Source organism: Pinus tabuliformis, chromosome 2_1, assembly GCF_031772625.1.
Source record: "Pinus tabuliformis cultivar Carrire ecotype Pingquan chromosome 2_1, CPIR1, whole genome shotgun sequence".
Classification (NCBI taxonomy): Eukaryota; Viridiplantae; Streptophyta; class Pinopsida; order Pinales; family Pinaceae; genus Pinus; species Pinus tabuliformis.
The window spans coordinates 600,820,191-600,892,279 of record NC_142299.1 but is presented as its reverse complement, the minus strand read 5'-3'; the positions used below and the strand labels follow the sequence as shown (position 1 = coordinate 600,892,279).

The window sequence follows — 72,089 nt, the reverse complement described above, 5'->3', positions numbered from 1 at the left end:
GCCATATGCCTGTTCATACAATAATCCTTCACTATCTCCATGTGGAGTCTCTAGCCTCTATATAGGCCTCATACATACAATACCATGGGTCATTACCATGGTTCCCTCATACCATCAACTAATACCATGGGCCCATTACATTATTATTAACTACTTGTGGTCCCTTACATGATATGGGTTAACCACCTTATTTATTACTATGGCCCATCCCATTATTACATTATTACCTTGGGTACCTCCCTTGGTACCCCATATTATCCCCCCTAGGTATATAACATTCCACCCCCCCAAGCATGTTTCGTCCCCGAAACATGGGAAGAACACAAATAATAAAATCTACTCAAAAGAGTAGTCCACTGATACCATGCACGTGCATCTAGCCATCCAAGAGAAAGGTGAACCCTCGATCTCGCTGGTGCCTCGCTCGCTTGAGATGGAAGTTGACCGTGGCAGCTCTTCTGTGTTAATGTGTAGTGGGTGGATCTTCTCTCCTCGCTATCCGTCATGTGACTACTTGGATTCCATCTTGATGGTTGTCTTGCGGGGTGATGTGGGTGATGATATTTTGAAGTTTTAACCCACGATGTCTTTTTCTTTAATTCACCCTACTGTGGTGCCTGTTGTGGTATCTTCTTTTCCAATATGACTTCAACCATTGAACCCTCATCAGATGTGTCAGCACCTATTACCTTTTCGGCTTCAGCCTCTGTTTGTGTTTGATTGTCGACCATCAACTGCTCATCATCTGATATGTCAGTCCCTGTAACATCTTCTGCTTCAACCTCCTTGGACTCTACCTGCTTATTAATGGAAATATCCTGTAATGTAATTTTCTTCTTTTTATACCAGAGCTTCAGGAATTTCTTCTGCACATTAATATTTATAATACCCACTAATTCCATCCAAGGGTATCCCAAAACAACATCCATGTTATCCATATCTGAAGCATAAAAATCACCATGAAACACATACTTATCCATAGAAAGTTTCAAATCCTTATAAATTTGAACATCCTTATCATCAACCTGTGTATTTTCAATATGTTTTGCTGGGACTTGCAAATTTTTTTCCAAATTAACATTGATAAAATTATGTTTACCACTAGGATTGATAGAAACAATGATCTTCTCTTTCTGAATCAATCCATGAACCTGCAGTAAGGAGACACCCGTAGCAATTAACCCCTTATGTGTCTCATTCTCCTTTTTTCTAGCCCGAGACCATTTGTCCAAAAAGATTTTTTCAAATTCTGCATCTGAAAGTGTGATCAACTGCTGATAGTCAAGTGATGAATTCCATTTTTGAGCCTCATCTCTCATATTAAACAGCATTGGAAGCTTCCAATATGTCCCATATGTGGACTTGTATCTTTGTATGAATTCTTCAATAGTAGGACCATCATCTTTTCCTGTAAAATATAGAGTCGTCATGAAGAGGGTTTTGAGAAAAAATTTGCTGACTTGGCGAAAATTTGAAATTGTCACAGTTTCGTCAATATTGCTCAGAATCCTTATTATGACCTGTTTTCAGAAATGGAACAATCATTCTGCATCTGCCCATGTGATAGAAATCCTGATCCAGGCACTAGAATTCCAGATCTGCGCTGCTACTCTCCCGTTGTCACCCAAAATTTCTGAAAAAAACGCTGATTTTAAATCAGCGATATCTCCCTCATCCGGACTCCGATTCGACTGTTTTTTTTTTTTGAAATTAGGTGTTTTTTCACAAAGATTCCAGATCTACAATTAGATCTTGCAGATCTTGCACCAAGATGTCTAGATCTGCGCCGCAAACTCGCTGCCCTGAAAAATTGTCTGCAACCCCACTGATTTTTAGATCAGCGATATCTCCTTCATCCGGACTCCGATTCAACCGATTTTTTTTTTGAAATCGGCTATTTTTTCACAAAGAATACAGATCTACAATTATATTTTGCAGATCTTGCACCAAAACTTACATATCTGATCTGCAAACTCGCCGCCCCCGAAATCCTGCAAAAAAAAAAAAAAAAAAAATTCTCCACGGTTTGCCCAAGAAAGTGCTCTAATACCACTTGTTATAGATCTAACCCGGAAATATATGATAATGGAAATAAACCCAAGAATAACAAGATCTGAATATAGATAGAAATGATTCACTTTATTGATCAAACCCTTAAGGTAGGGCAACACTATACATTCACTCCTTAAGGAAGGAGAGCACTCCACAAGCCATATGCCTGTTCATACAATAATCCTTCACTATCTCCATGTGGAGTCTCTAGCCTCTATATAGGCCTCATACATACAATACCATGGGTCATTACCATGGTTCCCTCATACCATCAACTAATACCATGGGCCCATTACATTATTATTAACTACTTGTGGTCCCTTACATGATATGGGTTAACCACCTTATTTATTACTATGGCCCATCCCATTATTACATTATTACCTTGGGTACCTCCCTTGGTACCCCATATTATCCCCCCTAGGTATATAACAGGGAGGGGGACGATATGTACATTGAACATGTTGCTCGTAGTGAGCCATCCATGTCTCTAGCTTATCAACCTTTTCAGCTAGAAAATTTTGTTCGCGCCAAATCACCACAATCCTTTCTCTAACATGGCATTGAAAGTAATGCAACTGATTTAGTGTAGCAATGAAAACCTCATGTTCTTCCTTTCTGGCCATATCATAAACTTCCAGGCGATCCAAAATAGTCTGGAGCAAGTCACAACAGGCATCAGGGTGAATTTGTCGGTCAAAAATTACTGCCAATGATTATGACCCTGCACACCTGCTCCACACCCATGTGCCACACTACCTTTTTTACCACCACCAATTGCACATCGAACCCACACTTCGCTCACACCACCTCTGGCACCATGAGCTCTCGGTGCCGCTTTGGTCACACCTCCAACAACATGACCACCTCGCTTTGGATGCTCAATAGCTCGACCCTCCAACGCCACCTTCGACTCGTTGTTGCATACTCCCTAACTGGGTGAAGCTCCCCTCCACTTGGGTTGGGAGCGAGAATTACACAACACAGGTCGCATGGTGAGTGCCCAAGGAGACACCTCCAAGACAGGACCAACAATGATCTGTTGCACCTCCCGACAAACCTTGAACCACAGCGGGCCAAAAGCCAGCCCCAAATTATCCAATAGACTCCTATTCCACAGAACTGAAAACCACCACACACCAGCAAGGAGGGTTGCAAGCAAACCCACAAATAAGAAACGCGCCAGCCAGACTGAGACCTCTTCTTCTCCTCTGCTAGGGGAAGCACCTGGGAACAGAGACATAGACAGAAGGACTTGACACTAGAGCACAAACATGCAAGAAATGAACCCAACCCACTTACCAGTCACAACAATCGCCTCCAGATCGTCCTTCCACCACTGAGCCCAATTGTTGCTCACCTGGCGGTGGGTTTTAGGATTCCAGGGTAAGACCACGAAAAGAGGAAGACCCAAACAATATCCGACAAACAAGACATTTAGACACCCTCCTAGACTTAGAGAGCACTCAGGGAGAAAGCTAGCACACAACGCAGGAATGGACACTATGGCCGACCAAATTACCATGTAAAATTCCCTTAAACCATTGACAAAAGTAAGGAACTAGGCAATGGGAGAAGAAATTAATGCTTTTGTTGATGATTCATGGTGGAGGAGGCAACACTGGCATTTTCTCCGCCACTCCCATAGTACCTAAGGGCCAAAGAAACTGGACAGACTAACATTGCTCAGACCACAAGCTTCCAGACACCATACTACCAAAGAAATATAACATTCCAGAGCTCCGACGATCGCAAAAAACCCGCTTACCTTACCCACACACATTCCAGAGGAGAATGGACGAGACTTCGCATGCAACACCATTAAACTCACCTTACACGATACGTAATGGGAGGACATGCTATTTGTCCTCCTTCCCACCTGTCATGTGTACCTATTCATTGGTCTCAATGTTCATCACCCCATCGAGAATTAATGATTTAATTTAAATCTATAAAAGTAAGTATTTATTTTTTTAAAGTTGAGTAGTCAAATAATTTTGTTAGAAATTTGTGTATTAAAAAAAATTATATATCAAAAAAATTAATATGTGAATGTGATGTTTAATTAGAATATACTATTATAATTAAATAATCAAATTTTTTTATATATTTTTTCCAAATTGTCTATGATCCTTGAGACTTGACTTGTGGCTTGAGGAGCCCTTAACACAGGGTACAACCACCCCATGAGATTTGATCCAGAGTCACATTATGTTAATGAAACGTGACATTAAACAATCATATTAAAATTAAATTATTATTACCATTATAATAATAATTATATAAAATAAATTATAAAAAAGAGATAAAATTATTATTATTGTAATGAAAATTATTTCAATTAAAATTTTGATTAACATGTCACTAAAGTCGATTTATTTAAAATTGAAATTATATTAATAAGATTAGTGTTATTTTCACGCAAGTTATTTTAACTAAAAATTTGATAAACATGAAATTAAATTTCCTTAGAAAATAAGATTAACTAATAATTTTAAATTTAAAAAATTAAAAAAATTATATAATGTTTTAATAATTTTAAATTTAAAAAATTAAAAAATTTATATATATTTTTTTATAATCAATTTAATGTTTGATTAAAATATAATATTAAAATTAAATTATATATTATTATTAATATTATTTAAACTAAATTGAAAAAAACAATTTATAAGATTGTTAGGGAGGTTATTTCAATTAAGATTTTAATTAACATGAGATTGAAGTCATGTTACTCAACATTAGAGTTATAGTTTTTCAATTTACTCAACATTAGAGTTATACTACTAAAAGTAGTGTTACTGAAGTTATTTTAAATAATATTTTGATTAATATAACACTAAAGTCTAATTAACATAAAATTGAAATCATATTACTTAATATTAAAATCATACTAACAAAAGTAGTGTTATTGTGATTGAAGTTATTTTAATTGATATAAGATTAAAGTTTAATTAACCTATAAGATTGAAGCTTAACATTAAAGTTATACTAATAAAAATAGTGTTACTATGATTGAAGTTTTTTCAAGTAATATCATAATTAACCTAAGATTGAAGTTATGTAACTCAATATTAAAGTCATATGCGTATGGAAGTTATTTCAAATAATATTTTGATTAACATAACATTAAAATTTAATTAACATAAAATTGAAATTACATTATTCAAAATTAAAATCATTAAGGAATTTAGACTTGTGTGATCCATAACATTGTATAGATAATCTTCGGCAAAATCACATAACCAATCTTTTGTCGACGCGTTTCGAACCAACCAGTGTGGTTCATCATCAGGACAAGTTGAATGAGCAGATCTGGCTATGCACTTTAAATAGAACCACACTGGTTGGTTCGAAACGCGTCGACAAAAGATTGGTTATGTGATTTTGCCGAAGATTATCTATACAATTAAAATCATATTAATAAAAGTAGCATTACTGTAATAAAATTTATTTCAAGTAATATCTTAATTATTGAATTGAGACTTCTGTGATCCATATCAAATTTTTGAAGAATTCTTCGGCGAAAATCACATGGAGAAATTTTTGTCGACGCCTTTCGAACCAACCAGTGCGGTTCATCATCAGGACAAGTTGAATGAGCAGATCTGGCTATGCACTTTAAATAGATAGGGCAAAATATCCACTGACTCAGATTTCTCGATGAGGTAACAGCTAAAAAGACAACAGCTAAATTTGACCTGATAACAGCTAGTTTGACCATGATAAGAGGTATTATATTAATTTATATTATTATTATTATTATTTTTATGATGATGATGATGATGATGGTTAATGTCCGCTGAGACCAAATAATGGTCTATCGGACCTAAAGAAACAAATTATCTATTTGATTTAAGATTTTATTCCTATGCTCAAAAAGCTTGGAGAGAAGCCTCCCGAGCTCACTATAATTTTGACATTGTAAAAGGCTAGGAAGGTCAGTATTGTAACAAAGATTGTGAAACTGAGATCTAATGTGGTTATACGCGGGGCACTCTAAGAGGAAGTGGTTTTCATCCTTGATGTTCCTATTCCCACATATATGGCAAATCCTTTCCATCCATGGTGTTTTAGGAACTGCCCAACGACCTGTTTCACTATGGAGCTCATGAGAATTCGTTCTAATCTTTGCTATATTAATTTTCTTCTTTGAGCTAGATAAAATAGAGAGATACTTTTGATCTTCTAGGGTGGGGTTGATGACTTTCTTATAATAACTTAATTTTCTTTTAGCCGCTAAGTCTTTCTCACACCACATTTTTTCTTTGAACTTAGAAGTAACAATATCTTTAATGTTATTTAGGTTTTGCAATGCATCATTTTCGTTGATCTCCCAATAGTTTAACCAAGCCCTTGTGTCTTTATGCCACCCTCGATTGAGCCTTAGGTGGTTTTGGCTAGAATTTAAAGCTAGCTTAGGAAGTCTATGATTGTCTATGTTACTGATTTTGTGCTTGTACAACAGAAACCTAAGCATAGCTAGGCTCTCAATAGGGGAAAGACCTGCTTCTATAAGGAGAATAGGATAGGGTGTATTACTTTTAATTTTCAGGTTATAAGTTATAAAACGCTTCTGGATTTGCTCAATCTTTCTCCATGATTCTTTGGAGATGCTGCAACCCCAAACCTCACAGCCATATAAGATAACAGGAGTGACTAAAGTTTCAAAGAGGAACTTCTTTTTATCCCACATTACAAGGTTTGCTATTTTACAATTATTTTCAAGACCAAAGTAAGCTTTCCAACCCCTTTAATCATTTTCTCAATGCTATGGTTCCAGTTGAGCTTGTGATGAATATCAATTCCTAGGTACTTGTAAGAATACACTTCCTCCAAGTTATTATTGTCATACATAAAATTAGCGTAAGTGTCCTTCTTGGATTTGATAATCATAACTTTTGTTTTGTCAGTGTTAACAGTCATACCCATGGTAGAGCAGAAATCCTTAAGAAGCCTGAGTTGCTTATTAAGATCAGATGGGCACCTTGCCAAAAGAACAATATCGTCAGCATAAATAAGAAGGATGACGACTATCCCAGCTAAGATCGTGCCATCACATCGTGCTTCCTCTAAATAGCCTTCGAGCTTATCGATGTAAATGCCAAATAGGGTAGGGGAGAGGGGGCAACCTTGTTTAACTCCGATGTTACACTTAATATCTTTCGACCACCCTTCATTACTCTTTAGCTTGGCAATTACATTCTCGTATAACCTTATAGCGGCAGCTCTCAACTCGAGAGGAACCTTTAGCTCTTCTAATCTATTCCAAAGGTTGTATCTAGGAACCGTATCGAAAGCCTTTCTAAAGTCCACAAAGCAACAAAATAAATTGGATTTATCATTACGACATTCCTCCGCAATGATCCTAAGCGTAACAAGGTGGTCTGTTGTTGAGTGATGCCTTCTGAAACCTGCTTGGCCTTTAGCCCGCTTACCTTCACTTTCAAGCCATATGCTTAACTTCTTTTCGAAAATACTACCATATAACTTGGCTAAGAGAGGGCTGATCATAATTGTTCTATAATTAGAGGGGTTATTTGTATCCCCACTTTTAAAAATAGGGATAATGAGGCTCTCAGTCCAAGGTTTAGGGAACCCTTGCTTGACTGCTTGATTGAAAAGCTTGTGGATGTGGGGGATGAGGACAAGACCTCCAATTTTTAAGATTTCTGCTTGGTAACCTTCAATGTCCTTAGCTTTCCCATTAGCAAGGCGATTAACCCCAAACTTAATGTCTTCTATATATAAAGGAAATTTCAGTTATTACAAATCAATTAATTTTAAATATATTAATAAACCTAAAAAAATTGTTAGAAATGTATACAAGAATAGGTAAAATTAGTAAATCATTAAATGATAATAATAAATAAATAAATAATTTCAAATATATTAATTAATAAGAATAAAAATTAATTTTGAACTGTTAAATAAAAATATTAGTCAGTTATAACGGCTAGTTTGACCATGATAAGGGGATATATATATATATATATATATATATATATATATATATATATTCGGTTATAGAATAAATTAATATAATAAAATAGGTAAAACATAAAATAAATTAATTTCAAATATATTACTATATTAATTAATAAAATTAATTTTAAAATATTAGTAATATAAATATTCATCAAATTTTTTTTTAGAGAATTCAAGGGTTGGAAATAAAAATTAATTCAAGGTCTATTTAATAGTATAAAAAATAAAATAAAATAAAAATAGTATATTACAATTAATCTAATAGTATATTAAAATAGATTAATTTTAAAATTCACTATGTAAATTAAGTTTAAATTGATTATAATAATAATAATAATAATAATAATAAAGTTTAAATTAATTAATTAAAATAGATTTAAAATAATTTTTGTAGATAAATTAAATTTAAATTAATAGTCAAAAAAATTTTACATATAAAAAAATAAAAAAATAAAAATAAAAAATAAAAAAATAATAAATAATAAAAAAAAAAAAATAAAAAAAAATAAATAATAATAATAATAAATAATTAATTAATTAATATATCGATGAAATAAGGGTGGAAAAGAAAGAAAACGACTAGGAGGAGAGGGCTGGGATCCAGCAACTACTGATCTTCCAGCCATCCTCTCTATTGAGATTGATCGGTCTTTTTCCAATCTCCAGAGCTTCCCTAAATTTCCGGTGATGGAATTGCGACACTCTAGCAATCACACTAGCCTCCTAGATGCGGACATGATGATTGGTTTTCTCGACATGCTGTGCTAAAGCGGAAGACTTAATTCTCATATACTTGAAGTCAGCTGCGTGCTCACTAATTAAATATCTTAATTAATATAAGACTAAAATCTAACTAACATAAAATTAAAATCATTTTACTAACATTAAATTCATATCAATAAAAGTAACACTAAGTAGTGTTATTGTGATTGAAGTTATTTTAAATAAATTTTTTTATTAATATAAAACTAAAATCATATGAATAAAAATAATATTACTCTAATTAATATAAAACTAATACCACCCTATTAAAAATATTAATATAATTAATATAATAAAAAATTTCATAAATATAACTAAAAAGATTAATACCGCTCTCTATAATATGAAATCTGTCTTCCAGAGAGTCAAAACTAATGCCGCTCCATATCATAAGAAATTGGTCTGCGACCCAAAGGGAATTGATGTTGATATGTGCGAATTATATTGTTAAACAAATTAGATTCATGTGTATGTATTATATCATAAGAAATTGGTCTGCGACCCAATGGAAATTGATGTTGATATGTGCGAATTATTTTGCTAAACAAATTAGATTCATGTGTATGTATTATAGCTGCCAGGGGAATTGATGTTGATATGTGCGAGTTATATTGTTAAGAAAATTATATTCATGTGCGTGGCTTTTGGCTGCTGGGTCTCCTTTATATACTTACCAGAAAAATCAAAGGATAAGGAATCTTATGAAATGTCCATCTACCTCACACGTTGTTATTTTAATTTAAAATGTTTTCATTTCATCTTAAAATATCTGAATTATTAAATATATTATTATTATTATTATTATTTAATTTTAAGGTCGTAGTCAAGTCAGACATTAATTTGGGATCTATTTTAACTTAGCGATTTGATTGCTAAGTCTATGAAGACATACATATTCTACCCCTCCAGTTTTGTAAAAGGAAACACATGCTCTTAACCATTAGGCTCATTCAAGCTATACTTTGAAGCATCTTAACTATTAAATAAAACATTGAAAAAAAACATACATGCTCTACCTCTCCAATATTATAAGAAGAAACATATGCTCTTAACCATTAAACTCATTTAAACTGTACTTTAAAATATCTTACTATTAAATAAAATATTATTAAAAACAACTTCTCCATTATAAAATACCTAATATACATATATATATATAATAACAAATTATTTTTTAACCCTTCAAAATTAAATTTATAATTTTTTTTAGATATATATTTTTTAAACCATAGCTAATCATAACTCTACAATTCTAATTACTATATACATCGCAGTTTTGAAAGCATCTTAATTATACATGTGATACCATTTTACTTTTCATTGAATACAATGTTGAAAAGTTTTGAAAACATCTTAATTATATATGGGATATCATTTTACTTTTCATTAAATATAGCATTGAAAGCAATTTTTTCACTATGGATACATAGCTTGCATAAATATTTTATAAAATATATTTTATATATAAATAAATAGATATTTTATAAAATATTTTTTATATATAAATATATAAGTGATTAAAACTTACAATAATACTATGACTTGTATTTCTATTAGAATAATACCTAACCTTACTCAATATGATGATTTGCCAGCAACTATATTAAACTAGAGTTTTTTTCTTGTTAACAACAATATATGACTTGATTTGCCAGCAATGATATTAAACTGGAGCTTTTTTTCTTGTTAACAACCATATTTGTTGTATTTCTATTACAATAGTACCTAATTTAGACTTCTGTGATCCATAACATTGTTTAGATATCTTCGGCAAAATCACATAAACAATCTTTTGTCGACGCGTTTCGAACCAACCAGTGTGGTTCATCGTCAGGACAAGTTGAAGCACCAATCTGGATTATGCTTGATTAAATAGAGTGTGCAGAGACTCCAACAGCTATAATGCTAACGGCTAAATTTTGACCCAATGATCCTGGTCAACCACAAAATTCGATAATTAATATTTTTATAAATAGCTTAATTAGATATATTAATATCTCAAATCTTAAGGGAATCCAAATATTATTATTTAAATTATAATGGTCATTATATCTCATAACATATAATAAATAATCTATATTTAATATTATTTAAATTAATAAATCATTATTATTTTATAATTTAATTCTTTAAAATGTTTCTTATTAAATATAAAGGTTCATTAAAATAAAAATAATATATGTTTATTAAAAAATCTTAATAATTTATAATTTCAAACATCATTATTCCTAGAATTAAGATATATTAGGTAAAGCCCACTAGAATAACTAATATAGTTGGTACATCATAATTTAAAATAATGTTTCAATACTTTTTAATAGGAAAATTAAAGGTAAATAAGCCCTTAGGTAAATATATTATTACCTATAGGGTTGATAAAGCCCAAGATTTTTTACTAATAGTATAGCTAATTTTATCCTTTAAACCTAATGGTCAAATATCTATTAATAAACATTATCTAATCAGTATTCAATTATTTCAAAAAATATTAAAGTTCATTATGTTATTAATATATTATTATTTTAATTATAATGTTCGTTATATCTCATAATAAATAATAAATAATCTCTATTCGATATTATTCCAATACTATTTAGATACAAGGAATGATAATAAATTACTATTATTTTATAATTTAGTTACACTAGGAACTTGTGTAATAATCATTCAATGGTCAATGGTAAGCTAGATCCCTCACTATTTAGTTCTTTAAAATATATCCTATTCCTTATTAAATATAAAGGTTCATTAAATTAATAAGTTATGTAAAATAATATATGTTTATAACAAATCTATATCTACAAAAGCAATGGTAAGCTAGATCCCTCACTATTTAGTTCTTTAAAATATATCCTATTCCTTATTAAATATAAAGGTTCATTAAATTAATAAGTTATGTAAAATAATATATGTTTATAACAAATCTATATCTAAATAATATTAAATATAGATTATTTATTATATGTTATGAGATATAATGACCATTATAATTTAAATAATAATATTTGGATTCCCTTAAGATTTGAGATATTAATATATCTAATTAAGCTATTTATAAAAATATTAATTATCGAATTTTGTGGTTGACCAGGATCATTGGGTCAAAATTTAGCCGTTAGCATTATAGCTGTTGGAGTCTCTGCACACTCTATTTAATCAAGCATAATCCAGATTGGTGCTTCAACTTGTCCTGACGATGAACCACACTGGTTGGTTCGAAACGCGTCGACAAAAGATTGTTTATGTGATTTTGCCGAAGATATCTAAACAATAGTACCTAACCTTAGTCAATATGACTTGACTAACCTTAATATAATAATTTGCCAACAATTATATTAAACTAGAGTTTTTTTCTTGTTAGCAACCGTATATGATTTGATTTGCCGGCCATTATATTAAACTAGAGTTTTGTTTCTTGTTAACAACCATATTTGTTGTATTTCTATTAGAATAGTACCTCACCTTAGTCAATATGATTTGCCAGCGATTATATTAAACTAGAGTTTTGTTTCTCGTTGACAACAATGTTTGTATGTTCGGTTAACCATTTTTTATAGCTGAGAAGGAAGAAGATATTGTATTAAAGCAGCTGCATTTTATATTTTATATGTTGTTCATGTTCGGTTAACCATTTTTTAAAACTGAACGAAGAAGATATTTTATTAAAGCAGTTGTATTTTATATTTTTTTCATGTTAACAACAATATTTGTATTTTCTGTTAATCAAATGAATATATTAAAATAAAATAATAAACAGAAATATTTTATTATTATTTTGTATATGAAAATATATATGGATGTAAGGTTTGAGGCTGTAATGTATTTGGAGATTTATGGAAGAAAATATAGTTGATCTAAAAGGAATTTATATCCTATGGCCTCAATATCAAAGGAAATACTGCTTATCTTAATTGTTGATTGAAGCTAGCCTTTCCCACATTGAAAACATGACTATGTTTAGGTATCTGACTTACAAAAAGAAGCTTTACAACATGGAAGCCAAAATGTTCCCCAAAATTGCTTCCAACTCTAACCAAAACCCCCACATCCTGCTCAAGCGAGGCTGGCATATGACGCCCAGTCTTGGCTTAACCATTGGGGGATAAATGAGGAGATCATCTTAGAAAATAAAGATAATATTAAAAATATTATTATGGGGTGATAAGGAGCTAGAGGGAAAAATGAAGTTAAGGTATTAATTATAAGGAGGTGATCAACCCCACTCTTGCTAACTCGAATTATCTTTTTACCTTGACTAGTGCTAAGAAGAAATGAACATTGCGAAGATAAGAACTAATTCTCATGAGCTTCTAAGTGAAACTAGGGGTTTACATATTCCTAAAATACCTTGGGACTAAAGAATGTGTCACCTTTGAGATACTAAGAGGGTTGAAGATGAAAAACACTTTCTCTTAAATTGTATGACTTTTAATCACATCCGTTCACATTTCCAAAACATTTGCCCACTACCAACCTTGTTGACTTGTTAAGTCAACAAAACTATAGTGATCTAGGAACATTTCTTTCCCTTGGTTTTTATCATAAAAATAACATATTAAAGAGTCATAATTAATCTTTAACTGAGTGATCTAGGAACACTTCTTTCCCTTTTTTTTATCATAGAAATAATCTTTAACTTTCTTAAGGTCTGATAGACCACTTTATTCTTAGTGGAAATTAATCATCATCATCATAAAATGTATTTTTATTTTTTACAATTTGTAAAAAATAAAAATATATTATATCATAAATTTATTAAATTAATTATAATAATTTTTTTCTAAAATACTCAAATTTAAAATATATATTAAATATTTAAATGATGTATATTATATAATTGATTATGTTCTTAATAAAAATATTATCTAACATGGATAATAAGAAATAAGTGGAAATTAAATTCATATTTTAAGGTAGAAAAAATAAATAAATTGAAATTGGAGGCATAGTGTATATAATACACAAAAAATATTTGTATATTATACTTCTGAAATCAAAATACATCACCAATATATAGTGTATATCAGATCTAAAGATTCTAAGAAAATATTGTTGAGAAAAACTGACTCCAACAACCAATAAACTAAATATGTCAATATACTATTGTAAGCATTAATCCCAAGTCCTTCCCTTAATGCTTATATTACAAGGATTAATATTACAAATATTAATACAAAAATCACAAATATAAGTCACAAATGTGTGAAATGGTCTTTATTGACACTTATGCCTCTTCTCCACCACAATCTTCGAGCTTCCTACTTGACTCCACAATCTTCGAGCTTCCCACTTGACTCTTTGATAAACTTGTAAGATCAACAATATTGGCACACTCGGCTTGTGGGGGCTTCCACCATAAAAGTTTTCAAGTAATGAACCACTTTATGGACCTACCACCATCTATCGGATATTTCGCTTTCGGCTATTGTAAGTTGCTAGGATGATGGTCTTGATATTGATGATCAAACAACTTGACTTGCGTAACTCACAAGGATCTCATCCTATAACTAGTAGCCATTGTTTAGGGGTTTCTAAGCATCAAGAACAACATATCGTGATAGTATGTAAACACAATTAAACCAATAATATGTTGGGTTTCCTAACACCAAAAATCATCGATTTAGATTATGTTATATTGTACAATGATTAGGGTTGCAACTTCATTTTACAAACCAAAATAATATAATTTTAATTTGAAAACCACCCATGGGGAAACCAATTTTTTTTCTTATTGAGTCAAGAGGCTCATTCTACAACCGAGTATGATGTGTAAGCCTGTCCATCTGTCATCAAAGTTGAAATTTTGCTCATGTCAGCCAAAATATTTATTTTTTAAAATTTAAAAAAATAAATAAATACTATACAAAACATTTAAATAATGTATGTTCATAAAAAAAAATTGAGAATGAAGAAATTGGATCCCTCTCGGCTCATGTTAGATCTATATTTAAGATAGATCTATGCTAGTTAAAGTAATATAACCACACTAACATACCCATCCTCTCACAAACCCAAAAGGAAAAATAATCTAATAATTGTGACACTCACTATGGTTTAGACTTTCTAACCATTTAACTTAAACATGCAGTCAAATAGGTCAGATATCCACTATCGGTTGTCATTTCAGCTAGAAAGCTAGAGATTTCAAGAAGAGCTTCTGAGATGTTGAGTCCACCATCATATTGACATTGTATCCCATATCACGAAAGTGACAGAAAATCTCATCAACTGAGCTTGCTTATTTCATTACTAAACATAGTTATTTATACATGCATAAACATGAGAATTAATAATGATCTCCACAGATTGAAAATGTTGTCTTACTAACTCATGTCGATTCACATTAAACTCTTCGACTGAAACTGTTGGTGAGCCTTATTTCCCCGACTATTGCTCCATTAATGCCCTGAGAGTACCGATCCATTAATACCCTTACATAGCCTAGGCAAGTAATATTTCCCCGACTATTGCTCCTTGAGGCTATGTAAGGGTATTAATGGATTGGCACTGTAAGGGTATTAATGGAGCAATAGTCGGGGAAATATTGCTTGCCGAAATTGATATCTTACCAATTCCTGCCGACTCACATTAAACTCGCCAACGAGGGAACAGTGGCTACGGTCGGCGCCGTCCTAATTAATGTTCTAATAGAAAGTACTCCGCTAAAGTAATACATGTATAACTAGATGCCTCTCTGGCTACCACTCATATGTTTTAGGTATCTACCACAAGAGTCGTACATTTCATAAAAAAAATTCATAGCAAAATGCACCAGGTATGACATATGTTCCTTTGTGTAAAGAGGAAAATAGAGCACAAAAAACACACAGCTGAAAATAAATAACTTATTAATGAACATTAAATGAACGAAGTTGTATATGTCCATCATTAAATTTTGGCCGACTACTTATCCAACAGTGAGCATATACAATCCCTTTCATTTAATGACCATTAGCAAACTATATATTTATTGCCCAAACACACTGTAATGTGAGCCACAAGCTTTGACAGGCATCTGTGTAAACATTTAAAATTTATAATAAATAAGTTTCAATTAAAATTAATGTTGAGAAATTATTAATTTTTAAAACATTAATTTTAATTGAGTTTGGAAGCTTGTTGGTGATTAAATAAAAGGGATTGTGATATGGTAGTAGTATTTTTTTCGACGTGCAATATGGGCCATGCAGCGAATTTTACTTAGCATGCTGACTGCAGCGAATTTGTGATATAGGGCTTCACTCTCTTGGTGATTTTTGTGTTTTCGAATCTGAGGATTGCAGGTTCTGGATTTCTTCTAACCCAAGAACTAATTACATCCATGGTTGCTCAAAGTCACTGAAAATGATAGATGGCTGGAAAATTAAATATTTGGGTAACATTAATTATCAATGTATTGTAATTTCACAATTAATTTTAATTTTAATTTACTTAATAAATCTAAATTAACTTATATAATTTATTTAATAAATTGAAATTAACTTATATAACTTAAATATTTTAATTTATTTAATAAAAAAATATAAAATGTTATAAAATCTATAATTTAACCCCGATTAACTTCAATAATGAGTATTTGCTTTGTAATATTGAACAAGATTTTAGACAATGTATAACATTTTTTTCTTTCGCGTGGATGGGATAGTCAGTTATGCTGTACAGCTAATGTAATTGCTGAGTCGTTGTTGGATGCTACATATGTATGGTTTCGATGTAATATTGTATCATGATGTATATATACAGTTTTTTTCATAGAGGATTTTCTTTGAAGAAAAAAAAGAAAACAAAAAAACATTCCAATATGTTCAAAATAGATTGCTACAAAATTTATATATATTTTCACAGAACTCAATGATCTTTTTTATGGCGTATCGAAGCATATCGGATTTTTAATTAAAAACAGAAACCCAAATCCATTTAAAATTTATATTTAAAAAAAATTATTTGTAATTTCACCGAACGCCGGTGTCTTTTTTTATGGGCATATCAGAGCATATAATTGTTGGGCATCAGTCTTTTATTATTGCATATCAGTGTATATAATTGTTTGGCATCATTTATTGAGGGGAAGAATTAAGGTGGTTAAAAGTAATCAGAATCAGGACAATTTTTTTTTTAATTTTTGTGTTAATAATATTTGAATTATATTTTTTTATGATGGAAATAAATTCAATATCATTAAACACCTAAAATTTTATAATTTTATAATTTAATAATTATAACTTTAATTTACAAAAATCTATATTTAATTATATCAAAATATTATCAATTTTCATAATTTTCAAACCAAAAGCACTGTCGTTAGACTACCACTGCTGCTAATTGTTTTATTAAAAGAACAGAAACAAGCACGCATTTCATAATTAAAAATAAATTCCATATCATAAGATATCTCTCCTCAGTGCAAAATTAAAGCGTATTATTACTTTTTGAAAACCAGTTGGCAGCAGGCACAGATTTACCACAATAAATTTGTCTGCGACACAAATTCAAAACTAATGCCATGGGAATTGGTGCACAAATACTGCCGGGAATTGATGTTGATGTTTGCCAATCATATTGTTAAACAAATTAGATTCAAGTGTATGTATTATAGCTGTCACGGGAGGGGAATTGACGTTGATATATGCGAATTGTATTGTTAAAAAAAATTAGATTCATGTGGGTGGCTTTTAGCTGAGCTGCGGGGCCTCATTTGATTATTAGCCATCACCATAGTCACCTGAAAGTCAAAGGATAGCGAATCTTATGAAATGTCCATCTACTTCACACGTTTTCATGTTATCAACTTAACTTATCGATTCTGATTTGATTAATAAATAAGGAGTTGTCTCACTGTAATGCTGCAGTTAAATCTTATTTTGCAAATTTTGTTAATGTTTACATTATCTGAAAATATTGAGAAATATTGGTTTTATATAAAATTTATGATTTCTTATTCAAATTTTCAACTTGCCTTCTCAAATTGAATCTTAGGTAGGATATGATCTTCTTCCATTATTTCAAATAATATATATATATTCATCTCACATTCCCCAATGTACTCTCACATTTACTTGGGAGAAAACATGGTCCTCATTTTACATTTCCAAATGTACTCTCTCTCACATTCCCCAAGGTACTCTCACATTTACTTGGGAGAAGACATAGTCTGGGAGAAGACAAGACATAGTCTTCTCCAACTAATTATCAATATATATATTCATCTCACATTCCCCAATGTACTCTCACATTTACTTCAGAGAAGACACGGTCCTCATCTCACATTCCCAAATGTACTCTCCCATTAATTACCTAATTTTATATTCATTTCACATTTCCAAATGTATTCTCAAATTTACATGGAAGGAGAAAAGTCAATTGTAAGAATGAAGGGGAAATTAATGACATTAATGAGAGGTGGTTGAGGTGGAGAAGAGATGAAGGGCATAAAAGCGCAAAGAGGAAGCGAGAAAAGCGGATGTTGGGTCTTACTTATGATTTTGGGTTGGCTATGATTTTAGGATTTGTTGTGATTATTGGAGACGTTAGGAACCTGTGGAGGTTTCTTGGGTTGTTGAAAGGAAGAAAATATTGTTCATATTGGTCTGGATCATTCATCTGGGACACACACATTACATCTGGTTGGACTTGGGCTCGGAGAGCTAGGGAACCTGTGGAGATTTTTTGGGTTAGGGATTTATTTCCTAGTTGGCTGGAAGGTAAATCTAGTTGGGTCAGTTAAGAGGAGCGTTCAGTAGGAGTAGCAGGTCAAAGGCATCTCCACCAGCCACTAGTACAAGTATTTCTCTATAAATTACTCATTTAAATTTATTAAAATGAATGTTCACCATAAGTTATAAGGATTAGAATGTAAATGGTAAAATTTTATTTGTTTAAAAGTCTTGTAAATAAGTAAACTATTGTCTCTTATTGTATTTAAATTCATCAGAAATAGATCTGTTAGTAGACCTTCGGATAGCGCTTTTACACATGGTATCAGAGTTTTGGTTCAAAATCTGGACCTAAAGCTCACTACACCCCAAATATCGATAGAAGTACTTGAGCCTCCGACCTTGTGGCTGTTAAGCTGTTGTGGTTATGTTCTACTGATGGAGCTAGCATACACATGCACTCTGCACCCATTGTCAGTCGCAATGCATTCTATTTTGGACAAAAGAGCACGATCCGTCCATCAGCTCTCCTATAGGCTTTTAAAGCCTTCAAATAAACCTGAAAGGTACTAGTGGTCCAAAAATTACACCATATTTCCTTCCAAACTTCAGCATTTCGGCCCTGAGATTGGCCCCTGCAAACTTAGGCCTCAAAGGATGCTGCACTTGTTGGCTCCATGAAGTGCCTGATAAAATCCCTTTTTCCACTGAAGAGCAAGAAGATTTATGAACACCCACGCTACCAGTAGAAGATGACTATAAGTGAATGCTTGTACTCTCCATCACCCAACAAGCCAAAGCCCTTTAAACTTGTGGTTGTCGTGGGGCTAGGGTTGCTGTAAAAAGAAGCCTCGACTGATTTCATTCCAGCAGGAGTTCCTCATCATTTGCGAGTACGCGTTTAGGTTGAATTCGACGGAATTGGCTAGGTTGGTTAGAGCGTGTGGCTGTTAACCACAAACGGTGTTGGCCAATAAGCGTTGCATACCACCCCTTGGCAAAGGCTCTCTTTATATACGCCCTCTACTTCTTGGTAGTGGAGCCGTTATAGGACTTGCTCCAGCTCTAGAGGTTACTTTTCTTATATATGTTTCCCCTGTTGGAAACTATTTCAAGGAAGGGATGGCACCAATTCAATTGCAGGTCGAAACGAGATACCATCATGCCACTCCAAGTGGCACTGGAAATGTCAAAACTACATTCAAACGAGTCACCGGTGAGCATCAGACTCGACACCTTAATTTAAACAAACCGGTGCACTACCAATTGCACAATCCAATGCCATCCCTTTTGATATTGTTGTTTTTATTGATTATATTTTCATAGGTTCAGATTTTCAATAGTCACGATGGTTGTTCATGCCTCAGATTTGTCCAAAATTTACTGACACCTACAACAGAGACCCAGTCACACCACTCATGGTATATGATCAATGACCATGAATCAATCAATGCATTTGGCTTTTTTTTCATGCACAAAGGAAAACTTCCACTGTGATAGTTGACAACAAATTATTCTTACCGGTAAACAAGCAAGGATTTTATTGCACAAACGGATAACAACTAACTCTCTTTAGTGGTGGAGGTTTCCAATTCTCGGAGACATAATTATATCAGTAATCATTTTCAAAATATGGCATTCCATAAGTGGTGTGGAAGTCTGGTAGACGGCCGCAGAGTTCTGGATCAAATGTCTGAACGTAACGTTATGTCGTGGACAGTGATGATTGTGGCTTATAGCAGGCATGATCATAACGGGGAGGTTTTTGATCTATTTTATCAAATGAAACAGGTAGGTACCAAACCAAATGAGTTTACCTTTGCAGTACTCTAATTGTCTCCTGTGACCATAATACTTTCAATATTCATCAATTTCAAAATGTACACCACCTCCTTTGCCTTTGGCCTAACTGAATCTGATATTGTGATAATTGCAACCAACTCTCTGTCAATAGACACCAAAACCGTCGTTCGAGCCATTCCTTCAGCCTCATTCAAAATGTCATAGGCATCTTCAAAAACAGAGATGTCGGAATCTAACATCAGCCTAATGTTGCCCACAAGAATATTCTTGTTGTGAATTTTAGCCCTAACACCATGGCTAGTTACCCACACAAAATCCTGCACTTCAGGCAGCCTTGTTGTTTCTTAATTTCCTTTACCCAGTGTTTTGGCATACTCAACCAAAGCATTGGCCACAGGATGCTCACTCCTTGCCTCTACTGCAACAACAATTTTGTAGAAGTCACGAGGGACCTTGTTCTGTAGAAATTTAGTGCCAACAACAATAGGTTTTCCAACCGTGAGTCTCCCTGTCTTATCAATTATAATGCAGTTCACTTTATGTGCTCTCTCCAGTGCCTTTCCCCCTTTCATGGCACCTACTCTTAGTAGCCACCAAGACTGCTACAAACCATTCTATCCAGGTAGAAAAGGAAAGCACAATAACCATTGGGACTATGAAATTTGCAATTTTTTCTGCGAACTTCTGCACCGGTGGGTTAACCATTTGGATTGTTTCAACAGATCGAACTTGTGTATCTCTTATATGAAGTACTCCATTTTCATTCACTGTTCCACCAATGACTTGATCACCTATTCGCTTGGTAATAGGCCTAGCTTTACCTCTTACCATACTTTCATTGACATGACTTCGTCCCCAAACAACCAAACCATCTACAAGGACTCACCTGGTAAAATCTTAAGAATATCATTGCGTTGGATAAGTTGACTGCTAATTGTGCATTTAGATAAAACATTCCCATGGTTGTCAAGAGTCAATAAAGTAGTCGTAGCTCGTGACAAATTCATCAACTTAGCAATAGCTTCAGAGGTTTTTTCCTTTGGCCCGAACTTCCAATTATTTTTCTAGAAGAATAAAGAAGATACGAATGGCACTAGTCCCAAAATAATCAGTGCCCTTGAAGGTGTTATCAGTTGCAGCCATGAGGACTGTGTAGACTGAATAGAAATAAGCTACATTTGTTCTTAAGGCAATTAAAACATCCGTGTTGATTGAGCCATGGTGTAAAGAATTATATGCATCGGTATAAAAGCGTCATCCAATGATAAATTGCACAGGAGTTGATAAGATGAACTTTAGAAGTTCTCCCACTATTAGCATATTCACCAACTTGAATTTCCTGACTGCTGGAGTAAAGATAAAAATCACGTTCAGGAAGAATATTGGTATAGTGAAACCCAAACTCCATAGAAAAGACTTATAGAACTGCTTAATCTCTTCACTTCTTTCAGGGCTTGCTAGTCCTCCAGGCCGATATAAAGTTGCCTTGCAGTGTCCAGGGCATGTGCCATCAATCACATCAATGAATCTTCTGGGTCCAGTCAAATCTGGATTAAATGACAGTTATTTTTCTAGTTGTGCATCTACTTCTGCATCTTCTACTCCTGGCAATGCTTGGAGTGAATTCTGAATCACTCTAATTTCCCCCTCAGAAGGGATTATCTCCAGTTTTAGATGAACCTTATTCTTATCTTCGCTGATACTAATCAACGTAGCTTCTAACCAGTGTCATCAACTGCATTAATCAATTGCTTGTAATTAATTCGGTTAGGATCAAATCTGATTTCAGCTTCTTTAGTGGTGGAAGAGACTGAAGCTTTATTAACTCTTTGAATCCTTTTTCAAGGTAGATTCCACCATGGTAGAGCAAGAATTACCTTCCATTCCTTTTATGCGAAGCCGACATACAATTCTTGCAAATGTACCATCCACATCTTCTTCTATTATTGCAGATGTACCATCCACATCTTATTTCGTTATGATGGCTTCCGAATCAGCAAAGTTCAAAACCTCATTGTAGATGGTTTGGACATTATTTTGGCTAGCTTCAGGCGAAAAACAATCCATTGCTAATTTTCCACTTCCATGCATTTTTACAAACGATTGATATCAGAAATTTCACCATGGGTTTCATTTTCTTCTGACAAATTTCAGTTTACAATCCTTTTTCATATGAGACTTTGCTGCATGCAAGTAAATATATCTAAACTTGTTTATGGAAATAAATATATGTTAAGCTTTTCATATGGGCCAAAATAGAGTTTTTCCATTCTTCCGAATCAACTGAGTTGCAATCATAAAAGAATCATATGATGAAGTTGTCACTGGGAAGTTTTGGCCTTCCAAATATTTGATGGTATTTAGTGTCTTGGATAATGCGGCCATGGTTCTTACCATGCTAAGAGATATTCTTCCAGAGTGTTGGGAATTGCCTTAATCTCTTGGTTGATGCATGTTCGAAGTGTTCTTCAGCCATCTTCACTAAACAAAGTTGATATATATTTTATTCTCGAAGCATTACTTTCATATTGATCAAAATACAGTCTTGCATTGTTCCCAATCAATAAGATACAATCATGTACGAATCTTAAGATGAAATTGTTGAAGTCTGGCAAATATCTGAAATTATTTAGTGGACTTGCAAGCCATAGATGAATAATTACTGCTGTAGATTGATCAGCTATACATTCGGGGATAAATTTAGTTATAGCAGTTTGCATAGCAAACACTAGCCCAACGAACAGAAATGAGGTGTTGGTAGGTAGGTAAAAATGCACACAACACTTAAACAAAGCACCAATAGTGTTTTTAACCAGTGATCTAGCCTATGATAACATGTTCTAAAGTTTAAATTTGTGGCTAAGAAGTAACTAGGCATAACTTGAATTTGATCTATTGCTTGGGTCCTCTTTGGACTATCTAGAGTGTGGTAGAAAATGTTGGGAATAGTGCTAATAAGTCTTAGATATCATGCAGATTTTGAAAAAATCAAAATGGTGAGGACGCAAAGAAACCAAGGGCTTGGAGAGTCTTCACAAGGACCTCTTTCAAATAACCCATTGCCTTCACCAGAATTGACTCTCATCCTACATTCCCTGGAAGCAATTAATGAAACCTTAAGAGGGCACCAAACAAATGAAATGGAAGGGGAACACCCTCCATCAGGGTTAGGGAACCCCGAGGGATCTATAGACTATGATAGAAGACCTCCAGTTGAGGACATTACTAGGGAGCTCTAGAAGATTAAGCTCCCAGAGTTTGTAGGAGGTCGTGCCAGTGAGCATGCAGAAGCCTAGTTAGAAGGGATGGGAAGGTGTTTTGCACTAAGGGATTACAATTCCAATTCCAAAGCCAAAATAGCAATATTCCAACTCAGAGGTAGTGCTCTGAATTGGTGGGGTAACTTGGAGCATCAACTACACCTCACTCCAGACACAGTCACTTGGGAATTATTTGAGGAGAGGTTCAGGAAGAAGTACTTGCCAGCATATTATGAAGAACAGTGGGTAGGAGCCTTCCATGCCTTGATACAGGGAGGTCGTACTATAAAAGAATATGAAATTTGATTTATGGAATTGGTCAAGTATGTCTCCTACATGGATACTAACCAGCGCCAAGCGAATCGTTTTATATATGGATTGAGACCTAAGATTAGGGAAATGGTGTGGATGTGGAAACCATCCTCAGTCACAGAAGCTGTAGAACAGGCTCGTTATGTCGAAGAACACTTAGACTTAAAGGGTGAAGGCAGGGCCATCTTTCACGTCAAACAGGGTTTATGGGGAAGGCCCCTCGTACCTTCCAAAGGGGAGGTAGTCTGAGGGCACCACCATATGGAAATAGGGTTATGCCTAGAACACCGACAGTAGGGATTTCAATGGTTTCTAGTGCAGCTTCTCCCACAGCTTCAAGGGCGTGTACAAATAAAAGTCATACGCGAGGAACAACAAGTGGGGGAAAGGGTTCCAGGGGAAGAAACTCTTTCCAAAGAACTCCACAACATTCGGTTCAAGGTCCACCATGCATCACTTGTTGGGGATGTAGAGGACCTCATTACCAGCGGGACTGCCCTGAGTTTCAAACTGGTAATAACAGAAGAGAGGGAAAAGAACCAATGGGGAGAGCAGGTAGCCACCACCGAGTCTATGCAACAGTTGACAATTAGCAAGTTTAACACCAATCTGTCGTGGTAGAAACCTCATGTATGATAAACAAAGTAAAAGTTAAAATTTTGTTTGATTCTGGTGCTACAAATAGTTTCATTTCGCCAATTGCATTAGAAAAATGTGGGTTGGCAACCTATGAGCACGATGACTTTAAACAAGTTGAGATGGCTTCTGGAATAAAGCAAGAAGTAGGGCCTAGTTTTGACCAATGTTACGTAAACCTCGGGGTGTGTATGACTAAGTTGAAGTAATACGTCACAGCATTAGGGATGTATGATATAATTATTGGAATGGACTGGCTAGAAGCTCATCGAGCTTTGATAGACTGTTTCAAGAAGAAGGTGATATGTTTAGATGATGAAGGTAAGCCAATTGAGGATTTTGGAATCAAGAGGGGAGTGTCCCTACGATTCATATCCATGGTGAAGGTAAAACTTTGTCTTAGACAAGGTTGCAAACTATATTTGGTCGAGACTGTAAGTGACTAGAAAGGACCTTCCTTAGATCAACATCCAGTTTTGTCAGAATTCAAGGATGTTTTTCCAAAGGAATTGCCTGGATTACCTCCTGTAAGAGAGATTGATTTCATAATTGATCTAAAACCAGGTGCAGAACCCATATCTAAGACACCCTATAGGATGGCAACTCCAGATCTTTGTGAGTTGTAGATGCAGTTAAAGGAGCTCTTAGACTTGGGATTTATCAGACCTAGTATTTCACCTTGGGGTGCAACAGTGATTTTTGTCAAGAAGAAGGATGGTTCCTTGCGGCTATGCATAGATTATAGAGACATAAGCAGAGCCACAACAAAGAATAGGTACCCAATACCTCAAATAGATGACTTATTTGGTCAAATGAAGGGAGCAATGGTCTTCTCAAAAATCGATCTATGATCTGGGTACCACAAATTGAGGATAAAGAAGGAGGACATCTCAAAAACTGCATTTCGAACTCGGTTTGGGCACTATGAGCTCGTAGTTGTTCCATTTGGTTTAACCAATGCACCAGCAGTATTCATAAGCCTCATGAATGGTGTGTTCAGGGAGTATTTGGACCAATTTGTGCAAGTCTTCATTGATGACATTCTTATATATTCCAAGAATGAAAAGGAGCATGAAAATCACCTAAGGGTGGTATTGACTTGCTTAAGCGAAATTCAATTGTATGGGAAATTGTCAAAATGTTACTTCTTTCAGAAGAAAGTCCATTACCTTGGGCACATCATTTCAAGAGAAGGGATTTCAGTTGACCTGGAAAAGGTGAAGGCCATAATGGATTGGACAATACCAAAAAATGGCCATGAGGTATGTAGTTTTATGGGGCTAGCTGGGTATTATTGCAGGTTTGTGGAAGGGTTTTCAAGGATTGCAAAACCCATCACCACATTATAGCGAAAGGGGGTTAGGTATGAATGGACAAATGAATGTGAAACTACATTAACAGAGCTGAAGAGGTTACTAACTAGTGCACAAATCCTTCAAGTACCAGACATGAGAAAAGACTTCAATATCTGCACCAATGCTTCGGCGCAAGGATTGGGTGCGGTATTGATGCAAGAAGGCGGAGTAATAGCTTACGCTTCTATAAAATTGAAGCATGAAGAGTTATATGCTACCCACGACTTACAATTGGCAGTAGTGATGTTAGCCTTGAAGATGTGGAGACACTACCTCATTGGGAGAAGATTTGAGTTAAGAACGGATCATCAAAGCCTGAATCATCTCTTTACTCAAAGAGATTTGAATTCCAGACAAAGGCAATGGAGCAAATTCATGAGTGAGTATGATTTTGAAATCTCATACATCAAGGGAAAGGAGAATGTAGTGGCGGATGCACTAAGTAGGAGGCCACTAACCTTCTCCCTAGTAGCCTTAAAGGTAAATTTAAGGGAGCGGGTATTGGAGAAACTCTTTGAAGATAGTTGGTATCTAAAAGTCATCTCAGCCATACAGAATGGGAAACATATAGAACCAAAGTTTGAGGGATATGTCCTTGAACCAGATGGGTTAGTGAGATTCCAAGGGAGAATGTACGTAACTAAGGAAGGGGGTATAAGAGAACCCATCCTCAGAGAGTCTCATAGATCACTCTATTATGCACATCCTGGGGTAAAGAATATGTACGCAGACACAAGGAAACTCTTCTTTTGGGCAGGCATGAAGCATGACATAGTCTAGTTTGTCACCAAATGTCTTGAATGTCAGCGAGTGAAGGCTGATCATCACCATCCAGCAGGACTCCTACAACCTCATGACATCCCTACATTTAAATGGGAAGTAATTTCCATGGATTTTATGGTGGTTTTGCTACTCACTTCCCAGAGGCACAATGCTATATTGGTTATAGTTGATAAATTGACCAAAAGTGCCCATTTCATCCCAAAAATGGACACTTACGATGTTACACATGTGACGCGAGTGTTTGTAAATGAAGTTATTCGACTACACGGATTGCCCAAAAAGATCATTTCTGATAGAGACTCCTGATTTACATCTAGGTTTTGGACAAGTTTGTAGTCTGCACTAGGGACTCAGTTAAACTTGAGCACTGCATATCATCCAGAAATAGATGGGCAGACTGAAAAAGTAAATCAGGTTTTGGAGGACATGCTTAAGATGTACGTCATGGATAATCAGACTCAATGGGAAAGGTACTTACCATTGGTAGAGTTTTCCTATAATAACAGTTATCACAGTTCAATCAGGATGCCTCCTTATCAAGCTCTATATGGAAGGCCTTGCAGGACGCCATTGAGTTGGGAAAAGTTGGAGGACTGAGTGATAGTTTGCCTAGAATTAGTTCAAGAAATGGAGGAACAGGTAAAGTAGCTTCGGCAAAGGTTAAAGGAAGCACAGGATAGACAGAAGGGTTATGCTGATTCACATAGGATTGATCACAATTATGAAGTAGGGGACCAAGTTTTTATTCGTATCCGACCCAATAAAAGCACCATCCGGTTTGGGAAGGGGACAAAATTGTCAACTCGATTCGTAGGACCTTTTAGGATCAAAGAGAAGATTGGACCAATTTCCTATCGTCTTTTACTTCCACCCCATTTGCATAAAACTCATGATGTTTTTCATGTATCTATTGTACAACATTATGTTTCTGATGAATCTCACAAACTGGATTGGCGGGACTTGCAGGTCTTGGACATGGGAACTATAATGGTAGAACCATTATGCATATTGGACCATAGGGTTCAACAACACATACGTCGCATGGTGGACCAAGTTAAGGTCCAGTGGGACAAGTATAGCCCAGGATCTACTACCTAGGCGGATGCAGAGACTATGCATCGTGACTACCCCTCACTTATTGAGCATCTATGATGCGCATTTTGACTAGACAACGACCTATGTTAAGGTTCTATTTTGCAGTTCCATGTTATTTATTTATGAACATTATGTAATATTGATGCATTTGGTTTGACACATAAAACTACTTATATGAATCAATTGATAGATTTGATATTGATGATAGAAATGGTTGATGTATGGTCTACATGTATGACTCACTTAGTGATGGATTATTTAATGTGTAACTTATCAGAATTATTTTGGTTCATATATAGCTCAAGTGGATATGATTTATTTAAATGAATGACTTAGTGAATTTATGATTTACTTCCAGCAAGAATTCCTAGATTGATACATGGATACTAGACTTAATAATGTGATGATTCTATGTCTTGTTGTTATATAAATGCATGAATGAGAGCTAACCCACAGGGGCAAAAGAACTATATGATAGCTGAGATCTACTCTTCCATTGAGGGAAGGACGAGGCATCTCATGAGGAAGGTATAATGTACATTATTCTACTACATTTGGTATCTACTTGATATGCACTCTTATGACATGAGTAGAATGCAAATAACAGGCGGCAAGACGACCTAACTGGATTATTCGATGACAAGTCCAACCAGCTTTGTAGTGTGGTCCGTATTAGGGTGTTGACCCTAGTTCTGAAGGAGGGGTGAAGGAATTTCCCACCGTGTATCCTCCGAAACCTGGAATCGTCGAAGGGCAGTGGTGGACACGCTCCCCTAAATGTGTGATGATGATTGCCAGTTGCCTATTGGGAAAGTTAGGTCGACATAATCGACACTTCCACCATGTTAGTTTTATCAGTGGTTAGTATGGTCGTTGCCACTGATAAAGTAGCAGAGAATGGATAGGGTGGGAACGGAAGTAGGTCAGGATGGATAGGGGGATATAGATCAGTTCGAGACTCTTGATGGGAAGTAATTTTATTGTCTGACTTATCAAATTTTACGCTATAACTCTCTCTAGTTTGCTATGCTTTCGAACTCCTTGTATCTTTTCATTCTAACTTCGGGACGAAGTTTTCTGGAGGGGTGTATTTAATTCCCCACTTAAATCTTATCCTGAAAATGTTATTAATGTTTACATTATCTAAAAATATTGAAAAATATTGGTCTAATATAAAATTCAGGATTTCTATTATTCAAATTCCCTACTTGCCTTCTCAAACTGAATCTTAGGTAGGATATGGTCTCCTTCCATTATTTCAAATAATATATATATATATATATATATATATTCATCTCACATTCCCCAATGTACTCTCACATTTACTTGGGAGAAGACATGGTCCTCATCTCACATTCTCAAATGTACTCTCTCATTAATTACCTAATTTTATATTCATATCACATTTCTAAATGTACTCTCAGATTTACTTGAGAGGAAAGAAGTCAACTGTAAGGATGAAGGGGAAATTAATGACATTAATGAGAGGTGGTTGAGGTGGAGAAGAGAGGAAGGGCATAAAAGGGGAAGGAGGAAGGGAGAAAAGGGGATGTTGGGTTGGTTGTAATTTTAGGATTTGTTATGATTGTTGGAGACATTAGGAACCTGTGGAGGTTTCTTGGGTTTTTGAGAGGAGGGAAATATTGTTCATCTTGGTCTAGATCATTCATCTGGGACACACACACTACATCTAGTTGGACTTGGGCTCGGAGGGCTAAGGAACCTGTGGAGGTTTCTTAGGTTATGGATTTATTTCCTAGTTGGCTGAGAGGTAAATCCAGTTGGGTTAGTGAAGAGGAGCGTTCAGTAGGAGCAACAGGTCAAAGGCATCTCCACCAGTCACTGGTACAGGTATTCCTCTATAGATTACACATGTATATTTATTAAAATGAAATGTTCACCATAAGTTATAAGGATTAGAATGTAAACGGTAAAATTTTATTTGTTTGCAAGTCTTGTAAGTAAGTAAACTATTGCCTCTTTTTGCATTTAAATTCATCAGAAATAGATCTATTAGCAGACCCTAGGATAGGGCTCTTACATTTACTATGATTTTTTTGGACTTTTCTGTGTTGGAATTTAACAAAACAAAATTGAGGTGAAATTTTGATTTGTTATTTAAATTAGTTTTTTAACTATGTATGAATTTAGCACTCTGAAAAATTCTTAGAGCACTTCAATTAAGGGTTATCCATAAAACTTGTGATTTCAATAAATTTTTGCCAGATTTTAAAAAAATTAAACTGGAAAAATCCATCTAAAAAACTTCCAAACAATCTTAAAAAAAACCAGAATAAATACATCGCAATCTTAGAAACATCTTCACCATTAAATGAAATATTGGAAGCAACTTCTCCATATATATTTTACTTTTCATTAAACACGGTATTGAAAGCAACACCTCCATTAGAAGATATATAGCATGCATAGATATTTTACTTTTCATTTGGTATAGAAAAAGACTTTTATAATGAAGTATAAAGGTTTTATTTTTCAATTTTAACATTGTGAATAGCAAAACCACTTTTACTGGAATTCTTTGATTTCAAATTTGGGGAAGAAAACAAATTAAGGGAGTGAAGAATTTCATAATTGTTTATGATATGGAATTTTTCTACATAACTTGTCTAATGGATCAAGGAAGAATAATAATCTCAAACTATGTTGAGGGGGCTTTATTCAAAGTAGTCCTTAAAGATTTAATAATAAATTGATTAATTAAAAGATGAAAAGGTTTTGAGTAGAAAATAATTCAAAGTAATCACTAAGGACTTAATAATAAATAAATTAAAAGATGAGGTCAAAAGATTTAGTTGTTAAAGCTTAAATATTAAATTAATCAAGATAGTTAATGAAGGATTAAAATAATAATTCAAAAATAATAATAAAGAAACAAGTCAAAAGATTGAAAAAAAATTAAAGAAAAAAAAAAGAAATTAAATAGCTAAAGGGACCAAGAGGAAAGGAGAAAGGTGGTAATAAGGCTAGGCAACCTAGAGAATTTAAGGTACTTGATTATATATAAATAAAAAGTGGGGAAATCAATAAGGGGTATGGACAATTATTGTAGATGGAAAATGAACAAGTTAGGAGAGAGAGCAAAAATAGATGTATATGAAGGATTTGAAATAATAACAAAGGAAAGAGCTAAAAAAAGTAATGAAAGAAAAGGAAGAATAATAAAAAGAGTGGGGGGAAAGAGGTGACGGGGAAGGAAAATTCTATTAAGGAGCAAGTTGATGGATTACAAGTTTTCAAGATTGGCTTAGCTTATAGTTGCTGGGTATGTGCTATATTCTTTGCATGACTATTGTCAGGTGTTGTTACGATGCATCGGGTGCAGTAGGGGGAAGGGGGCAGGTGCATCGTGGGGGGGGTGGTGGTGCTGAAAATTGTAACTAAGTTCGATCTTCATAATTATTTTTGTACTTGTATCAATGTACATTTCATGAAAAATCAAAAGGAAGAAAAATAAAAATTATTAATTTTTTTCTTCTAGTCAAGCATGTTTGTCATGCTTCTAGGGTTTATTTGAGTCAAAGAAAAATTTCATGTGTCAAAGTCTGATTTGGAAATTTTGTAACAAGAGAAAAATATTATTTTTGAGTCTCGAAAAGTCTTTTTGACCCCCAAGGCCAAGTTGCCCCTGCAAAGAAGAAGTCGGCCTAAGAGAGGCCTAATTTGACCACATGGATGGCCACATAAAGTAAGAGACTTCATCCTCATTTTCACACTTGAAACACAAAACACATATTTCATTAAAAGTGGAAAATTTTATTACAAATGCATCACTAGAGTTGAGATTTTTGGTTATCTTGAAATTCTAGATTCAGTGTTTAATTCCAAATTTAATGAAATATGTGTTACAAGTTCGATCTCTGAGCAAGAGAAGAAGAAAATGAGTGTGAAGGCCAAGGGAGAGAGATAAATTCAAGGAAGAAAGGAAAATTTTGAATTTTTACTTGTTTCTTCCCACACATGCAAGTTTCTAGGGTAACTATATGAACTGCAGGACCAAAAATTGCATGGTCAAATTTTAGATCTGAGTTGCAAGGCTGAAATTTTGATTTGGACCAAATTTGGTGAAGTTTGACTATCATTGACTTTGTGGACTTTGACTTTCTTGAGGAAGGTTTTGTTGAAGAGTTGACTTGGTGCTTAAGGAGGTCTTGGTCTTGGTCTTTGGGTCTTGGATGTCTCACTTTGATTTGATTCTATAAGAAGAGAATAATTTTTATTAGGTTTTCCCCTTGGATGGTTTTTTCCCTAGATTGGGGCTTATATCTTTTGTTCTTTGTATTCTTGTGATCTTCATGCATTTTTGTGTTTTTTGGTAATTGTTTGATGAAGAAGATATAATAAAGTAATAAAAGGCCAGCAAAATCTCACAAGTAATTATCAAGTAAAAGAATCAACGCTAATCTACAACTAAATTGATTTCTCAACATGGAATCAAAGCTAAGGTGAAAGAAGGAAGTCATAAGATCACATCTTTGTTAGCATTCTTGTTGGGAACTCTTGTTGGAAGACATTCTTAAAGATATTATGTTAAAATTGGCAACCAGGGCGAAACTTCATGTGGGTCATCTTATTCATGGCTGATAATATTTTTATTAGATTCCTCTCGTCGAGAGGTGTAGGATTGATATAAAGATTTCCGATAAGTATTCAGGGAGATATGAATTTATTTTGATTATGGAATTATTATCAAGCCGACCTACAATTCATGTAGGCTTAGAAGCCCAACAGTCGCATCTATTCACCCACCAACGTTGTGTATAAATATAAGAGGACTTTTCCTCATTTGGACTCACTCATCTCATCACATCTCTCTCTCTCTCTACTGCGCAGATATGAGTCTCTTCTCTACTGCGTTGAAATGGGTCTCTCTCTCACACATGTGAAGCCGAAAGCTGTTGAATTTGAAGCTGCAACTGCAGAAGTAAAGATTGACTTGCTTGGCCTAGAATATCTCCTCTTTGGAACTGCGTTGTAGGTTCATCTGAACCTCCTTTGAAAGCCGCAAATTTTGGTGGTGGAATGAAGTCAATCCGACGAACGGTTTGCAAGATATCGACTGCCCTAGTTTGAAGCCGGAAACTGCTGAGACTGAAGCTGCAACTGCAGAAGTAAAGATTGACTTGCGTGGCCTAGTAGATCTCCTCATCTAAACTGCGCTGTAGGTTCATCTGAACCTCCTCTGGAAGCCGAAACTTTTGGTGGTGGAATGAAGTCAATCCGACTGTCGGTTTGTGAGATATGGTCTGCCCTAGTTTGATAATGAAGCCGCGAATGTTGATGCTACTGATCTAGGGTTTGCTACTGCTAATATGAATCAGATTTATTGTACTATTTCTCTCTGTTGAATTATTGAAGATAAAAGAAGATTTGATCAAAGGGTTTCCCCACATATTGTGGGGTTTGTCCCTGGCTAGCCGCCACATCTTGTGTCTCTTGTCTTGGCTTGTTTTCTGTCGATCGTTTAATGTTCTATCTGCACTTTACTTTATGTACATGTGATTGCTAATCGGTGGAATATAATAAGAAAAAGAAGTAAACTGTTATAAGCATAGAACATACCATATCTTAACATGGTATCGGAGCTGAGGTGAAGACAAAGCCCGAGCAAGAGCAAGAGCAATCATTGAAGAGAAGATTGGCAATGCTATCCTAAAAGAACTATGGGGTCCTCAACACTCTTCCTGCCAAAGACAAGCTCCGCGAGAAAGCTGACTATCACGGATGGAAGATGTCTATCGATCTAACCCTTGAAGATCAAGGAGTGCTGGACCATGTAAGAGGCAATATTGTTAAGCTTTCATCAAATGCATCTGCTGCTACCTGCAACAAATGGAAAAATGGAGAAGTCAAAACAAAGAAATAATTCTGGGATGATGTTACATCTTCAATAAAGAAGGTCACTATGCTAGGGAGTGCCCTGATATAAAGGACTCACACCGGGATGATGATCAAAATCCCTCTTATGGCAATTCAAAGGAATGACAAATTCAACAACAAAGGTAAGAGGAGAGCTGGGGATCGAGGAAGAGGACAACCATTCAAGAAGGCTAGAAAGTCCAGGATGTATTAAATGCACCTAACCTCAAAAGGAACCTAGTGTCCATCTTGGCAATGGAAGACAGAGGCTACAAGGTAACCTTCAGCAATGGCAAGGTATGTATATGGAAAAATAATGATAAAGGTTCCTTTACTCTTGGGTTTAGTGTTGATTCATTATATCAGGTCGATGGAAGTCCACTAGGTGTCATGTTTTGTGACACAACTCTTTAGTCCGAACTTTGGCATCAGAGGTTTGCCCACCTTCATTACAAATCTCTACCCGATGTAAGACAGATGGTAACAGGGATGCCCGAATTCCAAGTAGAGAAAGAAGGTGTATGTCCGGGATGTGCCAAAGGAAAGCTCAAAAGGGGACCATTCCCCTCAAGCCAAAGCAAGACCTCCGATATATTACAGTTGGTTCACTCAGGCATACCTAAGGGTTGGCATTAAGAGGGAGACTACTACACCACATACTCCTGAGCAGAATGGTGTGGTGGGAAGGAAGAACTGCATGATGATGGAAGTTGTCCGGGCCATGCTACATGATCAAAGACTTCTGAAGTTTCTATGGGCTGAAACCACAATCACTGCCGTATATGTACAAAATCGATGCCCTCATCAAGCATTGGGTTCCAAGACTCCTGAAGAAAAATTCACCGGTAAGAAACCTGATGTTTCTCATTTTAAAATTTTTGAAAGCCCTGTATACTTTCATGTGCCGAAAGAGAAAAGAAATAAATTGGGAGCATCTGGAAAGAAGGGAATTTTCATGGGCTATGGTGAAAATACTAAAGGCTATAGAATCTATGTAGCTGGTCAAAGGGAAGTCATAATTAGTCATGATGTCACCTTTGACAAAGATATGGCTCTCAGCAAGGTGATCAATCTTCCAACTTTGAGGAGCTCTCAAGAAGCTGACACCAGGGAACTGAAAGAAAAAGATGATGAATCAATGCCTGATGTAGAAGAACCCATGGATCCGATTGATCCTCCTCCATATGAGTCTTCCTCTTCTAGGAAGAGGCCTTCATGGCTTAAGGGGTTACTTGATGATGCTGAAGGACATGCTGCACCCCGAGGAACCTTTCGTGAAAGTAAGAAACGTAACAGATATCAGGGATACCTGACCATCATGAGCACGATCATACAAAATGAACCTTCATCATTCTCAGATGTCATCAAGCATTAACTATGGAAGGATGCTATGACCATAGAATATGAGCCTATTATGGAGAATGATGTCTGGGAAGTAGTTCCCAGACCCTGGACAAGATAATTGTTACTTCAAAATGGCTTTACAAGATAAAGCATGCAGCAAATGGAAGTATGGAAAAGTATAAGGTTCATTTTGTTGCTCGTGGTTTATCCCAGAAGGAAGGTATAAACTATGATATTTGCACCTGTTGCCAGATATACGACCATCCGCTTGATCATAGCCCTTGTGACTTCACAATGATGGAACCTACATCAGATGGATGTCAAGACTGCGTTCTTGCACGGTTTGATCAAAGAAGAGGTCTACGTGGAGAAACCCGAAGGATTTGAGATTTATGATTGAAAATCTCATGTATGCAGGTTGAAGAAGGCTCTCTATGGGCTGAAGCAAGCACCCTGAGCATGGTATGAGAGGATCGATAGCTACTTGATGAAGCTGGGATTCACTAGGAGTGAAGCTGATCCTAACCTTTACTTTAAGGTTGAAGATGACAAGCCTCTCATACTGGTGTTGTATGTGGATGACCTCTTTCTAACAGGTGCAAACCCTCTCATTCGCAAATGTAAGAGGGAGATGGCTTCTGAATTTGAAATGAAGGACCAAGGACTTGAAGTGTGGCAAAAGCTAAGGGAAATTTTCCTATCTCAAGGAAAATATGTGGTAAATATATTGGAAAGATTCGGTATGATGGACTGCAAGCCTATGACTACCTCGAGGATCTTAACTTTTAGAAGTTATATGGTAGTGATGTCGGACCTGACTTGGGAAATGCCTCTGAGTTTCAAAAACTCATTTGCATTGATGTTCTTGGTGAACCTCCGTCCGAACATATGTTTTGCAGTTAGCATTGTGAGCTCATATTTGGTTGAGCCTCACTGGATTGATGCTAAGAATCTTCTGAGATATTTTCGTGGCACAATGGGTTAAGATACACTGTCGTAGATGTGAGACTACTTGGATATACTGATGTTGATTGGGCAGGCAGTGTGGTGGACCGTAAGAGCACTTCCGAGTGTTGTTTCACCTTGGGATCTGCTTCGATATCCTGGATGAGCAGGAAGCAGAAGTCGGTGACTTTGAGCACCACTGAAGCAGGATATACTGTTGCTAGCATGACCTCGTGTGAGGAAATCTGGTTGCGAAAGCTCTTCAGTGAGCTGTTTGGATTTACATTGGATACCATTGTGATTCTCTATAACAACCAGAGGTGGGATTCGATTATTGAGGAATCCCTTATTCGTCGATTGCTCCAGCAGATAGACATCATCTGGGATATGGTAAGTTGATGAGCAAGAAGGCTCCATCGCATTAAGATGATGTTCAGGTTGATACACCTTGTCAAAGCCCTGAGGAAAGATCTAATTTGTGATTTTCCCAAACGACTTGGAGTCATCAAGAAACCCTTGTACAAGGGTCCTGCGTGTTGCATACATTGAGCTCTGGGAGCTCTGAGGGCTTGAGGTTCTTACTGGAGCAACATACGACCACAGGGTGACTCACCCTCCCATGGTGGTGCGCATTGGAACAAGATGATTCGCTCTCTTGTGGAACAAGATGATTCGCTCTCTTGTGGAACAAGATGATTTGCTCTCTTGTGGGACAAGATGATTCGCTCTCTGGTGGAACAGGATGATTCGCTCTCCTGTGTAGCAGGATGATTAGTTCTCCTGTGAGGCCTGGATTGATGTGTTCTCCATGGCGATTGTAGCAGGATTGATGTGTTCTCCTGTGAGGCCTGGATTGACGTGTTCTCCATGGCGGCCTGGATTGATGGGTTCTCCATGGCGGTTGTAGCAGGATTGATGTGCTCTCCTGTGAGGACAGGATTGATTAGTTCTCCTGTCGAGGCATCCTACCCATGCAGTCTGGGACTCATGGGAAGTACCTCTCATCTGATCAATGAGCAAGGAAATGAAGTTAGGGACCATAGTAGTACCGATGGACGCATTGTTGTAACTACCGTACTCCCTACGCTAGGATGACCTCCATTGATCTGGGATCAATGATACTGGTCTGGGACCAATGGTAGGAGTTGTACCATACTATGACGCTGACTTCGGGTCGGTTGAGACTGGTCTGGGATCAGTGGTACATACTCTGAGACTGACTTTGAGTCAGTGGAGGATGATATTGGTCTGGGACCATTGGAGTTGTACTCACTATGACGCAAACTTTGGGTTGGTTGAGACTGGTCTGGGACCAGTGGTACATACTCTGAGACTAACTTTGAGTCAGTATGATACATCCTCGATCATTTCTTCTTCTTCATAATTCGAAAAAAAGCTGAGTATGTAGGAATTTACAGGGTAAGTTCCACAGAAAGAATACCAAAAGGACACCGCTCACAACCAGATCTCAAATTAATACACCAGTATTTTTGACGTGGTTAAAACCCTCAGAGTGCAAGGAGGGAAACAGTCCACGGCCTGTCCCAACGTGGGTACTACAGGCAATTTATTAATCAAAGAATGAAAATTTACATAAGCTTCTCTCATGCACGGATTACCCGAACAATGACCCTCCATGCGCTTTAAATAGAACTCATGGACCAATCGGGTGTCAAGCCATGGATCAAGTGTCGGTAATACCGAGGTGAGAGTAAACCGTCGGATCACTACATATCGTGACCGTCGGATTGTAAGTTACAAAATGTACAACGGTAAAGAAACACACTTTACCTAACTCTAACCTAACTCTATACTAGACCAAGTTGAACTTAACTATATCCTATGTGTCGGAATATCCTAACATCCCCCCTTAAGAACAACTTGGGATAGGATTGAAGGATTTACAAATATGACACAATAGGAGAAGGAAGGAGGCACTATAGCCTATCCCCCCTTAGTGACAACTTCCTGAACTCCAAGCATATATCGAAGTTTAGTGAACTTCGCCTCTGTGAGAGCCTTTGTGAAGATGTCTGCAACCTGATCATCTGTTGGACAATATTGCACTTCAAGAACATGGTCATGAATGAGCTTTCTGATGAAGTGCATGTGTAGTTCAATGTGTTTGCTGCGCTGATGCTGGACTGGATCTTTGCATAGCTGAATGGCACTTTGATTATCACACCAAAGTGTGGTTGGATGCTGCAAGTAAGTGTTCCAACGGATAGATCTCGAAAAAATAGGCGGTTTAAAAAAAAACGGCTCTGAAAAAGGCTTCCGGATGAAGAAGTTATGGCTTTTTGAAAAAAAAAAAAATTGTTGACGTTGCCGGCAAAGTGCGCGAATGTGCTGGAATGAAAGAATCCGCCCCCACAAAATGGAGACTTGAACCCAAGACCTCTACTCTCTTAAAATAGCTTTGAACCAATTGATCTATACAAAAAATTTGAGAGAGAGAGAGAGAGAGAGAGAGAGAGGGGGGGGGGCCTTGGTTTGCGTGCTTGCCTTGAGAAAGCTCTTTTTCCCTACAAAACACAAAACACAAAACCCAACACGAATATGCAAAGAAAAACGAACCTTGCGGCTCGAAGTTAGCTTTAGCCAAAAAACTAGAAATTTTTAAAAAAAATCTCAAAGTTAGCTTTAGCCGAAAAACTAAATATTTTTCTCAATGTTTCTGATTTTCCGAGATCACACTAAGGTGCAGGGAAAAGAGCATACGCATGAGAAAAATCCTTCCTTTCTGTTTCTGATTTGCCCAGATCGCACAAAGTCGCAGGGCAAAGAGCATACGCAGAAATGAAAGGTATAGATCCGGTTAAAAAAAAGGCTAAATAAACTGAGACCGAAATAAGCAGAGAGAAAATAACAGTAAACTGCAAAAGAAACACTGTATACCTCCCGATCTGAAAAATGACGCAGCTAGGGCTACCGGAAACCTTTTCGCGTGAAACGAAAGGGGTTCCTCACTAGAACAGATGCTCCGAACGCAACAGAGCAGTCCTCTCGGCCCGAAAGCAGTCAGAAACAACAGATCTAGGAAACGATAGCCGCATGCAGTTCTACCGGCTTCAGATTTGGATCACCAACAGACGCGGCCCTCAGATAGCTCTGATACCATGTAGGAATTTACAGGGTAAGTTCCACAGAAAGAATACCAAAAGGACACCGCTCACAACGAGATCTCAAATCAATACACCAGTATTTTTGATGTGGTTAAAACCCTCAGAGTGCAAGGAGGGAAACAGTCCACGGCCTGTCCCAACGTGGGTACTACAGACAATTTATTAATAAAAGAATGAAAATTTACATAAGCTTCTCTCATGCACGGATTACCCGAACAATGACCCTCCATGCACTTTAAATAGAACTCATGGACCAATCAGGTGTCAAGCCACGGATCAAGTGTCGGTAATACCGAGGTGAGAGTGAACCGTCGGATCACTACGTATCGTGACCGTCAGATTGTAAGTTACAAAATGTACAACGGTAAAGAAACACACTTTACCTAACTCTAACCTAACTCTATACTAGACCAAGTTGAACTTAACTATATCCTATGTGTCGGAATATCCTAACAGAGTAGAACAGAACAATGCAAGAGCAGAGCAGAAAAAAACAAAACAGTACAGATCAGTGCGGGGCAGAACAAGACAAAGCAGAACAGGCAAAATAGAGCAGAGCAGGGCAAGGGTCAGGCTGTACAAGGCAGTGCATTTGATGGATGAATAGTAACGACCGATAGACAGATTGCAGATGAAGTTCTCCATGGTTGAGAGGGAGTGTTAAAATTGGAAACCAAGGAAAAAATTCATGTGGGTCATCTTATTCATGGCTAATAATATTTTTATTAGATTCCTCTCATTGAGAGGTGTAGGATTGATATAAAGATCATCCGATTCCGATAAGTATTCATGGAGATATGAATTTTTTTTTATTATGGAATTATTATCAAGCCGACCTACAACTCATGTAGGCTCAGAAGCCCAACAGTCGCATCTATTCACCCACCAAAGTTGTGTATAAATATAAGAGGACTTTTCCTCATTTGGACTCACTCATCTCATCACATCTCTCTCTCTCTACTGTGCAGATATGAGTCTCTTCTCTACTGCGCTGAAATGGGTCTCTCTCTCACACATGTGAAGCCGGAAGCTGTTGAATTTGAAGCTGCAACTGCAGAAGTAAAGATTGACTTGCTTGGCCTAGAAGATCTACTCTTTGGAACTGTGCTGTAGGTTCATCTGAACCTCCTTTGAAAGCTGTAACTTTTTATGGTGGAATGAAGTCAATCTGACGAATGGTTTGCAAGATATCGACTGCCCTAGTTTGAAGCCGGAAACTGCTGAAACTGAAGCTGCAACTGCAGAAGTAAAGATTGACTTGCGTGGCCTAGAAGATCTCCTCATCTGAAATGCGTTGTAGGTTCATCTGAACCTCCTCTGGAAGCTGAAACTTTTGGTGGTGGAATGAAGTCAATCCGACTGTCGGTTTGTGAGATATGGTCTGCCCTAGTTTGATAATGAAGCCGCTAATGCTGATGCTACTGATCTAGGGTTTGTTACTGCTGATATGAATCAGATTTATTGTACTATTTCTCTCTGCTGAATTATTGAAGATAAAAGAAGATTTGATCAAAGGGTTTCCCCACACATTGTGGGGTTTGTCCCTGGCTAGCCACCACATCTTGTGTCTCTTGTCTTGGCTTGTTTTCTGTCGATCGTTTAATGTTCTATCTGCACTTTACTTTATGTACATGTGATTGCTAATCGGTGGAATATAATAAGAAAAAGAAGTAAACTATTATAAGCATAGAACATACCATATCTTAACATATTATCTATTCTCTCTCTCCCTCTTCAATGGCAATCTATATGAAGAAAGGTCTCAAGACTCTTAGGAGTCTCTTTGAAACTATCAAAGGTTGCATCATCAAGTGCATCTCCAATCTATCTAAAGAAGTCATCAATGGAAGTCTATTTTCTACTCTTAGGTACTTTTGAAGATGATATTATATGGGTAATCGACAGTGGAGCCTCAAGACATATAACAGGGGAATGTGGACAACTCCAAACTCTATCAAAAGGTATCTCTTCTCATTCAATTGAATTTGGAGACAAGACGAGCTACTTAGTCAAAATAATTGGATGTACTTCTTTTGAGCTGGAAAACGGTGGAAGCATTCATCTCAAAAATATACTTTATGTTCCAAGTTTGAAGAAAAACTTTGCTTTCTATTTCTTGTCTAAAAGATAAGGGTTATAGGGTTGATTTTTGTGATGGAAAGTTATTGTATGGGGTAAGGGATCTAGTATTGAAAATGATAAGACTATTCAGATTCATGAGGGGAGGTTGTATAGACTTCTAACACCTCTTCCTCAAGCTCTAGTACATCTAGATATTAGCCCTTGTGAACTATGGCATAGAAGGTATGACCACCTTCACTATAAAATATTGCCATCATTGAATCATATGATTATTGGTATTCTCGAACTAAAGGAAGAGAATGGAGGAGTTTGTAAGGGGTGTGATCTAGGACAGAATGTGAAGACACCTTTTGAAATTAGCGATACAAGATCCAAGGAGATATTGGATCTCATACATTTAGATGTTTGTGGACCCATGGAAGAAAAACCTCTTGGAGGTCATCCATATTCTGTGACATTCATTGATGATCACTCTACAAAGACATGGATATATCTTCTCAAGTCTAAACGATGAAGTATTTGAGAAATTTGAATATTTTAAGGCTAAGGTGGAAAATCTAACAAGAGAGGAAGATAAAAATCCTAAGATTTGATAATGGTGGAGAATATACATCTAAGTAACTTCTAGGTTTTTGCAAAGAAGCATGAATTAAGAGGGAGCTAATTGTTCCCTAAAATTCTCAATAGAATGGTGTGGTTGAAAAAAAGAACTGATCAATTGAATAATGTGTAGATCCATGCTACATGACTAAGACCTACCTAGTTTTTATGGGGAGAATCATATGTTATAGTAGTTTATATACAAAATTGAAGCCCTCATAGAATTCTTAAAGATATGACTCTAGAAGAAGCATTTACAAGCAAAAAAGTAAAGTGTTGATCATATCCAAATATTTGGATGTCCCATATACATTCACATTACTAAGGACAAAAAGAAGAAATTGGATCTTACAAGCACAAAGGGAATCTTTGTTGGATATAGTAATTCATCAAAAGCAGATAAAGCCTACATCAAGGAAGATCCTCATATTGAAGTAAGTAGAGATGTCATCTTCGATAAGAATATTTCATACAAGAAGTCTGAAGACATTCCTATTGATTTTAATGAAGAAGAAATACCCATCTTTGAAGAAATTTCAGGGCATGACAATAATTAAGAACCTACAACCAATCATGAAGATGTTAAAGGACCAAGTGTGATCCAGGTGGATATTGGTGGCCACTCGCTTATTCCACTTGGAACACCATCATTTTTTCTTTCAGTTTCCTTAATTGTATCACAATTTACTATTTTTGGCAGTTTTTCAAGTCTTGAACTTCTGGAGTCGTTTTGAGGCCCTAAATGACGTTTTTTTAGAAAACAGGAAAACCCAAATCCTACGACATGGGTTTGCAGTTATAAGTTATATTCCTTGGATAGATATTTCTAATGAAGTATCATATGTGTCAAACATATATTGTATGCCAAAATTATGACACCACGAAGTTGATGTACCAATTTACCCCAACAGGGCCCACATACTTTTGGTGCTTCATCTCCTAGGGTTAGGTTTTTGGATGTTAGGGTTTTCCGTTGTTTCTCAATAATAAATATGCCTTCGAGCCTCATCGTAGCATAATTCATAAGGCATGTATCCGCCACATCTCTTCTCAGAGATAAGCTACCATTGCCTAAGCTAGTTTATTTCCTTTATGCATGTAAAAAAAAATTAGCACTTTGTTATTAATGAATTGAAGCTCTCTTTTCGCTATATCTCCAAGTTTTTGTTCATATATGTATTTCATTTCATTCTTGGATAAATATGGATCAGTGGTATCAGAGCGGTTTGCTCTTTGTTTGTTTTTTTGTGCATGTCCCCAACGAGGTCAGAGTATAAGGAGTTAGGACTTGAATTGGTTGAACCCTTGAAAGATTGTCCTCGATGACACTGACAGTCACCCATGGGGAAAGTAAAGAAATATGAGGGAGCTGAAGATCCTATCAAATTGTTACTCAAAGAATCCCTTGAGCGAAAAAGGAACGAGATGATGGATAACTTTTCCCATATCCTTCAACGAAGGCCAATAGGTGATGCATATTCATCCAACAGTCACTTCGAAGGCATTTCCCCCTTCAAGGTACAAGTTAACTTTGACATCTCTATATTTGAAGTTCAAATAGACATAAATTTTGTAGATAAATGGTTAAATCTACTGGAAGGATATTTTTTAGTTCATGATTTTTTTGATAGGGAAAAGATTACTTTTCCTCTCGTTAAATTCGCCCCCCATGTCAAGGACTGGTGGGAAACCTACTATGAGTAGAATGATCAAAGCAAACCCTCATTGTTTTGAACCACACCCACTTGAAATTTCTTCTGAGACACTACCAAGGAACAATATTACCCATCAGGAGCTATGCAGATAAGTACATAAAATGGACTACGCTGTGGCAGGGAAGGGACCAAGACATGCCAGAGTTCACAAACATTTTTCATGCCCTTCCCACAAAGTTGGGTATCAAGGATTATGAGCGGCATTTGGTACTCAAGTACCACGATTGTCTACACAAATGCATCCAGCACAAAATGGAATTCCTGGACATCACCTCGCTCGACACTGCATATTGATACATTGTCAAGATTGAGTAGAAATTCAAAAAGAACAAGCGAGACTTTGGATCTACGAATCCGAAACAAGGAAAAGGCGTCCCCAAATCAAAAAACAAAGGGGAAAGCCAAGGTGGAGTGACCCAAGACAACCCATCAAAGTCACAAGAAAAGAATAACAACACAAAGACGAAGAACGAAACAGGCAAGGGGTGTGAGTTCCACAAGAGCCCCACTCATAACACAAGTGAGTGTCATGCAAAACTATCACTAATGGTTGATTTGAATGCTTTAAAGTCAGATGCATGTTCCAACTTTGATTCAAACCCCAACAAGGGGAATGACAAAGGGAAGAAGATTATTGAAGCAGAGCCTAGTGCCACTTTTGCCACCACCAAGGTCTAGAAGATTGAGCTGGAAGATCTAGAGGAGGGGGAGCGTCTCTTCCACTCACAAATGTGGATGAAGGGTTCTCCATTGCAGTTCATTGTTGACAGTAGAACCCAAAAGAAACTCATTTCAGTAGAGGTCGTGAATCAGTTGGGCCCACCAACCACACCACACCCATAGTCGTACATTATCAAGTGGCTTCACCAAGGGTGAGATCTTCGCATCAGCTGATAGTGTTGCCTACCCTATAGCATCAAGACCTTCAAGGATGAGGTACTGTGTTGTTGAGAAATGGAAACAAGAAATTCCAGCTTAATTTGGCCTTGAATTAAACTGTGAATTAAAATAGAATTGTTTTCTCATAGCAATTTCAAAATAATTAATTAAGTTTAATTAACTTAATTAATTTAGGAAATTTGAATTGGAAGTCTTTTAGAAGACATGTATATGTTCTCCCTAACTTATAGGAGTTCAGGATGAGTTATGAATGAGTTCTAATTAGTTAGCTCAGTTTATTGAGTTAAGTCTAGTTAAATTAGTTCCAATCAGTTTCAGGAACTAATAGTGAGTAAATAGTCAGTTGGGACACTAGTGACCTAATTAGTGTTACTCTAGTTAACTGAAGATTCCTCCATTAGAAACTCATGCATGTTTATTCTGAGAAAGACCCAGTTGAGACTAGAGTGTAGAGATAGTGTACTATTTGTTTTATATTTTTCTGATTTGCACTGATAGTGCATGCAATCAGGAACTGATCCTTGAGGGATTGCACTATTTCTTGAGGCTTTATTTCCCTTTAAATACATTCTATTCTCCATAGGAATTACAAATTGGAATAGAGACTTGGAGAGCTTGTGAATTGGCTAAGATTTGGCCTTGAGTTTTCTTATGAGTTGGAGATTGAATTTGTTGAGTGTTGGGATTGTTCTAGAGAGAACAAGCATTGTAATTTCATCTTGATTTTCTGGATTAATACAAAACGGATAGTGGGGTTTTGAGCCGTGGCTTTCCTCAGATATTTATTGTGTTATGTTCCTTTGATTCTCTTCCTTTATTGATTATTGTTTGTTTGATGTTTATGGGCTTCTGTTGTAAATAGTATAAGTAGATTCTTGTCTCTTGCTTTAGAAAATTGCATTAGCTTGTGAATCTACGGGATTGTCTACATGGTATCAGTGCAAGATTGTTTTTTGGGCTGAGAGTTTGTAGAGACTTTATGAGAATTAATGTGCAAAATTTTCAGAAACAAATTGCAGATTTGAATTCCTTGGGAAAAGATACCCAAATTAAAAAAAAACATTGGCCGAATCGGATTTTGGATGAGGGAGATATCACTTATTTAAAATAAGCTCTCTAGAGGAGATTTCGAAGTTTTGAGTTTCTGGGTTATAGGTGAAAGTCGAATTTGCATACATACTTCAGGATTGACAGATGGCATTCCATGGGTTGAGGCTTGAGTATGCCTTGGAAGGCTCAAATTTTATAGTCTAGAGGGATAGGATGGAGGCTGTACTAGAAGATAATGGCTTGAAGGAATTCATTGATCAAGAAATCCCCAAGATAGCAATTGTAGATGCACAGAACTTGGTCGAATGGAAGAAGTGTGTGGCAAAGGCAAGGTGGATAATACTTGAGGGAGTTCGACACCACATTGTCTCGAGTCTCCGTGGCAAGGAAAATCTACATGCTATGTGGAAAAAATTGATGGATTTGTATCAAAATAGCAGTGATCAAAGGAAGTCGGAACTAAAGGATAAACTTCGTAAAATCAATATGGAGGAAGGCGAGACGATTCCAAAGTACTACACCAAGTTCACTCAATGTCAAGATGAACTTGGAAGTGATAAAATCACAGATGTCGAGGATGATATGGTGAGCCTTGCTCTTCTTGGATTCCCAAAGAGTTGGCATAGTTATCAGGACTCTGTTAATGGTCGGGAGAAGATGCCAAATTGGGAACGACTATGGTCACATTTGATGAAGGATGAGATCAGGAGGAACACCAGGGATGGCTCTTCATCAAAGACTGATGATGAAGAGAATTGTACCTTAGTGTTTAAGGAAACGAAGGGGAAAGGTAAAATTTCTCATTCCAAATCAGATTCTTATCATGGAGGTAAGAAGAAGGACATGACGAAAGTTAAATGCTTTCATTATCACAAGATGGGTCACTTTGCTACAAATTTTCCATTGAAGAAGTCCAAGGAGAATTCCTCAGGAGGAGCGGTGAGTGAGGCTTTGGCCTCCCAATTCGAATTGGACTTTTCCCTCTTTACATGCATGGTGTCTTCAATGATAGGGAGCGTCTGGTACTTAGACAGTGGACCTTCTTTCCACATTACTGGCGACAAAGAGTTATTTAGTGAACTGGAGGAGAAAGATCTCAAGATCCATATCGAGATGGATGATGATGGTAAGTATAGTGTTACTGGTGTTGGCACTATTAATTTTCAGAGGTAACATGTAGCTCCACTCATCTTAAAGAATGTTATGCATGTACCTGGATTGATGAAGAACTTGGTATCTGTTTCCATGCTTGAGGATAGAGGCTATGATGTGATCTTTTCAAAAGGAAATGGTTTCCTTCGACAGATAGTGTTGGCTTGTTGGGGCATGACCCAGGTTCGTAGTTAATTAGCCAAACAAATCTCGGTACTATTGGCCCTTTTGATAATGTTCCGCGGAGCGCGGACTAAGGTCTCACCCGAAGTAGTATGGGAGGGTGCTAGAACCAGTTTTCCGCACCCTGGAGATGTCTAATGAGTTCGACTGGTCCGCGATTTGTCCCTGCGCGCAAGTTGCTTCGCACACTTTCTCGTTCCTCGTGGCCTGATATACTGTCTTCGTGCACCCCTACCCAGGGGTTGTGTCGCACTCTACGTTATTAACCCAAGATCTTATTTATCCTTCAATGTTAGTTAAGTACCTTCGCCTACTTACTGTCTTAAGTTATCTTTTAACAATACAAAACATTCATATAGGTGCGCGTAGTAAATAAACAGTATATTTGTGAATTATATCAATCATGCATTAACCCAAGAATAGATACACAGAATTATAACCAAACTTCTCTTTATTGATTTTCCTCCAGTTACAGACTCGACCTGCCTTGCACACTTAGCTGCAGGGGTCTGCACACTCAACTAGAGAGCCTTCTCCTACTCTACGACCCACAGACACACTCTACACTTTGGCTCAACCTCTTAGACTTCTCATGCTCATCTATCAATTTTTTCCACTTAGAGCCTCACTCTATTTATACAATCCCATGGTCTGTAGACCATGGGTACGTCTATCTAGCCGACATTACATTACAAAACTAGGGCGGACAACCCTGTGACTCTATCATACTTTCGCGCCCCACGCCCGTAATTCGTGGAGCTTTTACAACAAGATTTGGTCAGAACTTGGGTTGTAAGCCCCAAAACATGTCTTAGGGGGGATTCCATGCCCAATAGGCCCCTAACACAAACATCGTGACTCACCCTCGAGTCACTCTGTCGGCGCGACAATCTTTGCGTGGAGTCCCTCCAACTATTCTCGAACTGCAGCAAGGTCAGCAATGCACTGAGCTGTTGCTTGTTGGATCTGTTGCATATGTTGTTCCGAGACCTCTATGTTGGGAGTGCTTCTCTGCATCAATATGTGCATCCCCTGCATGTGTGCGAGCTTTCCTTCAATTTCTGCCGTGATGGTGAAGGCCTCGTCGATCCAAGGTTGAACGCGTGCCTTCAAGATTGCTTCCTTATGTCGTGCCACGTCCACCTGCTCCTTCAGCGCTTTAGCTTGCTGCATCCGCGCAAGCCTCTGAGTGAGGACCATCATCCGAGTAGTTCCTCGGACACTGTCATACTGTTTTTGGAGTTCTCGTGCCTCTGTCTCTAAGCGTTGGATGTTGGGGTCCTCCTGCAGATTTGAGAGGACCTCAAGTGATTCTTCCAACATACAGGTGCAGTCTCGCACTGCACCTCCAATCTCGTCCTGTCCCACTGTGATAGCGCTATTGCGCTGTTCTCTGACAGATCTAAAGGTTTAGCTCTAGCTGAACCTTTTTCATTTCTTCCCTTGCCTAGCAAACCCTTACTGCTAACCTGTGGATTCGCACCTTTGTTGGCATGTCTACTAGGATGGTAAGCTCCAGGACGCTTTGGCAAGCGTCGTCTATCATCTGTGCCAACAGTTGATTCTGTGACACCACTTTGTCATGCTGCAAGCTTAGTTGTTCCATATTTCTTTTTTGTTCACTGAGGACTTGTAGTGCGCGACTCTCCCTAGCTCGCAGCTCTGCAGATATTCCATCCTGCAACACATATAGGGTCTCTTGCAGGAGTGCAGCTAGATTGATACTGAGGCCTTTCAGCACGCTAACCAAAGGCTTGTCAACGTCATTTGATGTCATTAGAGCCCCTTCCAACAACACTATGGTGTTCATCATCCGCGTGCGCAACATTTGTTTTACTACTGTTGAGCCAACTGCGAGGCTAGTCGAAAAGGTACCAACCTGAGAAGGGCACGCCTATAATTCCTGCAACCGTGCTCTGAGGGCCCCCAACACAATTTGGTTCTCCTACATGAAATCTTGGAGAGCCTCATTGGTGACATCATGCACCGTCTCGCTGATGTCGTGTAGATCACCCTCGGTTAGGGTGATTGAGTCAAGAGACAATTTCGATGCCTTGACCTTCTTACGTGACCCTGCCTACTCTGCTGGGTGTTGGTGCTTCAGTTGCGTTGATGCGGTTTGTGGGTCCGCACCTCCTTCTTCTGTCTCTGCTTCCTTTGCTTCCTGCCCCTGTGTCGTGTGGCCCTCACCTACCTTCACGGCTGCCTCCTGTGCTACTGTGGCTTTCTCCTGCTCAGTTGCTTTTTGTGTGGCATCCCATGCTGCCCACACCTCTTTTGTCATTGCTTCCTTCCTTTGCTTTTTGGCTAACTATGCAATGTGCATCTTGGCCTCATCTTTCTTTCTTTGCGTTGTCGATTGCTCGATCTTTGCGATGTATGGGTTGCGCCACTCTGGTGGCCATGCCTCCAATACATTAAAAATGACGTCATTTGTGGCTACGAAGGGTAGCTTTATCCACTGCTTGATAGGGTGCTTGCGCCCCTTAATGTAAATGCTATGCATGTCCGCTTTGAATTTTGCAAAACTTTCCAGACTATTGTAGACAGTGGGTGAAAACCGTGGCTTGTGATTGATCCCCATTTTGAGGTTCATTTCCATGGACACCTAGAAGATTTTACTGTCGCGGATCCTCTTAGCATCCTTTGTTGCCCAGAGTGAAGCGTACTTCACAGCCTCCAGTAAATCCCTGTCAATTATGGGGAATTGACTATCCTCTAGCAATTCCCCAGCCAGGAGCACTATGGATAGCAGAAGCCATGCATAGTGGAACATTTTTCCTTATTCCTGAGCTTCACGACAATTTCTAAAAACTCCTTGCAGAGGAACTCGGACCAGTTAAACTGGACCCTTTCCGTGCACTGCTCAGCCAGTGCTACCATCGGCGCAGGTGCTTCATCCATGCGACACTTGCGCATGACCTTTCTTACCAGGATTTGGGTCGCCACATGCATTGCTTTCTCCTTGATGTTGGAGATGGCGTAGCCCCTTTTCTTCTTTTCCATCTTGTACTTTTTCTTCATGGCCTCCGTGATGGCCAAGTCACTACCCTTCCCTGCCGATATGTCCGCGGGGTCCTCTCCTTTACATGGAAGCTGGGAGACGCAGTGAATCAAGTCTGTCATGATGGGGATGGGCTCCTCTAGCCACAAACACCCATCATGCACTAGGAAAAGCAGTTACCTGATGATGAAAATGGTTATTGGGGCACGGTGGAAGTGCGACACCCAAAGCAAGTTCAGTAGCCCAGCCTTTTCCACTCCGTGCAACCACTTCCGCAGCTCTAATTCTATCACCCCCGTCGCGGTGTTCTACTTGGGCTTCATGAGGTTCCTTGTCTCAAGGTGAGGGAACTTCTCATGGTTAGCGAGGTCCCAATCTTCGAATTTCAAGCTCGGCACACGTCCCAAGTGCGTACCCTTAAACATAATGTTGTCTGGGAGGAGTGGGATCTGGAGCGGGCTCTTGGTCTTTTCCAGGTCCTTGGGAACTTTTGCCTTCCCTTTTTGCGGGGGGACATATGAGGGCAATTTTTTCGTGGGGTGCGCAGGCTGAGCATCCTCCTCTATGCCTTCATCCTCATCCTCTCTGATGATAAGATCCTCTATATCTTCTTCTTCTTCATCCGTCTCTATGGTGACGGCTTTCCCCTTCTCCTCCATTGACAGCTTGGTGCACATCGGGTTTCATGAGGACACACGTACGGGAACCATTGCTTGTTTGTCCTTCTTGGCTCTTAGCATGCGCGGTGATTTTGGGATTTCTGCCACAATCGCGACACCTTCCGGAGCATCTCCCATAGCCAGGGCCTGTGCGGCCTCTCCAGCGGTCATTTCAGTTATCTCCATAACGTCCTCAACTGTTTCCATCATATTCATTCGGAAATATAGCACTCACAAACTCAGGGGCTCAATCAATGCTCGGCTCATAACAATCAAGGCTCTACTCAATTGCTCAATTCAAAAATGACCAAGTGTTGTTTGCTAGGCAACCCTTTGTATTTTATAGCACTTTTTGCATTTGAATTTGATCATTCCCCCCAAATCTGGTTCATTAATGCTCCTTAAGCGGTAGATCTTTCCAAATATTGCCCATAAATCGCATCTTAAGTGCTTGTCGCCCGCTCCATTTGGCCTCAAGTTGAGCATCCCATCATGAATAGTGACTTCAACAGTCACTTTTTGGCCAACCCACGCGATAGCGCAGCCCCCATGCTCGGTCGCGGACCTTGTGGCTCTTTGCTTTTGCGTGCAGCTCCAACATCGCACAGCTCCCAGGAAGAATAGTTTATAGTCCTGCACTCCCTTTCAACTGCCTAGAGCACTAAGACTATCCCTCCCTTAGCTAGTTAGGTGGCCGCACCACCTATGTGCGGTTTCCTCCGATCATCCAACCTTCTTCCTAAGAAATACCTACCTTTTACCATTACTAGCAGCGTCGCGCACCTTATCCTCTACAGTGCATCATCCTGGTTAATTTTCTTAGTAATATGCGGTCCAAGCCAAGGCATCAAACTAATCAATTCACAATGATAGTCCTCAAACTTGTCAGCATGATCGTGCGCACCCTGTTTTAACACTGTGGTATCAAGAAACTCATCCCTTATCTCGTCTTCCAGCTTCTTGACTTCTGCTTCTACCAAGGTGCTTTTCCTCCTTAATCGCACCCTTTCTTTTTCAAGTTCTTGGATCCTAAAATTTCCCTATTTGATTTCTTCCTCAAGTCCCATGCATTCTGCTTCTTACGGCTGGGTGATTCCTTTTTTCCAGGCTCCGCAAGCAATTGTATCTACTGGTGCTACTATGCGCGAACTAGGCTTTTCATGCTCCATGGGGATTACAGCATTCGCTTCATAATTCAGCTTCAGAGGTACCCACGTGGTCAAGGTTTTTCACATGGTCTTATATGCCCAGAGAACCGCTGGTATGCATAGGTCCCAGTCAGCCCGCTTCACATGGTGGACTCTGTTCAGTGCTTCGCGTACTTTGTCAAAAGTTTCCACGTGAATATGCTTCTGCGCGCTTGGTCTTACCATACTTCTTGGTCCCAAACAGAGGGGTGGTTCACGCCATTGTCTTGCCTGAACCTGCATCTCGATCATGTCTCCTACCACAAGTACTGTGTGTATTCCTACAAGTTTCATACCATATTATTGTACCCACCTGGAAAGGTGGGTGTGCCGACCATTTCGTCCGTCATACTTGTCTTTTAACCACATCTCAGGCTTCCCAAATCGTAGGGGCATCATCCTTCGGCAGTCGTGCCAGTCCCCAAAACTCTTTTGGTGCGTACCCCACCACCATGCCGGCATAGTGCATAGTACCCATTTCAGAGCGCCTAAACGCTATTGTTTCAACAATTCTCCTTCAAATTTGTTCAGGAACTCCTCCACTTCACCTAACCCGTTGTAGGTAGGAAGATCTCTTACCTCTATTTCTATGTAGCGCAAGGACCTTGTCATCACGTTATAGTTGAGTGTGGTTAACTCGTGTAACTGGTTCTTCCATCGTTCTATCTCTTCGTTAGAATCTAATGCACAGAAGCTTTCGCGCTCCCACGAGATTCAACCATCCGCGGTTGGATTTACCCAGTCTTGCTCGTACGCAGTTATCTTGTAGATACAATCTAGATCATCGTCGTTGTCGCAGTCACGCACTAGCGCTGTGTATCGCGATCCTTCCGTAGGGTCTAAAGGTACCACTACGTACAATGACTTTTTCTCAAAAATCATCTTGCACTTCTTTAGATTTATCACTCCATCAGTGGCCCAATCTATTCCCAGTAGTGCTGGATAAGGATTACTGTCATCAAAAATCTCTATCACTTTGAAATCTTCTATCACGCTTGCTCCTTCGATATCTACTGTGATTCCCTGCAATCTCCCCATAGGTAGGATCTTTTCTTGGTTTGCCATTCGCAGTTGGATAGGAGACCATTGTAGTGCAGGCTTGCCCATGTGCTCCCATGTCTGCTTTGGCAGGACGTTCACGTCCAATCCTAGATCCAGAATCACTTGATCTATCTCATATTCCTTGATCTACGCGGTCAATATCATCTCCCTTCCTATTCACATCATGTGCTTCTCGAGCTTCTGGATTACGCGCAGCTCTCCTGGTGCGATCCCAGCACATTTAGTTATGAGTTCTTGCAGCCCCTTCACAGCCTTGCTATCACGTAGCAGCTTCATGCATGTCTCCAAGAATGTAGTGAGCATTGATGGGTCCATTTATGGCTCCAGTCTGTCTTTACTTCCTGAAGTGGAGGCATACGCGAAGCTCTTCTTAGCTTCCATGAATGTCTCCTTAGCGTGCTCCAAATCAAATTCAGGTTCCTTCACTGGGGCTTTGCGAACCCAGGTACTTTCTTTGGGCTACTTTCCTTTGTCATCCCCTGTCGTAATACCACTCCGGAGCACGATATTTACATTAGGGTCTTCCTCGCATGGCTCATACCTCATCATTTCTAGGTTTTGAGTCATGGGAGGTTGGACTGCTCCTTTATCATGCAACCTCGCTATCAGTGTGGGACAGTCCTCTGTCTCATGATCAAACTGCATACAATATAAGCATGATGGTCTCGTTGGATTTGTACAATCGTGGGCATAATGCCCTAGCCCTCCGCAATTGTAACATATTAGCTTTCTGTGACCTCTTCCTGGTCCCATTCCATCTCGGCCTCATCCGTGCCCTTGAAATCTAGTGCGCGCCATTCCTGCATTTTGATCGAGGGGCCATGTTTAAGCTTGGACTTTGTAGGTAGAAGTCTGATCCATCATCAGTTCATAACTTCTATAGGTGTGCTCATCATGGCCTACTGACCTGCAGAAATTATAGAACAACTGTTAGGAATTCTGTGTATACTTCTGTAGTAGATGGCAGTTATCTGTAGCATGTTTTCCTCCTATCTGACAAATCGCGCACCATAATGCAGGTGTCGCGCTTGGTCCTACTTGTGCCTCCAGTCTCAATGGCATTGGTCCTCCTCCCGCGAGGTAATTCGTGAACACCAGGCAGTGGTCCTTGTCGTGCCCCTAGCCCTTGCATTTTACACACCATGCCTCGTCGCGCACTTCTGGATGACCTGTCTTGTCTTGTTTCAAACTCTGCATCTCTAGGCACAAGTTTTTCAACTGCATGTGAATCTGCTGGACTCCCAGGTTAGGATCTTGTATCGAAGTCTTGTGCAATCTCATTGCGACCTCCAAAGCCTCAACCTGAGTGGTTAGCCTTTGTTGCGATAGTGTGTTCCGTAGATGCGGCGTTAACGAGGCTACAAACCATTCGCGATGCTACCCATCTGTTAAGGTCATCTTTGCTTCATGAATTATGCACTTCAGTCTTTGATCCAACTCCCACGAGGTTTTGCATGGTAGCATGGTGATTTCCTTGAATCTAATGATCAACTGTGGCTCCAATTTTGGCCTGCGAAATTCCTTGTTTAGCGCAGCTTGGATATCTTCTATCCCCGCATTCAGATTGTCATTGGAATGCTTGATGTACCAGATCATCACGCAATCCTATAGAGCATTGACCAACGTTGCCTTCTTTATATTATCATCCGTGACACCTTGTGCTTCCCATATAGCTTTTACCACGAACCAAAATTGGTTCGGATCTTCATTCCCTACTCCCTTGAACACTAGTAGCTTTATCGCACTAGCCATACTGTTTAACGGTGGTGGCGTAGGTGGTGTGGGTGAAGTCGGGGGTGAAGATAGTGAAACTGGTGGTGGTGTGGGTGGGGGTGGTATGCGCTGAATTCTCTGCTTTATCAGATTGATCGCACTTCTTGGTGAAACCTTTACGAGCTCCTCTTCGCTTCCTCATGGAGGTGAAATCAAGGGGCTAGTTTCTAGTTCTGTACTACCTTCATTTCTGTAGATCCTCCCACTCTGCATAGCCCCAAACATCAATTTATTCGCATAACCCGCTTTTCACACAGTAGCATTTTAATCCAAGTGTTCAAAGATTTAATGTACTTACCTCGTGGTCCCTTGAAGAAGCGTCATTCTGCCTCGCTATAGCTGACCGAAGTATCTACCGCGAATTCGGTGATGAACCCTCCTATGATTCGATCCAACCAATGATCGACAACGTGCGCGATCTTATCTTCCGATGCTTCTAGTCTGTGCACCAATTCTGGAGTCCATGCAATAGGTTTGTCGAGTTTACACCTTCCTTGGCTATCTGCTAGCCTCACAATCCACTTGTACAACTCAGTAGGGAAGGATGCAAAGAAAATCTCATGGATTTCTGTATATAAGTAGTAATCTAACCACTCTTCCTTTGATAATTGCGGATTCCTGTTTTCCTGCACGACGAACTCGTGAATCTTTCTATCCAACCACTCTTCAATTCCTTTCTTTGTCAAATTCCAGCGATACGACATCAGACATCTCTATGCAGATCCCTATCCCAGCAATAGAACCATTTGTTGGCTTGTTGGAGCCTGACCCAAGTTCAGAGTTAATTAGCCAAACAAATCCTGGTACTACTGGCCCTTTTAGCAATAGTCCGCGTAGCGTGGACTGAGGTCTCACCCAAAGTAGTATGGGAGGGTACTAGAACTAGGTTCCCGCACCTTGGATATGTCTAATGAGTTCGACTGGTCCACGGTTTGTCCCTACGCGTAGGCTGCTTCGCGCACTTTCTCGTTCCTCGCGGCCTGATATAATGTCTTCATGCATCCCTATCTAGGGGTTGTGCTACACTCTGCGTCATTAACCTGAGATCTTATTTATCCTTCAGTGTTAGTTAAGCACCTTCACCTACTTACTATCTTAAGTGATATTATAACAATACAAAACATTCATACAGGTGCGCACAGTAAATAAACAGTATATTTGTGAATTATACCAATCATGCATTAACCCAAGAACAGATACACAAAATTATAACCAAACTTCTCTTTATTGATTTTCCTCCAGTTACAAACTCGACCTGCCCTACACACTAAGCTGCAGGGGTCCGTGCACTCAGCTGCGGACTATCAGGCCTTTGTGCACTTAGCCGCAGAGCCTTCTCCTACTCTACGACCCACATACACACTCTACACTTTGACTCAACCACTTAGACTTCTCATGCTCATCTATCTCTTTTTTCCACTTAGAGCCTCACCCTATTTATGCAATCCCATGGTCCACGGACCATGTGTAGGTCTATCTAGTGGACATTACATTACAAAACTAGGGCAGACAACCCTGTGACTCTATCATACTTTCACGCCCCGTGCCCGCAATTTGCGGAGCTTTTACAACAAGATTTAGTCAAAACTTGGGTTGTAAGCCCCAAAACATGTCTTGGGGGGATTCCATGCCCAACACAAAACCACGAGTCAAGTAAAGAAGATAGGGATTCGAGTTCAAAATCTCTATAAGATAGAGGTAGAGGAGTGTGCTGCTTTGAGTTCAAAAGCAGAAAAGATGTTGAGACAAGATGTCGGTGAGTTGTGGCACGGGCGATTGGGCCACTTGCATCATGGGGCTTTGAAGATATTACAACAAATCTCTACCAGTCTTCCCAAAGGTACGCTTGAGAAATTTGATACATGTAAGGGTTGTACTTTGGGAAATACACCAAGCCTTCCTTATGAGATAGAGACAGTCGAGCATAGTCTATTCTGGATAGATTCCATTCAAATGTGTGTGGACCATTCTCGACAGTATCCACCACCAAACATAGGTATTATGTTATATTTGTAGATTACTATTCTCGTAAATGCTAGATATTTTTCATGAAGAGAAAGGATTAGACATTCACAAAGTTTTGTGAATTCAAAGCATTGGTTGAGAAAGAGTCAGGCAAGAAGGTTAAAGCTCTATGAAGTGATAACATTGGAGAATATGTCTCCAATGAGTTTAATAACTTCTATGCAGCGGAAGGGATTAAAGGAGAGTTGATGGCACCTCATAACCCTCAATAGAATGGGGTTACCAAGAGGAATAATAGGGGAAAATTAGGGGCAACAAGGACGATGCTTCATGATCAGGGCCTACCACTACACTTGTGGGCTGAGGCATGCAACACAATGGTTTATGTTCAGAATTGTAGCCACATCAAATACTTGAGAGTAAAACACCAGAGGAAGCTTATTTTGGTAAGAGGCCATATGCTGGTCACTTTACGATTTTTGGGTCATCGGTTTATTTCCATGTGACCAAAGATGCACAGAAGAAGCTTGAGCCAACAACAGAGTTGGGGATCTTTGTGGGGTACACTGATACTCCCCACAACTATTGGGTGTACATGTTGTTGGGAACGGGATCCCCCAAAGGGAATTTTTGGGGCTAAAATCCCATGTTTGAGTCAAATTTTGCAATAAACTTATAAAGATTCTGCATTTTGTGGTCGCGGAATGTGTAGGTGTCATAAGTCATAAAGGGTTGTTCACCCTTAGTTTTGTAAAGTAAAGTCGGCTGTAAGGAGATCTACCCATGGTCTGCAGACCATGGGATTGTATAAAAAGAGCTAAGGTCTAAGTAGTTTCAGAGACACACAAGATAAGAGAGTGATAGCTCTAAAGTAAGAAGTCTAAGTTTTAGGTCGTAGCATAGGTAAAGGCTCTGAAGTTGAGTCCGTAGAGGCCTAGGGTGGAAGTCTGCAGCTGAGTGTGCGGACCCCTACAACTGTGTGTGTAGGATGAATAGAGTCTGTAATCACTTGGAAGATATCAATAAAGAGAAGTATTATGCAATTTCTGTGTCTTTTTTCCGATTAATGCATCTTAGCATTTTATGTATGAATTTCCTTTATAATGCTTATATGGTGCGCGAATGTGTATAATTATGTTGGATAATTGAACGCATATAAGAATATCTATTTACGCGGTGCTAACTATGAGTATATAATAAGATAAGTAAGATACTAGACTAGTTAAGGAATCTGCACAGTACGCTGCCTTAGTAGCATGAAAGTGTCTAGATCGAGGGTTAGGGTTGCGCGAAGGTCAAATGTACCCTTTCACGGAGGTATTGAAGGAAGGAATAGAGGGCTCGTCTGGAAAGCTCTAGAGCGAAGTGACCTGCACGAAGGCAAGAATAAAAGGGAATTAACTGACATCAAAACCATCTCATGGTGTGGAAACTTGGTTCTAGCATCCCCCCATACTGCTTCAGGTGAGACTTCAGTCCGTGCTCCACGGGCTGATGCCGAAAGGGCCAGTATTGTAGGGATTTGTTTGGCTAATAACGTTGAACCTAGGTCAGGTCCCCTCAAGCCAACAAATGGTTCCATTACCAGGACCGGAATCTGCATAAGAGATGTGTGATGTCGTATCACTGGAATCTGACTAAGATAGAGATTAAAGACTTTTTGGATAGGAATATCCATGAATTCGAGGCACAGGAGAATAGAAACCCACGATTGACAAAGGAATACTGGCTAGACAGATACCTATATACAGAGATCCACGAGATTTTTTCTGCTCCTTTCTAGTTGAGCTATATGAGTGGATTGCAAAGCTAGCAGATAGCCAAGGAAGGTGAAAACTTGACGGTCCAATTGTGTGGACCCCAGAGCTAGTGCGAAGGTTGGAAGCATAGGAGGATAAGATCGCCCACACTTTCGATCATTGGCTCGATTGCATCATAGGAGGATTTGTAACTAAATTTGCGGTCGACACCTCAATCATATATAGCTAAGCGAAGTGACATTTTTTTAAAGGATCGCGAGGTAAGTACATGAAATATTTGAATACCTGGATTAAAATTTTATTGTTCAAAACACAGTTTATGTAGCTACCTTGATGTTAGGGGCTATGAGAAGCGGAAAAACTTACAGAAATGAAGGAAGAAAGGGTCCTGAATATAGTCCGTTGATTTCACCTTCGCAAGGTGACGATGAGGAAATAGCAGAGGTTTCTCCATGAAGTGCTATTCAGTTAATAAGGCAAGGATTCCCACAAATACCACCTCCAACTTCACCACCATTGCCTGCGACTTGACCCTTACCACCTCCACCTCCATCGCAGTTCAGTATGGAAAATTCAGTGAAGCTGCCTTTGTTAAAAGGCTTAGGGAATGAGGACTCAAACCGATTCTGGTTCATTGTAAAAGCTATATGGGAAGCTTAGGGCATTACAGATGACAACATGAAGAAGGCGACATTGGTTAGCACTCTGCAGGATCATGTGCTAACCTGGTATATCAAGTACGCTAATGATAACCCAAATGTTGGAGTGGCAGACATCCAGACAACACTGAATAGAGAATTCAGTAGGCCTAAATCTGAAGCACAGTTGATTGTAGGGTTCAAATAAATCGTGATGCAACTAGGCAAGACACCTTGGGAACTCAATCAAAGGTTGAAGTGTACAATTCGCGAAGCTAACATGAACCTAACAGACAGACAACATCGCGAATGGTTTGTGGCTTCGCTCTTGCCACACTTAAGGGTTGCACTGTCGCAGCAGAAGATAACAACTCAGGCAAAGGCCTTGGAGATCGCAATGAGGCTACATGAAACACCAATGTAGGATCTAAATCTGGGGGTTCAGTGAATCCATGCCTAGTTGAAAATTCTTTGCCTTGAGATGCAAAGCTTGAAACAAGATAAAACAATCTGACCAGAGGAGTGCAAAGAGGTATGGTGTCTGAAATGAAAGAGTTAGGGGCATGACAAAGGCCATTGTACAGTATTTACGAACTACCTTACAGGAGGAGGACCGATGCCTTTGATGTCGGAAGCTCAAGCAGGACTGAGTGCAGGGCCTGCATTGTGGTGCGCTATATGTCAGGTAGCAGGAAAACATGCTATGGATAACTGTCATTTGTTGCAGAAGTTTGTACAAACACCGCAACAACTATTCTACAATTTTTTTAGATTGGTAGGGCATGATGAGCAAAACTGTAGAAGCTATGAGTTGATGATGGATAAAACTCCCGCCTATAGGGTTTAGGCTGAAATGTGGGCACCTGAACCAAAGCGCGGGGATGGTGCAGACAGGATTTTAGGGGCGTGGATGAGGCTGAGGTGGAGGAGGACCTAGAAGAGGTCAGGGGCAGTTGATCTGTTACAATTATAGAGGACCAGGGCATTATGCTCGCGATTTCACTAACCCTACGCATCTGTCGTGCAAGTATAGCACTCTGTTTGATCATGAAATGAAAGATTGTCATACGCTAATAGCAAGGATACGCAACAAAGTGGTGCTACCATCGCAACCTACTTAGAACCTGCAGATGATGAGTTCTGAGCTGTGTGAAGAGGACCCAAATGTTAATATAGTGCTCAGAAGTGGAATCACAACAGGAGGTGATAAGGGGAAACAACCTGAAGACAGTACATGGATGCGTAAAGCTTCGGCGAAGGAGACCGAGTTCGATTTGGAGTGTGCACATGAAAGCTTCATGGAAGCAAAGAAGAGCTTCGTTGAGGCCTCCACCTCTGGAAGCAAGGATAAGCTTGATCAGGAGATGGACCCTTCTATGCTTACAACTTTCCTAGAGACCTGCATGAAGCTACTGCGCAATAGTAAGGTTGTGAAGGGGCTGCAAGAGCTCATAAATAGATGCACTGGAAACACTCCTGTTGATCCGCATGTAGTATGAAAGCTTGGTAAGCATAAAACAAGGATGGGACGGGAGATGAGACTCACCGTGCAGATAGGAGAGTATGAAATGGATCAGGTTATCTTAGACCTGGGGTCAGATGTGAACATCCTACCTAAACAGACTTGGGAACGGATGGGGAGACCCGTGTTACAATGGTCTCTGATTCAGCTAAGGATGGCGAATCAGCAGAAGATCATCCCCATGGGGTGACTGCAGGGGGTGACTGTGGATATTGAAATTGTGAGTGCACTGGCTGACTTTGAAGTAATAGAGATAGTGGATAACAACAACCCCTATCCTACGCTCCTAGGAATTGATTGGGCTACTGATATGAACGGGGTAATCAATCTAAAGAAACGAAAAATGATATTTGAGAAGAAATCACTACGCATAATAGTACCCCTAGATTCGGCTGAAGGATCGTGCTATATTGAACCAATCCACGATTATGAGAGAAATGACGATCTGGACTATATCTATAAGATAACAACATGAAACCAAGATTGGGTGAATCCAACAGTAGATGGACGAATCACATGGGATCACGAGAGTTCATGCACCTCAGACTCTGATGAAGAACTAGAGCATTGGAAGAATCGATTACATGAAGTAACCACACTGAGCTATAACATGATGACCAGGTTGTTGCGTTGTGTCATTAGAGGAAATAAATCTGCCTACTTATAATGGCTTGAATGATGTGGATATTTTTTTGGATGCATTTGAGAGGGAGGTACCAAAAAAGCAACGCTTCCAGGCATTGGACTAGGCACTGCGCACTACATCCACAAAGTAGTGGGGTACGCACAAGGGAAGCTTTGATGATTGGCGTGAATGTAGGAGAATGATGAGAATTCACTTTGGGAAGCTGAAGATGTGAATAACAGACAAGTATGATGGGCAAGATGATCTGCACGCACACTTGGCTAAATGGGCCCAGGCTTATGCAGAGAAGAACTATTCCACCACCAAGCACGAAGGGTTAGCCATGGTGTATGCGCTCCAGAAATTTAGACATTACTTGTTGGGAGACCATTTTAAGATGTACACCGATCATTCCGCATTGAAGTACTTGGTCAATAAGCCTGTGTTGGGGGGGAGAATCTGCAGATGGCTGTTATTGTTCTAGGAGTATGATTTTGAAGTTATTGTGAAGCCTAGACAACTGAACACGAGACTAGACCATCTATCGCGCATCGAAATAGGGGAAGAGCCCACTAATTTGGAGGAAGGATTTCTTAACATGCAGCTATTTGTAGTGCGCATCACAGATGGTCATTTTGAGGATATAATACACTTCCTAATGACAGGAACTACCCCGGAAGGATACACTATCCAGTAGAAGAAGGAACTAGTGGTGCGTGCGACAGATTTCTCTATCATAGCTGGGCATCTATACAAAATGGGGTCTGATGAGATATTGCGACGATATGTACCTGAGTTTGAAAGAAGCAGCATCCTCGTGGACACTCATGGGGGCATCGCGAGACGACATTATGCAGGGAGAGCAACCACACAAGGTTGTGGTGGCCAACCCTCCATCAAGACTCAAAAGCGTATTGCAAGGCATGTGATGTATGTCAAAGGACTGGAAGGCCATTGTGGAGGGATGAGATGCCTTCGAATCCACAGATGACATTGAAACCATTTGAGAAATGGGTAATAGATTTTGTGGGACCCATTCAGCCCCAAGGAAAGACGGGAGCAAGGTACATTATCACGCAATAGAGTATTTGAATCATTGGGCGGAGGCATAGCCTGTGAAGGATTGCATAGGCACAACTGCTACAAAGTTTCTCTTTGAGCATGGACTGATGTGATTTGGTTGTCCAAAGATCTTGATGAGTGATCAAGGTATGCACTTTTTGAATGAGATGATCAATGCGCTAACGGAGGAATTTCAAGTATACCACCAAAAGAGCACACCTTATCACCTTTAGGCTAATGAGACGTTGGAAGCATTCAATAAAGTGCTGGAAAACGCGCTGACCAAGGTTTGCAATGCTCAGCAAAGTGATTGGGACCTACGCATACTTGCGGTACCATGGGCTTATCGAACGACATGCAAGAAGTTGAATGGACAAACCCCCTTTAGGATTTTCTATGGTGTTGAAGTGGTAATGCTTATGGAGTATATTGTGCCTAGTCTGTGCATAACAGTGCTCACAGGTATGATAGATTGCAGAGCCCTGAAAGAGAGGCTCGCACAGCTGGATGAGCTTGAGGAAGAGAGATTTCTAGCTGGATTTCACCAATAGGTCTAGAAGTAGTGTGAAAAGGCATGACATGATTGACATATTAAGTTGCACACTTTTAAGGTAAATGACATGGTTTTGTTATATGATAGTAAGTTTGATCAGTTTCCAGGGAAGTTTAGGATGCACTGGTTAGGGCCTTATGTCATCAAGGAGATTACTGACGGAGGAGAGGTACAGCTGGTCAAGTTGAATGGAGATCCCTTCCCAAGAAAGGTGAATGGCAGTTGGTTGAAGCCATACACCAGAGGTACGACCATGTGACTAGATGACGATAGCACAGTCTTAGCGCTCTAGGTAGTTGAAAGGAAGCTTGAGACTATAAACTACAATGCCTGGGTTGGGGAGCTGTGCAATTGGAGGATTGTGTGAAGCAAGGAAGTGTCACAGGGTCCGCGATAGCGCGAAGTGAGTTGCGCTACCTGGGGAGAAATAGCGCAGGTCGACCGGAAAGTGACTGTTAAAGTCACTGTTCATGATTTGATGGTTCAAATGTGCCCAAATGGAGCGGGTGACCGGAATTTAAGACGAAATTTATGGCTCAGATCCTTTAAAATTTGTCGCCAATCCGGCATTAATGAACCAAATTTGGGGGGAACGGTCAGATTTGAATTCAAAATGCCCTATAAATTACAAGTGGCTGACTAGTGAAAAACACTTGGCATTTTGATAATTGAGTTGTTTAGCTCTCAGACACCCATGGACCGAGAATTCTTCAAGGCTTTCAAATAGACTCCCACATTTGCAAACTTACCAGAGACATCGCGAGCAATATTAGAAAGTGTTATGTTAGCACTCGCAGAAATTATAAATATCGAACAAGTAGTAGAGGAGCTAGCACAGGAAATGGAAAGAGAGGCAGAAGTAGTTGCTCCGAAAGTAGCCGAAGTACTAGCAGAGGTCCCTAAATCACTGAGGATGCCAAGACCAAAGCTAACCCCAACCAAGGAAACCATGAAGGAAAAGAAGGGCAAGCAACCTGCTATATCGGTGTGCGCATCATTAAGGAGAAACCCACCAAAACCCACCGCACAGGAGAAAGGCAAGGGCATAAACTTAGAACCAGAGGAGGAAGACATTGAAGACATCCTGATGGATGACGAGGTTGTGGGAGTCGAAGTAGAGGAGGTTGAAGTCGAGGGTGTGGACTCTATTACTCGATTGCTGGAGTATGTCCCTTCACACAAGCCTAAGTCCAAGGTAACATAGGACATTGATGAGACTAAGAATCCCCTGCAAACCCCTCTACTACCAGACTAAATTATTTTTGATGGATCGCACTTGACACGAGTGTTGTTGCTAAAACTTGATGACTGGGACTTGGCGGACCACGAGAAGTTCCCACACCTAACGACCGAGTAGCTAATGTGCTACATCATTGATACAAATTCAGGAATGATCACATTGGAGCTACGGAGGTGGCTCAAGGTAGTAGAAAAGGCAAGGTTTCTCAACTTGCTCTAGGTGTTGCACTACAACCGCACCCCGGTAATAGTTTTGGTCATCAAGCAACTGTTGTGCTTGGTGCATGATGGGTGTCTATGGCTAGAGGAGCCGATACCCATCATGGATAGGTTGATTCACCAGATAACGTGATTTCCATATACAGGAGAGAATCCGGCCATGATCTTTGGTGGAAAAGGTGGCGAACAGGCTCTCACAAAATCATTGAAAGAAAATTTTAAACTGGTGAAGAAGCCACACGGTATGCTATATCCAATATATGCAACCCCGTTGTGAAGGTAGCCACGCAGATCTTAGTGGGGAAGATGATGAGGAAGTGTCGTGTCGATGAGGTGTTGGCGCCTGTCATCATGCTCGCAGCACAGTGCGCTGAAGGAGTCCAGTTCAACTGGTCTAACTACCTTCACAGCGAGTTCCTGGAAAACTGCCGCAAAGCACAAGAGCTCAGTAAGACATTCCATTATGCATGGCTCTTGCTATCAATTGTGTTGGTAGCATGGGAGCTGCCAAAGGACATCCAGTTCCCTTCAGTTGCACCAGACCTCCCAGAAGCAGTGAAGTATGATTCATTGTGGGCGACCAAGGACGCGTAGCGAGTCAGAGACAATAAGGTTTTTTGGATCTTGATGGAAATGAACATTCAGATGGCCATCAATCGCAAGCCACGATTGTCACCTACGGTGTACGCCAAACTGCAGGGCTATGTTGAATTCAGATAAGACTTCCATCAAGTATCCATCAGGGTGCAGAAGGACCTTGTGCAAAAATGGTACACCTTGTTGTATTTGGCAACAGATGACGCCATTGATGCAGTTCTTGATCATTGGAAAAAAGAGTGGTGCTCTACAACAGACTTGGCGGTGGATAGAAGCAAGTCTGTTGCGTAGAAGAAAAAGGAGAAGGCCAAGATAAGATGACATAGTTGGCCGAAAAGAGGAAGAAGGAAGTTGTTGATAAGGCTCAGGTAGAGCGCAAGGCTACCTAGTAGACAAGGACGCAGATAGGTGGGACACAGCGGGGATCTGACAAAGGCGCGAGGTCACCTTCACCTGGGACTGAGGAGGAAACAGATGAACAGCACGACGCAGACCCTCAGGAGATTTCCGCCCACATCAAGCACCCAAGAGAGTTGGAGAAGGGAGGGCCCAGGAAGAAATCAAAGGCAACAAAGATCTCGCTGGACCCCATCACATTAACAAAGGGATATCTACATGATATTGGTGACACAGTGAGAGATGTCACAACGGAGGCCCTGAAATAGTTTGAACAGCAGCAATAGATCATCTTAGGGATCATCTAGACAGGGTTGCAGGAGTTGCAGACCCGCGCGTCGTAGGCTGGCACAGTGACTACCAGCCTGGCTAATGGCACTTTAGAGGCTGTCGATGTGCTACCCATGAAGACTTCTAGTGAGGTAGTGTTGCTGGATGGAGCACTAACCACAGAGAATGAGGCTGACAGGCCCACTGTCAGTGCCTTAAAGGGAGTCGTATTGAACCTGGCAGCACTCCCATGTGAAGCACTCCACCTCTTGCAGGATGGAGTGTTATAGCTCTAAATCTCACCCTTGATATTTGTGATGTTGCACTTATGGCCTAGGGAAACCCCTCCTTCTAGACTTGGTCCAAATACTTAAAAAATAGTGTTTTACTCCCTATACGAGACATTTCCTGAGCTAAACGTGTGTGTACATGGGTTCGAGTATACCCAACCTGTGTATATGTGTTAAAACACTTAAAAAAATTAAATCTACTTAATTTCGGGTGGAGATCACGGTTTTAACATGTTGATTACCTATTAGTGCCCATGGCCCAACTGTTCCCACATGAATTCCCAACTAAAAAACTACTTTGGAAGAAGTATGAAAAGGCTTCAATGGGAAGGGCTAAGGAGGAGAGAATAGAGAGAAAATTACTATGTTGAGATTATCCCTGATCAAGTCTAAAGATCCTTGTGCTTCCAGCACTTCCCCCAATACAGGAAACCCTTGTTTCCTTAAGCTATGATGTCATTTCACTAGTTGAGATATCTTTGTATGAGTCATGGAAGAAGCCTTTTGAAGACTTGGCATTGGACGGATTTGGAGGACGGTTCCGCTTGGAGCCAGTGAGAGGAAGATTCATGTGATATCATTCCTTGCTTTGTTTTAGTTATCTGCAATAAAGAAACATTTGTCTTGTTCCCGAAATCAATCTTCTTCATGCATATGATATTAATGTTATGGTTTACATATGAATAAATGCTTCAATTGTATAACTAACTACCTTTCAATATGTTATGAAGTTGGTTTCTATATGATACTTGGTCCATATATTGCTATGCTTCTTTGAATTGGTTGTTTTGCAGGTCTAAGGATCGAAAGGAACTCCAAGAGGGTTTGGACCTTGGCTGGATCTACCCAAACGAAGGACCCCCAAGTGCACCCCTCTTAGCGTAGTTTTCTTATTTAAGTATCATGGCTATGTGGAATGCTTGTTTTTTACTATATATAACCCTCGCTCTACTAGGGTGTTGACCCAAAACCCTAGGGGACTTTGTCCCTCGATAGAATTGGCAACTCTACTGGGGACAACAATATTGTTGTTCCTATTTTGGGTTATTTTAAGCCAATCAGGGCTCAACCATAGTTGTTCTTGCTATAACTAGTTTGTCTGTTCCTATAGGAACTTAGACTTAAGTCTAAGCAGTTTCTTCAGACCTCTTTTTTTCTTTTTCTTATGAACTGTCAAATATGCAGTTTTGTCAGGTTACAGTAGCATATGTATGCAAGTTTCCCCATATGAACCCGCGTATACGTAGGTTTCTTTGGGCTGAGTCGCGTATACACGCAACTGTGTATTGATATAGTCACGTATACCCTACTTTTCCAAGATTTTGTTAAGACTTTCTGTTTTTGAAGATTTGTTTGCTGGTCTAAGGGTTTCCTGAGCAATGATTTTTTGTTGTCAGTCTTTCGGTTTTGCAAAAGTTTCTGGTTTCGAATTCTCTCTTATCGTGGAAAGTTTTGGTCTTGTTTTGTTTTGTCGCAAGTATCATCATTTGTGTTTGAGTGCATGAGATTTCTATCTGGGAATCTTGGCTATTCATGTCTTCTAGAGCAGAAATATTAGTTTCAATCTTTGTGACAAACTTTATCTTTGTGATCTTCTTGCTTTGTGTCAAAACTGCATCTTGTGGCCATTTGCTTTTCTCACTCTTTGAAAGTTGTCTTTCTTGGTCTTTTGATCATTGTCACCAAGCTCTTTTTGCTGCGTTTTGGTTGTTAAGAGCATCTTGAAACACCTATTTTGTTGTGTTTTCACCCATTTTGAGTTGATAACTTGCAAAGTGTTTTTGTTGCCTATCTTTCGGTCTCAAAGTTTTCAATATTTTGGAGCACTTTTGAAAAGTTGTTTTTTTTTTTTTTTTTTGAAGAAGAAGAAAATTTCTTGAAAATTTGGTTTTTGCTTTCTTTTGCCTTATTTTGATTTGGTTTCTTTTTGCAAGTCAAAGTGCATTTTGTTTGTCTTGAGATTTTCTTTTAGTGTTTGGACAAAAATGAACATTAGCAACTTATATCCTATCTAAACATCTTAAGTGGCTAATTAGAAGCGATAAACAAGTTACTTTCATTCTTTGCTTTAGAGTAGTCTTAAGTTTTTGCATCAGCATAGACTCATTGCATTAGGATAGTTTGTGCATCTTTTATGGCATCCATAGTTTTTGTGAGTGTGAAGCTTGTTAAAAGAAAAGAAAAGAGAAATTTATTGCTTTCTTAGAAGTTCCTTAGAACCTGGTAGAAACTTCTTTCATCGAAGAACAAAACAATTGCATTTGCATATATTTTGGTTTTGATTAATTTCTTTTGCGTCAAAAAACACCACAAGTTTCATTTTCGTTTATCCCTTGACTTAAAAACACCCCATTTAAAAACAAGTTCTAACTAAAATATACTAGAACTTTTTTATATTGTCAATTTAGACACACCAACAAGTTTCAGGAAATTTAGGGCCTTGGATTAGGCGAGTGGAGAGAAAACTCTCCAAGGCCACTTTAAACTGTCAAACATAGAAGTCTAAATAGCGAGTGCAAATCCAATAGCATTAGGGAGACTAGGAAAGCTCCAGATCTGGGAGTTAAGCATGAGGGTTTTTGAAGATAAGGAAGAGAGATACCCCTCTCCTACTTGTTGGATCTTACCTCAAGTCTGTTCTGCCTGGCTTCTAACACGAGTTGGTAACCTTAGTTGCTTCTCCTAGGGATCTACACAGGTGGTTGTAGAGGGGAATCCCATGGCACCTGAGGTCAACGTTGTACCACTCTTAGCAGTACTTCTGGAAGGCACCCTTGCGAAGCTTGGGGGATTGCACTGGCATAGGCTGTTGTTTGGAGGTCAGTGTAACTTCCTCTGATACCTTCGCTGGTAGGCCTAGGCCGTCATTATCCCAGAAAATCTTCAGAAGGCCCCTACTTCACTTTCTTGTATTTTGGTGTTCGGTCCTCATCACTCGGAGTGGAAATACTTGAAAGTTGTTTGACTGGCTGATATCTTTTAGGGACTTTTTTTAATGTGTGCTCTGTGCTCTTAGTTGGCCTAGCTTTCATTTTTTCTTGAATCTTTAATTAGATCTTAATAAAAAATTCAAAGTGGCTGACCGATCGCCTAGACGGTCTCGGAGACTTTGTGGTCTTTCACCACCAAGTTTAGAGCCTTCTCCTAGAAGGCACAGAGGTAATACTGCCAGTGGTTTTCACCCAGTGGCAACCGACGCATCGGGGATTGATCCTCCACTTTGGGGCATTCGTGTACAAGACAGGCTTGGTACTACCACAGAGCCAGAGAGGAACACTCTAGTTCTCTCTCAAGTCCTCTTCCAATCGGAAGATAACATTGAGGTAGAAGAACTCTCAGAGTCATTAGCGGCTCCAAATTCTCCTCTACCTCCTGATCATCCGGACGTAGTAGTATACGTTGGGACTTCGACACATAGACCTTCAATTCCAGGTCACATCACACACATCCCTTCGATGACCATTGCTAGGAGGATGGCATCTACTGCGAGTACTATAGGCACACAGACTCCTATATCAGTACAAGGGGGAGGAACAATTTCCATCCCTTCTACATCTTTATTTGGGTCTATTGCTAGCACATCTTTGTTTGGGTCCACTTCCATTCCGTCGACAAGTGGAAGTTCCCAAGCGCATGCATCTAGTTCTTGATTCTTCCCGTTTGGCACCCAGTCACAGGGTATTACATGAGTTCCGTTCAGTGCCTCCACATCCATGATAAGTGGATCGGATTCATTCCATGGTTTTCCTTTTGGAAGTGGTCATATACCACATTCAAACCTGACAATAGGATCTATTCCTTTTTCTTCTGTAGGTCAAGGCAGTAATCCCTTTCAAGGTTGGACTAACACTGCGGTTAGTGGCATAGGAACTAGGAATCCATTTTTTGGGCAACAAGGGAATACACCGTACTCCACAGTTAGTTCGTTTCAAATTATTCCTCCTTTATCTACTGGTTGGAATCCTTATAAAGGGTTATCATTCCTTATAATGCTTTAGGAGGGAACTTCACTGGTTTTGGAGGTGTTTTAGCTAGAGTTGGTCAAACTCCGAGTTTTTCTAGACCACAAGGGTCACCTTTTGGTTTAGCGGGTTCTGCTAGTTACTTCGGGCAGCCTAGTGCCTTTCAAAATCCAGGCCAATATTTTCAGAACTTTGGGAACTCCGCCCATTCTTGGTGGAATCCCCAAGGTACTCCTAGGCTTCCTTTCCTGGTGTTAGAAAATTATATATTACGGAGCAATGGAACACATAAAATATTGCAGAAATATAAACACAGAAAACGCACAAAACAAGAGAGACACAGATATACGTGGTTCACCCAATTTGGGCTACGTCCACCCCGAACAGCCAGTCCTTCCTTTCTATTATCTAGAAAAATGAAGAGACACAACCTACAACAAATCCGTTGTAATATCCTCTGTTTTCTCTCACAGTCTCACCTCTCTGTTTCTCGCTCACAGAATACACATCTATTTCACAGCTTCAAATACAATACCCTCATACAAAGAGAGGGGTTGCCTTCTAGGGCAAAAAACCCTAAACTAAACATAAGTTCTACCGTCAGATCATCCGCCTAATGAACGGCCCAGATTGACTAGAAATTACTATACTTTTACAAGGCAATTTTACATTTGTTTTTAGCTTCGGGGGCGCTGCCCCCGAGCCCCCGCCGGGGGATCGCTGGCCCTCAGACCCCCTAGTCGGGGGGGATCGGCCCCCCCGCCTGGAGGGGTGTACAAACTTCTTGGGGTATACATCCGACTGAAACAAAGACCTCTGAACAATCATGCTCCACACACAACAATCTCCCACTTGGAGAATGATTGTAGAAACTCCACCGCTGCTTCATTTGCTGGACAATGACTCCTCTTTGGACCCGACTGTTTCTCATCCTCATCGTCATCCTTGAAGACCAATTGAAGCTGAGCATATTCTCAGTTTCTCCCTGGTTACAACTTTTGTTAGCATATCTGCAGGATTCTGGCTGGTGTGTATCTTTTCCAGCTTCAACTCTCCATCTTCCAACACTGATCATATGAAATGGTACTTGAGCTATATGTGTTTAGTCCTAGAATGAAATGTTGAGTTCTTTGCAAGATGAATGGCACTTTGGCTATCACTATATAACGTGCCCATATCATGCTCCTTACCCAATTCACCAATAAACCTTTGTAACCAAATCATTTCTTTACTAGCCTCTGTAGCAGCAACATACTCTGCTTCTGTTGTTGAAAGTGCAACAACAATTTGGATTTTTGAAACCCAACTGATAGTTGTTCCTCCAACAGTAAATACATATCCTGTAGTGCTCCTCCTGTTATCTCTGTCACCTGCCATATCTACATCAACATATCCTTGTAGGGAGATGTTTGAACCACCAAAGCATAATGCTTGATTTGTGGTACCTTTTAAATATCTGAGAATCCATTTCACTGCCATCCAATGTTCCTTTCCTGGATTGTTCATGTACCTGCTTACAACTCCCACTGCATGTGCAATATCAGGCCTTGTGCAGACCATTGCATACATTAAGCTTCCAACTGTTGATGCATATGGAACTTTAGACATATAATCCATGTCTTCTTGGGTCTTTGGGCACATTTCCTTGCTAAGTTTGAAATGGCTAGCAAAAGGTGTACTAACTGGTTTTGCATTGTGCATGTTAAATCTTTTCAACACCTTTTGTATGTACTCATTCTGAGACAATGTTAATTTACGATTTTTCCTGTCTCTAGTTATTCTCATACCAAGAATTTGTTTTGCAGCTCCCAAATCCTTCATTGCAAATGAATTTGCCAATTTTCTTTTGAGCACATTTATTTCCTGCATGTTAGATCCTGCAACAAGCATGTCATCTACATACAATAACAATATAATATAGCTGCCATCATTTTTCTTTTTCAAATAAACAAAGTGATCATAGTGACATCTAGTATAACCTTGTTCAGACATAAACTTGTCAAATTTTAGATACCACTGCCTTGGAGCCTGTTTTAAGCCATACAAGCTCTTCTTCAACCTGCATAGTAGTTTCTCCTTCCCTTTCACCTCATATCCTTGTGGCTACTGCATATATATCTCTTCCTCCAAATCCCCATGGAGAAAGGCTGTCTTTACATCTAACTGCTCAAGATGCAAATCTTCAGCTGCTACAAGACTTAAAATAGTTCTAATTGAAGTCATTTTAACAACAGGAGAAAATATTTCATCAAAATCAATACCTTTCTTCTATGCAAACCCCTTCACCACAAGTCTAGCTTTGTACCTCTGTTTTCCTCCATCTTCTTCCTTCAGCCTGTAAACCCATTTATTCTTCAATGTAGTTTTTCCTGCAGGCCACCTGACTAAATCCCAAGTCTAGTTATGCATTAAGGATTCCATCTCTTCTTCCATGGCTACCTCCCACTTCTTCCTGCTTTCAACTTGCATTGCTTCTTCATAACATTCGGGTTCACCAAAATCAGTCAACAATAAATAATATAATGAAGGAGAGTATCGTTCAGGGGGTCTACTTATCCTGGTACATCTTCTAACACCACTTTCAGGTGTTTGGGGTGCCTGTTGCTGTTGTGGTGGTTGTTGTTGTTGATTATT

At 39.0% G+C, this 72,089-nt stretch overlaps 1 pseudogene; it reads right to left on the bottom strand.

The window, feature by feature from the left end:
- Positions 1-20,284: 20,284 nt before the first annotated feature.
- LOC149201897 (putative copper-transporting ATPase HMA5 pseudogene) lies at positions 20,285-48,956 on the bottom strand (annotated as a pseudogene).
- Positions 48,957-72,089: the final 23,133 nt, after the last annotated feature.